Source organism: Lissotriton vulgaris, chromosome 9 (genome assembly GCF_964263255.1).
Source record: "Lissotriton vulgaris chromosome 9, aLisVul1.2, whole genome shotgun sequence".
Lineage (NCBI taxonomy): Eukaryota > Metazoa > Chordata > Amphibia > Caudata > Salamandridae > Lissotriton > Lissotriton vulgaris.
The window spans coordinates 731,302,684-731,374,772 of record NC_141697.1 but is presented as its reverse complement, the minus strand read 5'-3'; positions in this window follow the sequence as shown (position 1 = coordinate 731,374,772).

Here is a 72,089-nt window from a genome sequence, read left to right as displayed (position 1 = left end):
TTGATTCAACCTACATCACCCTGCACTGCCTAGCTTTTTGTTTCGCTTTTGCTGGTTGTCATCCTTGCTTTCTCAATAATGTCACTGCTTTCTATATTTCTTTTTCCCTTTTCGCTCTTCTCTTTTGGCCTTTCTCTCTCTTGCTCAAAGTTTGATCATGAAAACTAAGGGGCAGATTTACAAGAAACTGACGCATCTGTAGAGATGTGTCAGTTTCCCTGCGCCAGCCGCAATACAGTTGTGCCACCATGGATGCCCCAGCGCATCATGATACTAAGATTGACTGATGCACCAGAAATTCTGACACATCTATTGGCCCAAAAGTTACACATTGCTGGAGTCGTGTCACAAGCATGACGCAACTCCAGCAATGCATGTTGAGCCCTAAACTTATTGGGCCTCATTTATGAGAAATGACGCATCGCTGCGTGAAAGCAGCGATGCGTCACTTCTCAGTGTGCACTCCTTGCGACATTCCTGATGCATCATATTTAATGTATGACGCATCATGTCGCAAGGAGTTACAGATACGTCAGTATTTCTGACGTATCTGTAAGCGCAAAAGTGACGCATTGCTGGAGTGTGTCACAAAAGTGACGCAACTCCTGCAATGCGTCCTTTCACATGACATGGGGCAAGCCCCATGTGAAAGGGCCGGCGTCAGTCTTACGCCTGCTGTGAGGCAGGCGCAAAATTTTGATGCAACGGCGTCCTAAAAGTGACGCAGTGAAATCTCATAGATTTCACTGCGTCACTTCTACGACCCTTCCTTGCGTCAATACGCCCCCCTTGCATACACCTGGCGCAGGTATAATGTGGCACAGGGGTTTACAAAGTGACGCATCTACCTAGATGCAGCACTTTGTAAATATGGCGCAACAAGGCGCATTTTGTACTCCACTGGTGCGTCACAAAAAGTATTGCACCGCCGGCGTAAAAGTGACACAAGGGCTCATAAATGAGGCCCATTGTACTGCGTCACTCCTTATGCCTGCTTCAAGCAGGTGAATGGTTTTGACGCAGTGGCATCCTAGAAGTGGCGCAGTGAAATCTTGTAGATTTCACTGCAATACTCCTACTGGGCTTTCCTATGTGGGAACGCCCACCCTTCATACATTATATCTGACTCAGGTATGATGTGACGCTTTATAGCGTGACGCATTTTCCTAGATGCGTCACATTGGAAATTGGCTGCATTGTTTACGCTGCCGCTGCACCATAGAAGTGATGCAACAGCGGCGCAAAAGTGTCACTATAGGCTTGTAAATCTGCCCCAAGGTCCTGATCCCAGAAATTGAGCCGTGGTGGCTACCACACCACTTGAAATAATTGTCACAAATTAAGCACTTGTCTAGGAATAACCCATTTACAAACCGTTAAGTGCTTAACTTCTCAGAGAGGTAAATATAATTTTAAAAGAATGGAACACTTTTTGGTTTGAATCATTTTGAGTCGCTTTTAACACAAACGGACCTTGCTTTGATTTGTTCGCTGAGGAGATCTAGAACAACCTTTTGCCTTCACCATGTATCCTGATGAGAACCCACCCAGTTCCAAAGAAGAATAAACGTATGCTCCTGAGAACCTGAGGATGGGAAACATCCGTTACTGCGAGGACATTTCTTCGCTTACATTTACTACGCAAGCGTTAGTACGCATGCGATGTAACAACGCGTCACCTTTAGTACGCGTGCTGTTACTTCGCATGCGTACTTACAACGCATGCGTAGTGGGCGGATGCTGTTTTTGGATGTCGTTGCGGAAGCCATTTGCTCCCTGGGTCTGCTGCTGCGGAGGAGGAGGACGTAGGAAGCAGGAAGGGGGAGAAGATTGGAACCACGCGTGGAAAGAGGTAAGTGGGGCTGTGTAGGGTCATGTAGGGGCTGTGTAGGGGTAGTGTATTTGGGTGTAGGGTAGTGTAGAGGGTAGTGTTTAGGTAGTGTAAGGTTAGGCTTTAGGGTAGTGTTGTAGGGTTAGTGTAGTGTAGGGTAGTGTATTTCGGTGTAGGGTAGTGTAGAGGTTAGTGTTTAGGTAGTGTAAGGTTAGTGTTTAGAGTAGTGTTTTAGGGTTTAAGGTAGTGCTGTAGGGTTGGTGTAGTGTAGGGTAGTGTATTTGGGTGTAGAGTAATGTAGAGGGTAGTGTTTAGGTAGTGTAAGGTTAGGGTTTAGGGTAGTATTGTGGGGTTTAGGGTAGTGTATTAGGGTTTAGGGTAGTGTTGTAGGGTCAGTGTAGTGTAGGGTAGCGTTTTAGGGTTTAGTGTAGTGTCAGGGGGTCGTGTAGGGTAGTGTTACAGTGTAGGGGAAGGACTTGGGGTAAGGGTAGGGTCGTGCTGGGGGTATTGTTGTAGTGTTTGTGTAGTGTAGGGTAGTGTTTAGGGTAGTGTAAGGGGGTAGTGTATGATAGAGTTACAGTGTAGGGGATGGACTTGGGGTAGGGTCCTGCTGGGGGTAGTGTTTTAGGATTTAGGCTAGTGTTGTAGTGTAGTGTATTAGGGTTCAGGGTAGTGTTGGGGTTGTGCAGGGTAGTGGTTAAGTGTAGGGGACAGACGGGGGGTAGGTGTATGTTCACAAAGTAGTGGTATGCGTAGAAAGGGTTGGCGAAGTAAAAGCAAATTAATATTTTATAATGGATTTGCGTAGTAACTGAATGCGAACTAAAATTATGCGAAGTAAAGGCATTTGCCATGTAAAAACATCGCAGTAAAAGCATGCGAAGTATTGGCATGCTCAGTAAAGTCATACATTCCCTGAGGATGTTCTTCTGTGCATTGACAAACTGGAAGGCAATAAACTTGCATGAATGTAATCTTGTAGGACGACAAATGTTGTTGTTTTTCTTGAGAACCTAATCTCAGTTTTCATGAACCTGGCAGGCTAACATAAAGTTAATATAACAAGGATGGAAGACTACTTGGACCAATTGGGATTGGAACCTGTGACCACAAGGTCAAATACTGTTTTCTGCAATGGATGTATTAGTCCATTCAACCTCCAAACACCAATACTTAAAGAAACTGTCTTGACAAATACCTTTTTTAACTAAAATTATTGGTTTGGATGTTCATTCAATAGAAGTCGCAGAGCTCCTATAATATTCATCATTTACGTTACTGCATAACAACTAGAGTCAGATGTACGGTCTACTGTCAAAAAACACTAGTTGCAATTTGCAACAATAAAATATTTTTATGAACCTACTTATGTACCACTAGTTTTATTCATAAAATAACAAACAGATTGAGTGAAAATCCAACCGACCTCTTTAATATTTATTATGACATTTGCAAATTGTCACTTAATCCAATGGACAATAATCACGGGGATGGTAGCCTGCAGGGTTCAACTGGCCACCATGTCCATGATTGTGGCTGATTTTCAAAAAAGGAATGTATTTTTAATATAGCCCTGTTCCTTAAAGAAAATGGGACCTAGTTTGAAAAAAAGTTAAAAAAAATGTTTGAGAGTTGGCAGTGGTCCTGTACACCACTGCCTACTCCCACACGTTTTATAACATTCAGAAAGGGAAAGGGGCCCCAAGTGGATCCTTTCTATTTTGCAAAGCGGTTACCATCTATATCAGGGGGTCAGTAACTTTTCAATGGTTTAAACTGTATTTAGCTGCTAAACCATAGATATTAATGGATAGGAATCCCTGTTTGGAAGGGATACCTTTCCAAATAGTTATTCCTTATCTCTTTCTAAAACCATTTTAGGAATTGGAAAAAAAAAAGGTTATTGACTCCAACAAGCATTGGCAAAGCCAATAGGTCTGCTTTGGCCACCAGCCTTTTGGCAATTCGTGTTTAACATTTTCCCATTCTAGAGTTTCTATTGTAGATACCAATTATCGTTGGTTGTGAAAGGGACTGTGTTTGTTAGGGTTGTTTACCTCACCTAATGATAATATGCATATTGACGGGTGGTAGTTTCAGATCATGGGCTCACCAATGGGAAGCCGAACTTCGGTTATTTTAAATAAGAGATTGTCTTTTTTTTTGTGACGATTCACTTTACATAATGATGATATGTTTAAAGGTCTGTGGTGTTTTTATTTAACACCCCCTGAAGAAGCGACCGTGTTGGGAAACACGTGTTGGTTGTGTCAGTTATAAAATATCCTTTGGATGAACGATTTACAACCACACTTTGGAACCAACGAAGTGGAGTAAAGATTCATCCATTGAATAGAGTGGACTGATCTCTTTCTAAGGAGGAGTTCTTTTTCCCAGATCATGTAAATTTCATTTCCATATGGACACAACACCGGTTGGGTTACTGGTGATCTAAAACCTAAGCACTGGGCTCATTAATCCTGTCACCCGAACTAAATAATCCAAATAAAACAATATATGTATACAAAACAAAACACTTCTAGAACAAAAGTTTGCAGTTAAGGAGGGAAGAGAAAGTTGAGGCAAGGTAGAAAGAGGAAAGGGGGAGGGAAGGAAGAAGGGAATTAATGGGTGAATCGGGGGAAAAGAAGAGAGCTGATAAAAAGTATTGTAAAGGAATGAAGATCTCAGTTGATCGTTCCTTTGACATCACTCGTGATGCCAAGGTGGATCTTAAAAAGATTACTTTTTAGGGCATTCCCTTGACTGTATATATATTCATTAATAATGAAGAGTAATCCTGGCATCCCAAACTATGGAATAACTATCCATCCACAGGTGATATATCTGGGTCTGGGACTTGGGGGCATATTATCAAGAACAGCGATAAAATTATCGCCACTTTAGCGGCAGGAAACTTCAGCTAAAACAGCAATAATGCTCGAAAAATGGGTAGGGGTTTTGCCCACACAACCCTCTCGTACCTGAGCAAGAGACATCCAAGTATGAAAAAGTAGAAGAAACTAGGCTCAGTTATGACACAGAGGCCCTGCATGGAATGAGCAAACTAGACCAGAAAGGAAACACCTTCTGTGCACTACAGAACCTAGGGGCATATTATCAAGAACGTTGATAAAATTATCGCCGCTTTAGCGGCAGGAAACTGCCGCTAAAACAGCGATAATGGGCTTGATAATATATCCCTGTGAAGTCCCATAGCACCAAAGGTTCTGGTGTTAACCTGGGCTGCTATGGGAATTCACAAGGGTATATTATCAAGCCCATTATCGCCGTTTTAGAGACATTGCTGAAATGAAGGGCGATCCAGTTGGATCCCCGATCTGGCGGCTACTATTCAGCCAGACCGATACTCTGTCTGTCCCAGTGAAATATGCTGAATGTATCCTGACGTAATTTGAAAACACCAAGTCACAGTTCAGCAACACCCGCACATTGTTTGCTTTCTGTTTGGAGCAGCAACGTGCAGGCAGCAAGGGGTCTCTCTTATTTTAAATTGCAGCTTGGCCCAATAGTGGCTGAATTTAAGGGCCATCAGCCTTCCTTTTGGACAAGTATAATCCTGGCTGGGAGTTATCTGGAGCCTAACACCTTTATACCAATGTAATGGATAGCAAACAAAGGCATGCAGCTTGTTATCACTTCACAAGTACTTACAATTTGGAAGCAAGCTTTTGACTTTGCTCAATTCCTGTATATAAGAGATAAGCATGCACAGTAAGAATGTCAGATGTATCGGTCCGTACAAGTATTTACATGAGAAATAATTTAAATAGCACTTACTATTTTTTTTAATGTAATTCTTTTATAGTGTTACTCATCCCAATGTACAGTGTCTGAACACTTTACATCACACACACACTGTTGAGATGGAACAATCCGCTGCATGTTAAGGGATGTGTACTCTTGGCCTTAGTGTCCAACTGTACTGTTATTTAAATCCCTAATGGTGATTTTTATTGTCATAGGTGAGGACGGGTCATTTGTGTGTGCCATGACATAGGTCTGTCTCATGGATTGTAGTTTTGTTGGACCAGGAGAAGCGCCAAAAGTGCTACCCTCATATTGGTGAAAGGTTACTACATTCCCCAGGAGTTAAGCAACATGAGTGCGGAGGTGGCAGGATACCGTGTAGTGATCAGTGGGAGTGAACAGGTCATTTTTTATCTGTATCACTGGAGTGAGGCCCACATGCTTTTTAAAGTTCTGCTGCAATGTGCTTACCTCGCACTTTGACCTACAACAGTTAGATGTAAAGCGATGCATCCGTGCCTGGAAAGGGTACGATACAGGCATAGAGTAGTGCTGTTCAGTGAGTGCATGGTGAGCATGCAAGGCAAGTGCTTCATGTTGAGCATGTATGGCAAGTACTGAGTGCATGTGTACTTGTGAGCAGCAACAGTCCACTATAATGGGGTGAGGAGCAACACACCTCACCTTTTGGCCATTATAAAGAATGTCTGTCAGGAGGGGCATGGCTTGCCAAGATGGCCACGTAGATGTGTCTGCGGGAGCTCCCCGGGACCGGCACGTAAAACGACGATAATCCGACAGTAATCCTGCACAATGTTATGGTGGAAGGCATGGTAAACAACAAGAAAGAATGGGGTTCTCCATGGGGTTTAATGATACTGGCAGGAAAAGGGGGTTAATCAAGGAAAAAAGAAGAGCAAGACCCTGCCAGGGCATATGTCTAGGTCCTACAAGAGGATCCTTAAGATGAAGACTGAGGTGACAAGCTAATGAACATCCAAGCCAATTACTACTCAGCACCCATTCATTTTCTTTTTTTATATAGATTTATTGTTTTGTCAAAAACATAGACATTCATTAAATATGGATACAGTTAATGTTAGGATAATAGAAGAGACAGTTTTTTTCATGTCATTATCAAAGAGACTGTCCTAGAAATATAGGCGTCCCACACACACCCAATCATCACAACAAGATACACACTAAGTTACACACCATAAATAAATACCAATCAATCATACTCAGTCACTACAACATTATCACTTTCATACTGGTACAACAGGGCCTACAGTCAATATGGAAATGAGGCTGTATGGAAGAAGATATATCAGGGAAGGTGAGGTGGCAGAGACAAGATGACAATGGTTTAGCCAGAATAACACAGCTTCTGCCGCTCACAGGAACAACGCCAACGCGCGTTTCGGTGTGAGGCTCTTTTTCGGGCCACACCTTCATCAGGGCGATGATGTACCAAGGGGTAGGGGACACACAACAAATAGATGTCTGCAACAGGGCGGAAATTTCACCAGGCTTTAATCATCTGTTTTTGGATGCCCGGGAAGCAAAGGCACCAGGGTACTATGGGATAAAACGCTTCCTTGATGGTTATCGGTCGAGGGGGAAATGTAATGAGGACCACCCGAGGTGGTTCAAACAGTTGAGTGTTGTCAAGTTATCGTAGGGGAGATGGGATTTCACAGCACGTAGAGGGTTAGTGTGTTCACTAAATTGTTCTCTGTGCGCTCTCTGCCGAAATCTCTATCCCCCTGCCCAGAGCGGAGGGGAATTGCCGAGTCCGCCTCATAGGGACCGGGTCACTGCAAGGTTTGTTGGTCCATCAAAATAGAGAAACAAAGTGTTCTCAAGTTGTAGCAATAACCTCCAAACGTCGGTCTCTCTTGTTTTGATGCTCCGCAATCAGGCGTGCTTGACACACGTTAGGCTGGTACCGGTGGGTCTCACTCAATGGAGAGGAGAGACCCGCAAGGCGGGGATCTTGCTGACAAACCCGGGTGACCGAAAAAATTCCTGGGAGGCATGGTAAAAGCACCATCTCACCTGAGAGCCGGTCAGGGTTATTTTTGACCCTCCGTGTGGGGATTGGAGGGAGATACGTGTCTTGGGCCTAGTAGCTGCAGAAAGCAGGGTGGTGACGAGGGCCTAGCTGATTGCAGACGAGAGGGAGAGGTGAGCGATTGGCGCCCACCCGAAGACGACGGCGAGCAGAGCTAAGACGCCCTGTGACAACAAGATCCTGGCACTGCATCGGAGTGCTGCCGATCGTGCTGTATGGAGGTGGAGCGGAGACTGCAATCCTGAGACACTGGGAGTAGGTGTCTGCCCGGCGCAGTAACTGAGAGGAGCTGAGGCATCCGAGAAGAGGCAGACGGCAACCAAGAAGCCCACCTGGGAGTGAACTTCAAAGGGTGGTGAAAACTGCAGCGCAACTGCACGGAGCTGAGGCCTGCTAATCCCGGACAGCTAATTAATGCTGTGAGTGCCGTATTAATAAGAGGAGGAGACCGGGAGCCTGAGGCCACAGGCCGGAGTCGTCTATCTAGAGACAAAATTGTGGAGGTGGAAGACACGCAAATCGACTCAGAGCAAGTAGTAAACCCCCCCGGTGAGTTGGAGTATCTGGAGTGGGGTCAAAGTATGCGCACTAGTATCTGGAGGAGGCCTTGTGGTCTTGGCACAGAGACACACGCCGTACGGGGAGGCCCCCGCATGGTGCTAAGGCGGGGAACCTCCTCTGCCAGTGGCAGAGTTGAGTGATTCTTGTATGGAACAAAATAGGAAAATAAGATCAAAGGTGGCCTCCATTGACACACTGAAATCAATGCCCACTGTATGATAAACCTGGGAAAGGAACAGAAAATCGACAAAAGCCCCCAAGCTGAGCTACCACTGGGAAACAAGATTACTGATAGATCGGGATAGAGTGTTGAGCCATTAGATCGGACACTGTGCTTGACCAGCATTAGAAAAGGAGAAAACATTATTATTCTCAAGCTGTGCAGGAGGGAGGAAGGTACGAGTTCCCATTGGGTCATCATCCTCCATTTTATGCTGTCAGCATAGTAGGATATCAAACAGGATTACTTTTGAAGCCATCCCAGAGTCTTCGGATGATCATTTAACTACTGTAGAAGTCATTTTCACATCATCAGACATCATCAAGCTCCTGAAGTCATCAGCAGAGTTTAGAAACTTGAGCCTGATTATCCGCATATGACTTGAAAATGAGTATCTGATGACTTCACAAGGTGTGACTATTCCTGATGACTTCAGGGGGATTTGAGAATGAGTATCTGATGACTTCAAAAGGTGTGACTATTCCTGATGACTTCAGGAGGATTTAAGAATGACTACCTGATTATTTCATATGGTCCTGTTGTTCTTGATGATGTAAGGATGATGTAAAAATAAACATCCAAAACTCCAAAGGTATAATTTCTTTTTAACATGATGAAATTGCTCCTTGTGTTTTAAGAATGATTTCCAATTACCCCAAGAATATACACACTATCCTGCTTTAAGTTTTTTTCAGAAAGGTCCAACCTGCTGAGTAATTTCAAAATTATCTAATTACTACTCAGTGAACACTATTTAGGTATTAAATGAGTGTTCTTTAAATCCAAATTAGCATACAGAGTGCTTCGCAAGACTATGAAAAAAAGTCACAGCTAAATATGTTGATTTTTTTTATTTTACATAATTTTTATTTATAATAATCCTTATTAACCAATATGTTGTAATACAATGTTCAAAACATGTTAATTTTGATTCCCTTGATCAATTGGGTCCCCTATGCCAGTGGTGAGGGTACAGGTGAATGAGCCCTGTACCCTTACAGTGTCTAAGTCCATTCTTAGACATTGTAAGTGCAGTGCTGCCATTAAGAGAATATAGTGCTGGGAGCTTGTCATTACAAAATCGACAGTACCATAATGGCTACATGGAAAACTGAGAAGTGTGGTATCAAACTTCTCAGCACATTAAACCCACACTGATGCCAGTGTGGAATGTAATAAAAAATGCACACAGAGGGCATCTTAGAGATGCCCCCTGAAAACAAACCCACCACTAGTGTCCGGGCTGAGTGGCTGCTTTCAGCTGCCACCATCAGACATATTCCTGGGTCGAGAGCCTGCTGCTCTCTGGGGCCTGAAACAATACGCATCCTGGGACGAGGTGCCAAGTCTCCTCCCCCAGGAGGGGCAGGGTTCACAAAGGGGAAACGTCAAAGGCATGCCGCCTTTGTGAGCCTTCCCAGACCATTTGCTGCTTTCAGCAACTGGTCCCCACTAGTTCCATCCCCCACTTTGGGTGGGAGAGCCGGCGGGAAAAACAAGTGAGGAAAAGAGGTGTGCCCACCTCTGCCAACTCCACCCCTCAGGTGGGGGAGGCGAGATGTAGCACCCCAGGGAAGAGACCCATTGGTCCCTGCCCTCTACCTACCTGTAACACCCCTAAATCTAGTATTTAGGGGGCACCCTGAACCTTGATTCCTCAGATCCAGACAAGAAACAAGAAGAAACGATAAAAGATGATAACTTACCTTCGAACCGATAACCTACTTTTCCTCCATAGGATAGCATTGACTGTTTTTCCTGAAAAAGTTTATGTGTGGGGTTTTGAAATCTAAAGATATTCTTTAAAAACTGGGTGAATAACCAAAACTTATTTATTTACCTGTTTGCAGGAAATGTCCCAGTTCTGAATCTAAGTATCCAGCACCGAGTTAGAAAAGTAACGTAAAAAGTAACTTCCCTGTACTTTACTGGAAAAGCCTATTTATTTAATTGTACTGTATTTTCTAAGTGTTTTAACCTACTGCATCCCCTGTAAATCAAACAAAGTACAATTTCTATTGCATTTTCAAACTGTTCTATATTAAGCAACTTATTACTGAAAAGTATTTAATGCTTACCTGTGCCAGGCTTGTTTGGTTCTAAAAATAAAACAACACTATATAGTTTTATACAAAAACAATTTGCCTAGAGTGCAGTCCTTGAGTGTATCAATTAATTTGCTGACTGAGTGTGTACATCAAATGCTTCACACTGTCCTCTGATACTGCCTTACTGCTCGACCACTCTACCACAAATAGAGAGTAAGGTTCTATCTAACTTTAACATCTGCCTACCTGTGGGGTCACCTGGACTCTATACACACTATACCTCATTTTGGTGTAGTATAAATAGACCCAGTTTCCTACACCATGCACCTGCTTGGAAGGACAGGGCCCTCAAATCTCCTGTAAAAGCCACAGCGCACAATGTTCAAAATCTTGAACCCCACTCTCCAGGACTTTTGGGAACTGTTTGAGGGATGTATGATGATACATCGGAAACCGGAACAACGCAAGCAATTACTAAGTTGATGTAACATCGTAAAAGGCATTACATCACATGCTGTTACCACGCAATTGTAGTGTCTGTGCTGTTTTGTACCATGACAATGCAGTTCACAAAATCGCCTCCTGTTCCATCGTTTTTTTGTTCAGAGTATATTAACTCCCTGGGCCGTGATCTTTGCAATCGTGGGGATTTAGGCTTGGGTTTTGTAAGAATAAATCGCCATAATATGATCACCAATTGAGTATTTTAAAACATTAGTCCGGTATTACAATTAAAACGTGTTTATTGTTGTATGAGGGTTAAGTGTTTTTTTGGGAGTAGGAACACGGAAATCTGTACGTTTTTTAAGTATTATTAAAACGTGATTACTGTTTGCAATAGTCTTTACCAAGAGGTGCTTGAGAAAAAATACACTTGAATTAGATCAGTTGTTTCACAGTAGTTCAATAAACTAGATCACGATTATCAATGCATTTTAGCCACATTTTAAATTAACTGAGTACTTCCCTTAAAGAGGCATCACCCATGCCCACTGATGTAGTGCTGACTCTAAACTATCTGGCTGAGATATTTGCACATCGAGAAATCGGATATTGTTTTTAACGTTTTCGATCTGCATACACTCAATCTATTTATTTCTCCATACAATGCCTTTATCAATGCAAACCGTTTAGATATTTGTTTGCACAACAGGTACATGAAGCGCTTTATGTTTTGTAAATTACATTTGCAGAGCATTTCGTTGGATGAAAGGGTGGTTGGCTGAATGGTGGGTGGGTGGGTGAAAGGGTGGTTGGATGAATGGTGGATGGATGGATGGATGGGTGAAAGGGTGGTTGGATGAATGTTGGATGAATGGATGGGTAAAAGGGTGGTTGGATGAATGTTGAATGGATGGATGGGTAAAAGGGTGGTTGGATGAATGGTGGATGGGTGGGTGAAAGGGCGGTTGGATGAATGGTGGATGGGTGGGTCGGTAAAAGGGTGGTTGGATGAATGGTGGGTGAGTGGGTGAAAGGGCGGTTGGATGAATGGTGGATGGGTGGGTCGGTAAAAGGGTGGTTGGATGAATGGGGATGGATGGATGGGTGAAAGGGTGGTTGGATGAATGTTGGATGGATGGATGGATGGGTCGTAAGTATTGTGAACATGGAAAAAGGACAGTGGTTCTGAAAAGGGCAATGTTTCATATAAAGGACGTTGTTAAAATATGTGCAGTAAAGCTATAATGTTAAAATTAAACATTGCTCCTTTATCATTTTTATCATCTATGTAATATTTATTATTTCAAAATACACATTACACATTGAAGTCACTTCCCTCGACGTGACCAGCTGTTTGTCCATGCCTCATATTTAAACATTGCCCTTTTATCATTTTTATCATCTATATAATAGTTAATATTGCCATTTTACTCTTTTGATGGCAAGCCATACCTCAAGACTAAGTAAACACTTCTAAAATGTATATTTAAAGCATACATCAATTCTAATTAACGTACTAATTTGCACATCCATCCTCTCACCCATTTATCCATCCATGTCCTCACCCATTTATGGAGCCCTCTTTCTACGTACATACTCCTTCCAACCATATAATTAATCACTCATTGATCCATCTGTGCACTAAATCACCCACCTATTTACTTTCCCATAGACTGCCCCTTCTACCAACAAGATTGACTCACTGCACCAGTCTAAGCCACATTCTGCTCTTACCCCACACTTTGGCCTTGCACTTTGTTCATTCGTGTACGCACTCATCCCTCAATGCGGATGTATGATGCTACATCGCAAACGTTTTCATCGCAAACATTCACATCGCCATCTTTACATCGCACACACATTCACAATGCACGCTGTCACAACGCAACCCATTACTTCGCTCCACCATTGAAACGCACACAAAACACAATCACTATGCACACAAACACCCGCATGCTTTAAAATCACATTTTTCCCCGAAATAACACACAGTACCCCCATCACGAGCGAGCCGATCTATCTTTCTGACTTTCTTTCAGTGTGTCCAGGGTTGGCTCAAGGTAAGTACGGGGCTGCATGGATGTCGAATGCCAGACTGAGGTAAGAGGTCACAGTCATGATGTGAGCAGTGACTGAGCTCTCACCGACGAAGCAAGAGGACCCTCACGTCTCGTGCCAAGCAATTTCTTGGCATTTCTCTCTCATGACATCTCAGGGAAAGGTTTTTTAGGACGATAGTTTGACATGCCCCGATTCTGCAGAAAAGTCAGGGGCAAAATCCTGTTCAATGTGTGTTTGGAAGAACCTCTAAAACTGTTAGCAATGGTGATCGGATGCAGGGAGCAAAGGGGAAGAAGCTTGAGGGCCAGGCTGCGCATCCTGAAAAATGGCAATTTATTTCATGTGATGCACCTGTTTCTTCTTGGTTTATGAGTCACAGGATAGGATGTGCAACCAGTGAAATCAGGTACGTGCTGCCCCACTTAACCAAATTACAGTATGTGATCCATACATCCATTGTTCATCCATCCATCCACCCTTGCATCTTTCCATCCATACACCCATCTTTCATCCATCCACCCACCTTTTCACACATCCATCCATCCATCCTTTATCCATCCACCCTTTCATCCATACATTCATCTTTCATCCATCCACCCATCCATCCATCCACCCATCATTCATCCAACCACCTTTTCACACACCCATCCATCCATCCTTCATCCATTCACCCTTCATCCATCCACCCTTTCATCATCGCAGTTGTGTGTGACAGGAGCATCGTGCCAGAATGCATCCTGCCCAGCATATATTTATCCAAGAAGATGCCACTTTTTTTGCAATACCTCTACTCAACTGGAGTACTACTGGCTAATCAGTATATGCTACCTCGCTGGGTACATATATAGTGCCTTTCCTACACTACCAAAACCAACAGTTGATGGACAGAATGCAGAACAATGTCATACATTCACCCCAGTACAGAGATGTGGGTCTAAATCCATAGTTTTTTTGCTCACCATGGCGTTTCAGTTTAAACCCAGCCATATGCAAAGCAGTCTTTTTTTTTTGTCCTTATAACCACCATGAATCTAAATGCCAAAACGGATTAACCTTCAACCAGCTGTCTCAGTTTATCAAAACTGGCAGGGATAGGAGCGGACATAGTGGGGGCCAGACATCCCTCAGCTGTTTCGGGCTCCACCGAAAGGCAAAGACCAACTGATTACCTAAACAACGGTAACGTAGATCGGAGTGACAGCCAACCCGGGCCGGGCTAGGACCGGGCAACGGCTGTACAGATGGTGTGGGCAAAGGGACACCATAGTAGTATAATCATCGGACCTGAGGGAAAAAAAAACCCAGGCAATTCATTGCAACCACGATAAAAAATACCAAAAGGCACTTTTACTCTGGTTGCCAGACCTAGCCAGGTCCATACGAGAGATCTGCAAGACGGACGACTGCCAGTCACTAAAGGCAGGAGGTAAAGGGTCTTTCCATTTCCTGCAGATCTCCCTTCTTGCTGGCAGCACTGCGTAAAACACCAAACTTTTGGCTGAACTCTGAACTCCATCTAGGATCCCAAAAATCACAAGAGACAAGTCTATGGTAACCAGGGCACCCAATGATGTTGTAAGATTGTTACTGATCGCTTCCCAAAAAGTATCTAAGCGGGGGCATTCGAAAAACATATGGGCATCCGATGCGGCCACAAGCCCACACTTAGCACATGCAACTGAATTACCTTCGGTGAATTTAGATAACCTGAGGGGAGAGTAATATGCCCTATGCAGGGTATAAAGGTGATATCTGCGTAGCCAAGAAGGCTTCACAATGTTCCATAAAAGCCCAAATGAAGCAGTCCAGAGCTCTTGCAAAATGTGGCCAATAATTGAAGAGCCCCACAGCGAATCGGGTAAGCTAAAGTCTCCATCCGTTTCCTCAAGTATACGTTTATACCACTGTGAGATCTCTTTTTTGGCTGGTCCGCTGTTCACTAGATTGGTAATTAGCAGGCTATAGCCTCCAAGAACAAACTTATTCCCTCTATGGGGTAAAGATTTATAAGCTTGAGTCCAACTGGCCATTTGCAAGTATTTAAACCTTGAAAGGTTTGGGCCGATCTTGATTTGAAGATGTTCCCATAAAAGCAAGTCCCCTTCAAAGAAGAGGTCTCCCCAAACTTCCAGGCCTGCCTCTCTCAAGGGTACCACTAAGCTATCTCCTAGCCAAGTCGGACTTTCAGGTAACCCCATATCAGTGTTCTATCACAGAAATACGCCTGTTTTATAGATTTTGTTACTTCCGCCCACATTTTTGCAAGACCTTGTAGGACCTTCAGTTTGATATTTTTTTTAAACTTCGGATTGCCAAATTTAAAAAGAAAGTCTGACTGACTGACACCTTCCCCATCCAACATAGCTGAAAACATTGTCAGTGGGCATTTTCAGCAACATTCGGGTGTGAGAAAGCTGAAAAGCCCTTGCATATAGTTTTAAGTCAGGGGCAGCCAAGCCCCCCTTGTCCCTTCGCCGCCTAAGTTTTTTCCAGGCTATTCTCGGCAGGTGGTTATTCTAAATAAAAGATGTGATGTCTGACTGAAATTTAGCTAAACAAGATTGGTCAAAATATAGGGGAATGGTATTAAATAAAAAAGAGATTTTGGGTAGAATCGACATTTTAATTAAATTGACCCTCCCAAGCAAAGAAAGTGGGAGGTGGAACTATAATTGCAAAAGCTTACGACACTCTTTTACCACAGCTAAAAGTTTGACTAGAGCAAGTTTATTGATATCTTTCACATTATTCAAGCCCAAATACCGCATCAAAGAGCCTGCCTGTACCTCCGTAACACTCTCCTCGTCATTCCAAACAAGCATCTCGGTCTTTGCAGCATTGATCTCATATCCAGATATTTGACCGAATGCACGGGCAATTTTTAGAATTGCGGGGAGTGCGGTACTGACATCTGACGTGAGAATAAGCACATCATCGGCATATAGGGCTACTTTTCTCTCCCACCCTCTATAACAAAAAGATTTGATGGTAACCTCACCCCTCAGTTGTTGCGCGAAGGTTTCGATGTAAAAATCAAATAGATGGGGGGAGAGCGGGCAACCCTGCTGTGTTCCCCTTGAGATGGTAAAAGGGTCTGACAGATCTCCATTTACTAACAAACGCGCAGTTGGATTACGATATAATAGGCCAACGGCCCGGCGGAACCCCGCTCCCACGCCAAACTTGGCCAAGGCCTCCTACAGGTATACCCAATTGACCCTGATGAAGGCCTTGGTTGCATCCAACGTAAGAGCGGCCAACGGAAGGTTCTCGGCCGATGCCATATCCATGGCTCCTATCAGGTCGTAAGTTAGTTCATATAATTGTCGACCTTTCACAAAACCTTTTTGATCAGGATGGAGGACCAAGGTCTCGATCAAGGCCACCCTAGACGCCAGGACTGTGGTAAAGATCTTGTAGTTCACATTTAAAATTGAAATTGGCCTATAAGATCCACAAGCATCCCTTGGTTTACCCGGTTTCAGAATGAGGGTAATAGAAGCATTATCCCAAGATGCAGGGTGGAGCTGACCTTCGAGTAGGATTTGATTAAATAAAATAGTAAGAAAGGGAACTATTTCTGTTTCCAGAGCTCTATAGATTTCAGCCGGCAACCCATCAGGTCCGGCCGCCTTCCCTTTCTTACTTTTATTAATAGCTGACCTTACCTCTTCCTCAGTAATAATGCTGTCCAAAAATTGAGACTGCTCAGGGGAAAGAGAAGGTAGATCAATATCCCTCAGCCAGCCCTCAATAGACTCGGGTAGGATCTCATTATCCTCCTTATATCACTTGAAAAAACTCTCTGAAGGCCCTCCTAATATCCTCATCTGATGAAAAGGTGTTGTTGTCTACCGTGATTGCCGCTATGTTATTACGGACCTGATCTATTTTGGTCTTCCACGCCAATAATTTCCCCGCACCCTCAATATATTCAAAATGGGCTAACTTACTAGCCTCCCATCTCTGTTGGACTCTGAGATTTAATACCAAGCCCAGACTACCTTTCAGGACCAACAGTTGGTTCCGGAGAAGATTTAGAACAGATTCAGAAGCTGTGTGATTAGTATCTATGTCAAGTTGGGTTTGGATTATATTTGCTTCAATAGAGGTGATTTTCTCCCTATGCTGCTTCCTTCGATAGGAAACTTTCCCCGTAATAAGTCCTCTCAAGAAGGCCTTAAACGAGTCCCAAATAATTCTCAAAGTCGCTGAGCCACTATTAGATATCATATAATTATGGGTCTCAAACGTGAGATCAGCTATGTTCTCTGGAAAAGAAAGAAGAGAACGGTCGAAAGACCATGTACTGGAAGACCGTTCAATGGGCCAAACCATTTCCAATACAACTGCTGAGTGATCCGATAGATGCTGAGGAAGATAACTAATAGTCCTAACAGAGTCTACCAGTCTCAGGCTGATTAAGATAAAATCTATCCTGGACTGGTGGTGGTACTTATAGTTCCGAAAGGAGACACCTTGTTGTTGCCCAGACCTCTCTCTCAAGATGTCAACAAAACCGTATTGCTTCATTGAGCTCTGTAAAAAGGACCTAGTCTTAGAAAGAACTAGGGAGCAGCTATTAGCGGATTTATCCAACCGGGGATCCAATACAACATTGAAATCTCCGGCAAAGATAGTAGGTTCAGGAAAGGAGAGCAAGTGTGAAAAAATAGACTCCAAAGTTGAAGGGTCATCCTGGTTCGGTCCATAATAACCCAGGACTGTAATTTGTGACCCAGCTATGACCACAGGCACGATGGCCCATCTGCCACATGGGTCCACCGCCTGTGATACCAGCCTAGCCTTGGCCCTTTTTTTGAAAATAACCGAGACTCCTCTCATATTCGTTGTCTGTGTCGTAGATACTGCAAAATCTATCCATCTATTTTTCTTAATGAGGGCGAGCATTTGGATCTGAGTTAAATGGGTCTCCTGAAGAACAATGACCTGTGTATCCAAGTCCCGCAAATATTGCATGGTTCTATTGGCTCTGGGCTTGGTACGAAGGCCATTAACATTCCAGGAGATGCATTTTAAACTACCCATACCATGCTAATGAAACTAAGAATGCCAATTGTAACCTTAGGTCGTTAAACAATTTCTGCTTGATTCCATCCCCTTTAACACTTCTTTCACTAATGAGGACATTTTTACATTTTTGCCACCACCCAACCCCAAACCGTCCCCTGTGCCCCCCCCCCCACCTACCACCCTCCCCTTGAAAAACCCTTGTAATATCTAACCGGAACATATTCCAGTAGATAGTACCCCTCCTCAAGCTCCCACCAAGATGCACCCACCACAACCCCGAAAGATAGGGGGAAAAAGAGCAACAACCCACGGAGAAGATGGATACATAACTAATTAGCTGAGAAGGAGGACAAAAAAACAAGAAAAGAGAAAGTAGCAATGGTATACAGAATCAAAATAGGGAATTGCTGAGTTATAGTTGACAAGAAAGAGATTCTTCCTAAACGCCTCTAAGCGCCTCCCAAATTACCATTGCTTTTCCAAAGTGACTCTACAAAGATTAGATCTGATTATGAAAGTAAACCCCTTCCCAGCCAGTGACTTCTGCTTCAATGCCATATTAAGAATCTGCTCCTTCAACACATAAGTGTGAAAGTTAACTAGGATTTTACGCGGCTTAGACCTCTGAGGGTTCCGCCTATGTACTCTCTGGATATCAGTGGCCAGCTCTTCAGTTGACTGCTCTAATCCTAGAGATTCTTTTAGGAGCGTAGTGATAAACTGTTTCATATCTGAGCCCGCTGACCCTTCTAGGACATTTAGGATACGAATATTCCCCCGCCTGGCATTGTTTTCCAACATCTCCATCCTTTCACTGAGTGCCTGGTCTTCCTTGGTAAGTTTCCCTATATCGACCTTCACCTGGTCCAAGTGAGTCGAAAGTACTGCTACCGTTTCTTCCAGAACACCTGTTCTCATAGTGAGCCCGTCGATCTTATTGTCCAATGCTTCACAGCAATTTCTTATCTCAACCTGGTTTTCGGAGGATTCAGTAAAACCTTTCCGTATCTCCATTGTGAGGGCAGAAAACATTCCCAATAGGGAAGCTGCCATTATGGAAGACTCGCCCCCACAATCCACTGTGTCAATACGAGCGGCAAGGCCATCAAGCTGCTCATTGCCCCTCTCCACCTCAAACCATTCTCCTACGATGGCACCAGCGTCTACCCCTCGTGAAGCTGCTAGGAGGTCTTTAGGAACTGCAACTGAAGACTGAGCCTGTGAAGGACCCGGCTCCGAAAAGCTGTGCCCTCCTGTCTCCGAAGGTGGCGGTAATTCCATCCTTGCTTCCTGGTCTACTCCAGGCCCCATAGGAGGCTGTGAATCAACCCCACCTTCATAGACGAAACTAGAAGTAGCAGGAGTATCTGCCTCAACTACAGCCTCAGCCTCGACCTCCGCATCCAACATTGAAATCAGTGGAAGAGATGAAATCGCTGGGATGGAGGTGGAGGGGTACCCAAAGCCGTTGCCATAGTGCGATCCTCCGATAAATGCAATGTTTGAGGGACTACTTTGAAATATGAGCGGAGCAATGGAGTGATTTTTGGCCCAGTAGTTAGTGCAGCCTTGACACCCTTACCCTTGGTCTTGTTCTTTTTACGTTTGGACCCCACCTCAGTACTTAAAAAGGAAGAAGACTTTTTTCTAGCCGGCACCTGAGGAACCTGAACAGAGCACTCACCCTTACCCTCACCCTCTGATGAGGCTATTTTCTTCTTGCGGCCCCTCTTACCGTGATTAGTATTAGGGGTGTTTAACAGCACTTCAACTGAGCTGCCATCCGCATCTGAGCCTGGTAACACAACAACAGGGATTAAGGGAGTAGATTTAATAACCTTACCACCTTCACAAGCCTACAGCCCCTCCACTGTTGCAGCTATAGATGGGAGTAGATGAGGTTGTGTCTGTGCCTTACTGCCCGGTGCTTTGGCCAGAGTGCCACGTGTATTTGCGGCAAAAGTCGACCTTCGAGATGGCGGCACCAGGCTCCGCAGCTTCCTTCCCCTCCTCAGCTCCAGCACGGCTGACCAGAGCCAGAGTCCCGGCTGTAACCGGGACTCCTGCAACCCGGTAGCAATAGCCGATTGTGAGACAGATTGTGAGGCAGATCTTCATGTAGCTTCGACAAACAAGCCTGGCGTCCACCGTCATAGTCAGCCACAAAGCATGGGCAAAGAAAGCGGACTGCTCGTCGAGGTACCTCTGGTGGAAAAACTCCACACTGCATACCGCCAAGAATGAAAACCGATATCCTGAGTTACAGAAAGAGAGTTCTCTACAATGGGGCTGGATTCAGAATCACCGTGAGTTCCCACTGCATAATCCCCCGAAAATTGCCATCAAACTTCAAAGCGGGGCAATCTTAGCGGGAGCTTGTCCCAGAGCACCGTGACAGCTTACTAGCCGCCGCCATGTTTTTCACTATGCAAAGCAGTCTTAACCCTGTGCCTCATGGGAACAGTCCAGCCCGAACTGCCAAGCCACATCCTCCCTGGACTGGAAACAAGCATCCTAGGACCGGCTTTGGGGTTCCACCCCTCTTCAGCCAGGATAGCTTGATTCCAGTGGCATGGAGAGCACAGGACCCACGTCTGGGCATACCCTTCCCACTCGGGGTGACAAAACCCCGAAACCGGTCCTAGGATGCTTGTTTCCGGTCCAGGGAGGGCCTGGCTTGGCAGTTCGGGCTGGACTGTTCCCATGAGGCTCAGGGTCAGAACTGATTTGCATATGGCCAGGTCTAAACTGGGATGGCATGGTGAGCAAAAGAATGATGGCTTTAATCCAGATCTCATGACTGGAGGTGAATGTTTTGATTGGTTCTGCATTCCATCCATCAATTGTGTGTCTTTTGCTTTCTCAGCCTAAGTGCGCTAGGTATGCCCAGACGTGCCGCTGGAATCAAGCTATCCTGGCTGAAGAGGGGTGAAACAATTAGTGAACCTTTTTTGTAACCAAGGTCTTTCCGTCCCAATCTCCACTGATTTTGACTTCCTGGTTAATGGGCATACTTTGCATGAGCCGCAAGGAAAGTGACCCTGCACTGCTGGTAAGCCCCATATGGTGTCTGTCATCTGGGCTTTTGGACTTAGGGGTCTAGTATGTACAAGCTTGTCTCGTATATTATATATATAGGAGAAAGAACCTCCTGGTCACAGGAACTACACGGGGATTGCGCTCAAGAAACTCATGGATGCAAAGACCTCTATCAAGGATTACAGAAAATTGTTGATGGTAGATATGGGGAGAAAGCACACCTGCCTAGCCTCGACCGTGCTCACCAATTTTTTGTGCTGATTAATGCGTTACTGAATTGGAGCTTCAACTCAGGGGCACCTGCTTTATTTATACCTGTAAGTGCTTCCTGTTGAGGTTTAATTTTTGTGACAGGAGCAGCGTGCCAGAATGAATCCTGCCATGCATATTTATCCAAGAAGATTCCACCATTTTGTGCAATACCTCTACTCAACTGGAGTACTAATAGCTAATCAGTAAGTGCTAGCTCTTTGGGTAAATGTAAAGTGCCTTTCCTACACTACAGCTGCGAGCCAGTAGAGTTTTCTCCAGTGACAATGTGTGTCTGTAACTGTGCCACCGCGCCGAAAGGCGCCGGGGTCCCTTGAGTGAGCTGCCATCATAGTGGGGAAAGGGCGGGAAGAGGTTGCATACCGCCAGTGTGCGGGGCGGGGCTTCTATGCGAGTTCAAATGCCTCTTGTTTATAAAGGGTCAGAGACCGATCAGAGCAGCAGATGAGGAGAAAGGACCTCCTGGACACAGGAACTACACGGAGACTGCACTCGCGAAACTCATGGATGCAAAAACCTCCATCAAGGATTATAGCAAAATTGTTCACAGTAGATATGGGGAGAAAGTACAACTGCCTAGCCATCGACCGAGCTCACTGATTTTATGTACTGAATAATGCGTTACTGAATTTGAGCTTCAACTCGGGGCACCTGCTTTATTTATCTGCAAGTGCTTCCTGTTGTGGTTTAATTTTTGTGACAGGAGCATCGTGCCAGATATAATCCTGCCCTGCATATTTATTTATTTATCCAAGAAGATGCCACCGTTTTGTGCAATACCTCTGCTCACCATGCTCATGAATTCCGCTACGCCACGGAGCTCAGAATTTTTGGCAATTTCGCGTTTCGTGCGGAACGCGGAATTACCGACATTTTGCAAATTCTGTGAGCGAAGTGGAATTTGCCACCCACCCTTACCTGTCACCCTGCCCTGGCATATCCTAATACCATCTGATACACAAGCCACAGGAAGGGTCCCTAAGCCAGCTGCCATCTACTGCATAGTGGACAGCGTACTGTGAAATTCCCATCATGGTAAAAGACAAAGGAGCAAAAGTGCACTCAAACAAAATAAGTAACTACATATTGCCACTCCCACAGGAATCCGAATCCCAAAAGGAAAGTATTGGGGGAGGAGAACATGGAGAGCCACAAAGAGAAAAGGAATCACCTTCGCTGGCGGATGTACTGCAGGAGATTCAGTCTACCCGAGCGGATATGGTCCATAGAAAAGGCTCGGTAGCCATTGATGTCAACCACCTCCGGTTTGACCTAAGGAAAGTGGCGGATAGAGTCACTAATGCAGAAGAAAATGCAGGTACACTACAAACAGAAATGCATAACCTCAGAGACACGGTTATTGCAGTTCAGGAGGGAGTACTGCACCTGGACGAAAGAGCGGAGGAATCCGAAGGGCGGTCCAGAAGTAACAATTTGCGCTTTGTGGGCTTCCCCGAATGGGCAATAGGCCCCTCGACTGAGCTTTTTCTAGAGGACTGGATTCTACAAGAAATAACCACCAAGCGCCTATCTGTTAGGGTTTGTGCACAGCAAAGAGCAGGTCCCCTCTCATTGCACTAGTGGTCTGTAATAGCTCTCTTTAAATATACTACTGAAAGCCTTTCTTGTTATCTCAGCCCCTCCCTAAGACTTCTGTGTATGTTGCTGAATGTATTCACAAGTTTGGACATTGCTGTCTTGTTTGCACATTGGACCTTACTTTTACCAAGGCTTATTTAGAAAACATTGGACCTTGCTTTTACTAAGGCTTATTTAGAACACTAGGCCATGTGTTACTTCAACTCATTAGCATAATAACTGAAGCTCTGCACACTTGCTTGTGAGAACCACACCCAGTTCTTCGAACCACACCCAGCTCTTCGAACCACACCCAGCCCTGTCTATAAAAGGCAGACCCTGAGCCTCACCCAGTGCTTTTGCTCATCTACCTTCCACTTACTTGAGAACATATCCTTCTGCGCTGGCACTCCTGCTCTCTCCAGACCTTCATTGTCTTCAACGGGCGCGGCTTCTGGCTCTTCCATCTTCTGGTTTCCTGCTTCTTCTTGCCTCAGCCCCTCTTCCGTCCACTGCAATCGACCTGCCAAAGAGAAAGAGGTCAAGGTTAGACTGATCAGTATCCCTTTTCAGCAACAAGTAAGTGCAAAACCTTTTATTACCTGAAAGAACTTTATCAGAGATTTCTGCCTTCATGTAAAGACAATTTGCCACAAGATACCTCCCATGAACTTTGTGGTTCAAACCCTTTGTTACAAGAATACTTTGTGGAACTTTGTGAAATAAACATTGTTTTACATGGAACTTTTTTAAGAATCGAACAGAGGAAACCATTGACAGCAAGGCAAAAAGTAAAGCAAGGACTTGCACAAATTACCTGCTGTATTTTGATGTAAAAGTACAGTATTTGTTTTATAAAAAGTCTGGAAATGTATGAAAAGTGAGTTTGCTATTAAGAATTTAGGCTTTAGTTATATTGAGGTGAATGTTAGATGTTGGTAATTCTGATAATGATATTCGTTTGATTTTACAGAAGTTTTACAGTAATAGAAAGCACATCCCAGAACAGTAACACATTCCAAACCTGGAAGCTTGAGACCAGGATCCAAGAGGTACTTTTAGAAGAGAATTTCTAATAAGATTAAGGTTTAGTCAGGAACACATTTAGGGATAGGTTGCACTTATCTGTTCTTTGTTTATGTTTCATTAGGCACCAGTTTCTACAGAAGTCAGAGAGGGCCGCAGATTTCAGCAGCTCTTCTACAGTGGAAACGCAAGAACAGTGTTGTCTCTCTTTTTTTATTTTATCCACTTCCCCCTTCCCTTGAGCTTCTGGTTCTTAGTCCACTGTTTTAAAACTAGTGTGCTGGAAAAAGCAGTTTCGGAGTGGGGTCGGACTGTCTTCAACCTCGATCAGAACTGATCAGAAACTCAGGTGAGCTGGGCTTTGACAGAAGCACAAGCCTTTAAAATATTTAGTTATGTTGGACGATGAATGCCAGGGAAGAAATAGAGGGCATAGATGCCACGGATATGGCGCAGGCCCTAAACGAGGACTTGGCCCATAATGAATCAGTGTCTGGCATCTTGCAACATATGCAAGAGGAAATAGAGAAATTAAAGTTGGAAAACACCTTTTTAAAACAGGATTTAACCAGGTATAAACCTAGGGAATCTCAGTGGAACACAGCTTTTACGCCTTTGTTTAAAACCTCTTCAGAGACAGGGGCGAGAGCAAAACATGCAACTTCCCAACTCCCCCAGTTGAGGTTACTGTTAATGTTCCTAATGCTGTCCCTTTAGCAGCATCATGGAGATAGTAACAAATTCCATGTTTTTATGAATCAATGTCAATTACACTTCGTTTGCAAACCACAACAGTTCCCTACTGATGCTACGAAAGTGGCATTCGTATTGTCTTATTTGGCCGGTACAGCAGCCAATTGGTCAATTCCTTTAGTGGATAGAGATGATCCCATCCTCCATATTTGGAATCAATTTAAACGTACTATGACCAGCCTTTTTGCAAAACACACTTTTATGCAGGCAAGCGATAATGAGCTTTTAAATCTTAAACAAGGTAACAAGGATTTATTGACCTATCTCACTAGTTTTAATCGTTTACTCACCGAGACACGTTGGCCAGAAGAAAAGCGAGTCTCCCTTTTTTATAAAGGTTTGAGAGACAAATTAAAAGACGCTCTGGCTCATATTGTTGATTTGCCAGAAGACTATTCTGACTTTGTAGATTTAGTCGTGAAATTGGAACACAGACTAGGAGAAAGAAAGGGAGATAAATCCAAACTGGAATCGCGGTTAACTTTTATTAGACATGAGAAGAAAGACACAGATAATAAACTCCCTGAACCTGAGCCTATGCAAATAGGAACACTCAGAGGTCCACTCACATCAGAGGAAAAAGAAAGAAGGAGAAAACTTCACTTATGTTTATATTGTGGCAAGGCAGGACATTTTGCCAGAGAATGTTCAGTAAAACCTAAAACTTCACGAAAGGGTACTGTTTCCTCTATCTCCTCAACTGAGTCGGGAAACGATTAAGCTCGACAAGGGGGGAGGTTACTTGTTCGAGAAAACATCTTATTCAAACCTCTAATTCTGCATCCTTCATGGTACCGCACATACCTAGACATTCATAATTCAGATCTTTTTAATTGTTACTACCCAAGTTAGACATTTTTCTCCCTGTCCTACTGGACTCAGGAGCAACAGGAAATGTTGTGGATAATAAGTTAGCTAACACATTAGGTCTTCCTATTTGCCTAAAGCCTTGTCCAGAAGCAGTATGTGCAGTGGATGGGTCAGAATTGACCTCTGGATTAATCACAAAACAAACAAGTCCCCTTGTCATGGTCTGTCAAAACGGGCACACAGAGATGATTAGCTTTCATCTGATAGATACCCCTAATTTTGGCTTGATTCTCGGGGTACCCTGGTTAACAACTCATAACCCAAAAATTGATTGGGTGAACAGAACAGTTACTTCGGATTCCTCATTCTGTAGAACCAATTGCCATCAAGAAGCAGGTACAGAACAGAGCTCAGTAATATACTGTGCTAGTGTTACACAAGACGAACCAAGTCTCCCTCCTGAATATTCTGACTTTAAAGACGTTTTTGATCCAGTGAAGGCTAGTGCGTTACCCCTACATCGGTCATATGACTGCCGTATAAATCTCCTCCCAATGGGCCCCTTTACCTAATAACATAGTATATGCTTTGACTGACAAAGAGACCAAATATTTAAGAACCTACCAAGACAACCTACCTTTTTTTTTTTCGTCCTCATCTCTACTATGGTTGCGAACTGCTGAACTGTTGTAACAAGGGAACAAGGGAGTATAATGATACAGACCTACTGCCTCAGTCAAAAACTGGTGTGGGTTGTGGGGTGTGGGGAATGAAACCAACCCAACAGCCACAACTTATACCACACCAAGCCTGGCGCCTCGTTATTCAGTTGGCAGATGCTAACCATTAGCCGGTTACACCAATGCTTTTAACCTCCGTCGTGCCATGGGGGAGGCTATGTGGCTTAGCAGGGAGATTGTGCCATGGCTAGGTAATCATCGGACCTGGGGTAAAAAAAAAAAAAAAAAAAAACCCAGAACAACTAATTAGACCAGTCGAGAGGATGCAAGAAAGCTCTCTTTTCTGGTTTCCCAGCCCTGGCGAGGTCTAGTTTCGATATTTGAAGTATTGATACACACCAGTCATGTATAGATGGAGAGGCAGCCTCCTTCCATCGCTTACAGATTTCTCTGCGCGCCACCAGAATGGAATAAAACAAGAGGTTCTTGGCTGGGCTTCGGTTCTGATCCAATATACAGAAGATTACAAGGCGAAGGTCAATCAGGACTGTAAAGCCCAGGGAAGATGTAAGTTTACTACTTATGGAGTTCCAAAAAGACGACAAATGAGGACACTCAAAAAACATATGCGCATCAGAGGCAGATATTTTTTATTTTTATTTTTTTAATTTTTGAAAACCTTTATTGTAATGATGCACACAGCTATTCAGCCTAACATCCCGGAGGCAAGGCAGCAAGGTCTCAGAATGGTTATAGTGCAAAGCGATTCATATCAGGACAGTGCAGGTTATTTTTTATTTTATATACAAACAGAAACGTAAACAGAGGCGCCCGAGGGCGCAGAAAAGGCAATGGAAGGGAGAAATGGCTATGAGTCAGTAGGAGGCGTCAGAGGCTAGAGAAGATTTAGAAAGGAGATTAAGTAGGATGTAGGAAAAAAGGGGGGGGGAGGAAGAGCAGGAGAATCAGAGCATGAATAGCATAGCTGATGTCAACTTCTACGGTGACAGGCGTTCATCGCGAGGCATCGGCTCAGGTGGCAGACACAGATCACCTCTGTAAGCGTTCCAAGCCCCCCACACCTTATTCCATGTCTGAGGCCGCCCCCTGGCAGTATATACAGTCTTTTCACGCAACATACACCAATCCATGTTGGCCTTCCATAGTACCACCAGGGGGGCCACGTTGGATCCCCATTTCTGCGCGATGTCCCGCTTAGCGACCATGTTGCCCAGTGTAGCCCATCGGGTCTGCGCCGTGCTATAATCATTCGGCTCCCAGACATTGAGGAGGCACCTATGCGCCTCTGCAGCAAACTCCACCCCAGTCACCTCCCTCATCACTCGATGTACCCTCTCCCAATAAGGGGCAATAACGGGGCACTCCCATAATATATGCATATAAGTAGCAAGGGCTCCGCAGCCGCGACGACAAAGGCCATCTGGCGAAAAGCCCATACGCACAAGCCGGGGGCCGGTGACGTACACCCGGTGGAGGATTTTGAACTGGACCAGCCGCAGACGCGAGGAGATGGCGACCTCCTTAGGGGAGGACACAGCACTCTGCCAGTCCTCGTCGTCCAGTTCCAGACCATCGGCCACCCACTGCTCCCGCAAGCGCTGGAGGAGGTCAACCCGAACGTTAATCAACTTCTTGTAGGACAGAGAGATGGCGCTATCTGGCATATGCCCGTCCAGCACTCTGTCCTCCAAGGGAGAACTCTCAGGGATGTCACCTTCCTCCGGTCTGGCGGCGGCTATCAGAGGCAGATATTAAACCACATCTGGCGCAAGCCACCGGCCCGCCTGTCGAAAACTCAGACAACCTCTGTGGAGAGTAGTATGCCCTGTGCAGGGTAAATAGGTGGTTCCTGCGGAGCCAAGCTGGTTTCACTATGTCCCATAAAACATTACAAGATACTAACCAAAGGTCGTTCACATTCAGGCTAGGCATCAAGGAACCCCACAGCTGATCGGGAAGGTGGAAATCCCCATCAATCTCTTCCAGGTTTAGATTATACCATAGAGAAACTTCTTTTGTTACAGATGATTTATCCAGCAAAAGAGATTCCAGTTGACTTCCTCCCCCCAACAGCAAGTTGTTACGATGAGGGGTTTGGATAGAAAAAGCTTCTGCCCAACTTGATATTTGGAGATATTTAAATCTTGAAAAATTGGGACCTACTTTACTCACTAGATATTCCCATGGAAGCAAAGACCCTTCCACAAATAGGTCCCCCCATGTAGATATTCCAGCCTCCATTAGTGGAATTGCTAGTATATCCCTCACCCAACCTGGAGCGGCGGGGAGATCCCATATGGGTGATCTGCTAGAATAATATCCCAATTTTATAGAAGATCTGTTATTAAACCAAGTTCTTGCTAGGCTCTGCAGTACCCTAAGTTTGACCTTCTTGAAGTATTTGGGGTCGCCAAACTTAAACAGAAAGCCCAACTGCCCAACTCCTTCGCCCGCCAGCAAGGCCGAAAACATCGTCCCTACACCCTGATCTGTTGGCATTTTTAGCAGCATGCGTGTGTGTGATAATTGAAATGCCCACGCGTATATCTGCAGGTCTGGACCCACCAGACCACCCTTCTCCGTACGCCGCCTGATTTTCTTCCAAGCAATCCTTACATTTTTGTTTTCCAAATAAATGAAGTAATGTCCGCCTGTAACTTAGCCAACATAGATGTATCAAAATAAAGTGGAATCGTGTTAAATAAAAAAGACAACTTAGGTAAAATGGACATTTTCACCAGATTTTCACGACCCAGGACCGACAGGGGACGGTACCCCCAGGAAGCCATCAACTTCCAACACTCTTTAGCAACTATAGAGAAATTAGTAGAAGCAATCAAATTAATATCTTTAACAACTTTTAACCCCAGATATCTCAAGTTTGTGCTAAGTTGCTCATTGAATCCTGTTCCATCAGTATTTCACACCATTATCTCGGTCTTTGAGGCATTTACCTCATACCCTGAGACTTTTCCGAATTCCAGGGCTAGCTTGATGGCTGCGGGAAATGCGGTGCTGATCTCTTAAGTCATAATCATGACATTGTCCGCATACAGGGCCACCCTCTTCTCCCAATCTCTATACTTAAATGGCTTGATGGTATTATTATCCCGTAATTTTTGAGCAAAAGGCTCAATATAGAGATCAAAAAGCAATGGGGATAGAGGGCAGCCCTGTCGTGTTCCTCTTGTGACATTAAAAGGATCGGACAGAGCTCCATTAACCAGGACAGATGCCGACGGACTATTGTACAGAAGTTTCACAGCTCTGCGAAAGCCCTCACCCACGTGGAACTTAGCCAAGGCCCCCGACAGGTACAACCAATTGCCCGTGTCGAAGGCCTTGGTGGCATCCAATGTGAGGATAGCGAGAGGCATGGAATTGGTGGTCGCCATGTCTATGGCTCCTATTAAGTCAAAAGTTAGTTCGAAGAGCTGGCGTCCCTTAACAAAGCCCTTCTGGTTGGGATGTAAAATATCAGGAGCAACCTGACCCAATCTCCTAGCCAAGATTGACGCAAAGATCTTATAGTCGGCGTTAAGGATCGATATGGGATGGTACGAGCCACAATCAGTGGCAGCCTTGCCCGGTTTTAGAATAACTGTAATAGATGCGTTGTTCCAGGATTTTGGGGAAAAAAAACCCTCCTGTAACATTTGATTAAAGAGCACAGTAAGGAAGGGAGAAATTTCTCCTACAAGATTTTTATAGATTTCGGCTGGCAGGCCGTCAGGGCCTGCAGCCTTGCCCCCCTTGCTAACGTGTATTGCTGTCACCACCTCTTCTTCTGTAATTGTCTTATCTAGAAAGGCACTTTGTTCTAGGGATAGTGATGGTAGGGAGATGCCATTCAGCCACTCACCGATACTTTCAGGGGAGATGCTTTTATCCTCCTGATATATATTCTGAAAGAATTCTTTGAAGACTAATCTAATTTCTACGTCATATGAAACGGTCCCTACACTAGTTGTAATTTTATCAATGTTGTTACGCGCCTGATCAGTTCTAGATTTCCAGGCCATCAATTTGCCGGCCCCTTCTCCAAATTAAAAATGGGCTAGCTTGCTAGCTTCCCATTTCTGAAGGATACGCTGATTCAAAACAGAGGCCAGTTGCCCTTTGAGTTCCAACAATTTCTCCTGTTTGGCTAAAGTAAGATTCGAAACGTTACTACAGGCATCTAGTTCAGCTTGCGTTGTTAAAAGGTTAGCTTCAATAGAAGCAACTTTTTGCGTGTACTGCCTCCTGCGAAATACGATCTTGTTCTTGATGGCTCCACGCAGGAAGCACTTAAAAGCATCCCACACGATGCTAGACCCTGCGGAGCCGATATTAGCTTGCATGAATTCTCGTGCCTCTGATTTGAGATACGAGACATCACCCGGCGATGAAAGGAAGGAACGGTCAAAAGACCATGATCTATTCGGAAGTTGCACAATACCGGCAAGATCTAAAGCTACTGAAATGTGGTCTGACAGGTGTGAGGGTAAGTAACTTACGTTATTTACAGATTCCACCAAGTTGCGACTTATTAAGAAAATATCAGTCCTGGATTGATGGTGGTATTTAAAATTACGGAACAAAAATCCAGTTTGCTGACCTGCCCCTGCCCGCCAGATGTCTATATAGCCATATTGATGCATGCAGTTAAGTAAGAAAGCTCTAGATTTGGAGAATGTTTGTTGACGACTAGATGGAGTTTTATCTAAAAAGTAATCGAGCACGATGTTAAAATCCCCTGCTATTATAATAGGTTCTGGGAAGTGCAAAAGCTGAGAAAATAAGGATTCCATAGCTGTGGGATCATCCCTATTGGGCCGATAATAACCCGCTAAGGTCAAACAAGAGCCCCCTATTTCTACTGTGGTGATTGTGGAAAAGTGCACGCTAAAGATGCATATGCATCCCTGTGTAGAGGCACACCCTTAGGTTTAAAAAACTCCAAGATTTGTTACAGATTCTTTTTTATTCTTTTTCAGTTTTCTATCATGAGTTCATGATATTATCAGCATATCATACAGTTTCATTTCATGAATCAAAAACGGGTTCAATTCCGGAAAGGTGAAGCTCCGATGCATTTCGGGCTGAACTAGCCCTTTTTCAAGGAGTACTGAAAATAAAGGAAGATACGACAAACTATCAGTGAAATTAACAAGGACTAATGGAATGAAGTAGTGGAGATCGTGCTCGTGATAGACAAGACATAGATAGAAAAAATCGCATGTCACCAACCCTTAACGTGAAGGGAACGAGTAAACGGTGTATTAGATCGTGGAAACGACTGTGTGGGGATTATTATCTTGTGCTCGAAGTCGGGGTGTGATTAAGACCTTAACTTACCAGTCGCAGGCCTCCTCAGAGGGCATAGCGATCTGGAGACAACGGGGAAAAAGAAATGGGGAACTCATTAGTGCTGACTTAGTAACCGGCCGTGTAGTTAACAAACGTCAAAAACATCGATAGTTAGTACGGTAACAAATCTTACTTGGGAGCGCGAACGCTGTGGTTACATGGTGCTGCCGGTTTGTCCGTTGAGGTGAATTAGCACGGCGGTGTATGTTGGGATATATACCATGTGATCTCGATTAGTGCTACGTAACAGTTGTGTGAACTAATAATAGAAAACGGACTTGCGTTTAGGTGTGAGCAAGGAGGGTGTGTTAGTAACAGCGTGTATCTGTTAAGGGAGACAAAATTAAAGATGGATGAGGGACTAAGGTAAGAAGTGAGATCATGGGGTCGAGAAAAAGGTAAACAAAGAGGTAAAATACGGAGGAACACATTTACAGGGCAATGCATACATCATATTTACAGGTAACAGCTAAGTTCTATGCGATCATTAAGTCCAAGCGGTTTCAAGGTTTGAAGGCGGTATATCCATTCTGTTTCTCGTTGTAGAAGGAATTTGCAATTGTCTCTGCCTTCAATTTTTGTGACTGTTTCCAGGATAATGAATTTTAATTGGGCAATGGTATGTTTGAATTCCAAAAAATGGGTGGCTAAGTTGGATTTTTCATTTTTGGTGCGAATACTTGACTTGTGCTCATTAATGCGCACTTTGATTTTTCTTTCCGTCTTGCCTACGTAGAGTTTCCCGCAGGGACATTTAATGGCGTAGATAAGGTTGGTGGTATCGCAAGTGGCATTCACTTTGAGTTTGATGACGTGACCTTTCATGGGGTGTGTGATGTTGTTCCCTCTGATGATGCAGTTGCATTTACTGCAGTTCATGCATGGGTAGGTTCCTTTAAAGTCTTTATCAATGGTTGTTTTGATTGCCCACCTATCCCCCGAGTCTATAATCTGCCTGATTAGTCTGGTGGTGATCGTCTTTTTAAAAAGAATAGTCACACCTCTTACATTAAGTGATTGGGAAGTGGATACTGATAGATCTATCCATCTATTCTTTTTAACCAAATCGAGTAACTCAGCCTCAACTAAGTGTGTCTCCTGGAGTATAATGACCTGCGCATCGGAATCCCGCAAGTATTGTACGATCCTATTTGCCCTTGTTCTGGTGCGCAGGCCATTAACATTCCAGGAGAGGATCCTGAGATTACTCATATGTGATACACCATCCACTATACCTATACCTATACAAAAGGGATGTATGACGTTACAACGCATACTTTTACCACGCATACCATTACAACGCGGTATTTACAACGCATACCGTTACAACTCATAGCGCTTAGAGGTGCTGGATAGTGGTAAGTATAATTTTATATTCCAACTCCAGTCCCCGTGGACACTAGGGAAGGTGTTGGATATAAAATTATACTTATTCCCTATCCTAGAGCGCCCCCCAGCGCAATGCGTTGTAATGGTATGCGTGGTAATGCCTGCATTGTAGTGGTAGTGCGTGGTAAAAACTTTGTTGTAAACGTTGTATACCGTCAACAACCAAACCAAAGATGAGGAACAATTTTTGCTTTTTTTCCCTACCCCCTTCACCCCAATGCCCCCTCCCCCCTCCCATGAGGAACCCTTGTGCTATTTAACCGTTATAGATCCGGTTGGTGGTACTCCCTACCCTTTTCCGAGCCCTCACAAAGCGTCACTAGTTAAGTGATTTTGAGTTAAATTGTGATTACATTTAACTTTAAAAAAATTTTTTTTATTATCTTTGATTAAACCAAAGCCCATTATAGATGTGAAGGAACGCCTGCCTTCCTAATATTCAATACTACTGTTTCCTTTTCATTTCCTTTTCTTTCCCATCTTCTCTTGTTCCTGGCATCCCCTTCTTTTTTCCCTTACATATATATATATTTTTTTTCACTTAAATGCTTTCACCCCCTATCCTTATCACCATGTGCTGAACTTAATAATAAATAGAGAGATATATAGACAAAACAAAATGAAGACTATAGAAACGGCAGGAAGCTTATGCAACCCTAAGCCAAGGGACCTGCCTTAATGACACACCCTCTCAACCGAAGCCGGAACCTTCCTTGGTACCCCCAAAGGACATCAGTAATTCGTCTGCCGCCTGAACTGAACGAATATTAAACATTTTGTTATTAAACATTATTTTCAGAGCGGCAGGAAACCCCATTTGCACCGTTACGCCTACCTTCCTGAAAGCCTCCATTCTCCTACCTAGCTACCACTGTTTTTCGAGGGTAACCCTTTATAGATCAGATCTTATCTGGAAAGTGAAACTTACTCCCGATAAGGTTTTTTGCTTAAGGGCAAGGTTAAGGATATGTTCTTTCAATAAATATGTGTGAAAGTTCACAAGGATCTTTCTTGGCTTTGTCCTTTGTGGGTTTCGCCTAAATGGATCTCTATGTATGTCGGTTGCTAACTCCTCTTCAGATTGATCCAATTTAAGAGACTGCTTTAGGAGTGTGATGATGTAACGTTTGATGTCAGTTCCTTCGCTACCTTCTGGCACATTTAAAATGCGAATGTTGCTGCGCCTTGCGTTGTTTTCCAGATTTCCATCCTTTCTGCCAATGCTATGTCAACTTTTTTTAGTTTCTCAATTTACTCTTTCGCATTGTCCAAATGGACGGACATACCAGCCACTGTCTCTTCCAAGACTCCCGTTCTTGAAAAGAGACCATCGATCTTACTATCTAAAGACTCGCAATAACTTCTGATCTGCCTCTGATTTAATGCAGATTCTTCAAAGCCCCTTTTAATATCAGCCGACAGGGTGGAAAACATAATCTGTAAGGAGGAGACTGAGATATTTGATGACATGCCTGCAGTTGAGGCTAAGGGGTCAGAAAGGGTGCCACTATTACAATCTATAGTAGAGTGTGTATTTGGAATAGATTGCTGTGGAGTGGTTGAGTTCAGGAGCACCTTCTGAACTTGACTCCGAAAACCGACCAGCTCAAACTCTAATTCTGCGCCTTCTCTGTTGCTTATATCGTTGTTATGTGCATCAACATCAACATCAACGCTATTGTAATCACCTGATACAATTATACTATTTAGGGAGTCGAGGTTAGTTGACTCACTCCCCTGCTCAAACCTGGGCTCTGATGATGTCGCTGCCTGCAAAACACTGACATTAACAGTTGATATTGTTGGTAATGTTGAGGCCCAGTTGCCTTGTATAGAGCAGGTTTTTAGTGCGTCTCTCACCTCAGGTTGAAACTCCTTACCCTCCTCCCCCATATTTGTGATTATTGGCAACGCCAAAGCAACAGTAGAAGTGCAAACAGGTGAAGAGACTGGCAGCAAAACTGACGGATGAGTAGGCGAAGCAAGAGGGAGCCCGGAGCACAAGAGAGCAGATTGCGCCAGCATGTCAGAGGTTGTTGGTGAGACAGAGAGACTGCACGCTGGGGGAGAATGGTTGTGAACCAAGTCTAGCACCTGAGGGATAACTTTGAAATAAGAGCGCAAGGAAGGCGTTATCTTAGAGCTAGAGTCGAGCACAGATTTAGTGACTTAGTAGACTTAACTGACTTGTTGGTTCTCTTTGTTCGCTTAGCTTTCACCTCTATGTGCAAGAACGAAGAGGGTTTAGAAGGAGGCTTAGACTTAGATAACTCCCGACCCCCCTCAGGGCCGACCTGGGGTGCTGCCCCACTATCCAGCCTTGTGGAAGCCTGTGTGTCAGCTTCAGAAATCAGCCCCCTTCTTCCCTCTCTTTTTGTGCGTAACCGGACCCTTTTGTTTTTTCCTTTACACCCTACCCCTGAACCTGCAGTTGACTGAAGCACCCTAGCATCAGAACCGGAGGGGGAAGGCAGCACCTTAGTGTGGGACTTAGCCGGAATTAAACTGAGCACTTTTTTTGTAGAAGCTCGTGTAGCAACCCTTGTGAGGTTTGTAAGACTCCCTCCCCTCTCTCCACCAAACCTGTTTTCACCTCTGCAGGATAATGCTCCTCCTTTTTCTCCACTGGCCCCCACCCTACTGCCTTCCCCTTCACCTCCTCTGCTGTAGATGCTGTACACGCTGTGTCCGCCGCATTTCCTGCTTCCTCGGGCTCACCGCTCCTTACAACCACGCTGACTCGAGGATCTCTCCGGAGACACCGCAGATGCCTCCCTCGGCGGAGCTCCAGGGCGGCCTGAAACCACGGCCTCAGAACAATCTGCCGTACCGTGTGCGTTAGAGCACCTGGAGCCTCAGGTCTTGTCCGTAGCTTGCCCAGGTAAAAGCACATAGAGACAGTAGAAAGACCGCAATACCGCGGTGGCAGCTCCGGAGCAAGGTTTTTTCCCAGCAGAAACGGAACGGAAAGTAAAAGCTTTTCACAAAGCTTTTCAGAAAGCAATTGCAGTTGTGAGGCTCCTTGGGCTTTTTTGAGATCGTTTCGGCACAGTCTCTAGCTCCCAACGTTGTCAGCACATGATGCCCTGTGAGAACTTAGAGCGGAGTACCGCGACAGCTAGCCTGCTGCTGCCATGTTCCTCCCCCTAGACGACCTACTACAGTCTGGGCTTATCCGACATTCCACATCTCCGGTGTCATCTCCACTTTTTTTTATCCCGAAGTCGGATAAATCTCTGCGCGCGTGTACCGACTATAGAGGACTAAATAAGGCTACAATAAAAAATAAATATCCTCTTCCTCTAATACCTGTGTTGTTGGATCAATTAAGACATTCTACTGTATACACTAAACTAGATCTGCGGGGAGCTTACCACCTGGTCCGAATAAAAGAGGGGAATGAGTAGAATACAGCTTTCAAGACAAAGTTTGGTCTATTTGAGTACACAATAATGCCCTTTGGGTTGTATAATGCCCCTGCGGCCTTTCAATTCTTTATAAATGAGGTCCTACACAAATTCCTGGACGTTTGTTTCATAGTATACATAGACAACATCCTCATTTACTCTAAGAACCCGGAAGAACATATCCAACATGTTCGTGCAGTATTATCAAAGTTAAAAGAAAATCATCTCTTTGCTAAATTAAAAAAATGTACTTTTAATGTCAGCAAAGTGGACTTTTTAGGATACTGCCTGTCACCTCAAGGAATAATTATGGATGAAAAGAAAATTAGTGCTATTACTGATTGGCCAGAACCATCATCTGTGAAGGATGTTCAGAAATTTCTGGGTTTTGTCAATTTTTATAGGAGGTTTATTTCTCATTTTGCAGACATTGAGGCCCCAATAACCACCTTGTTGCGAGAAAGGGCAATGATTTCTTTGGTCTGATGAGGCGGCTCACGCCTTTCAACTCCTGAAACAAATGTTCACTTCAGCCCCAATTCTGAAACATCCTGATCCTGACTTGCCATTTTTTGTCGAAGCAGATGCTTCACAAGTAGCTTTAGGAGGAGTTCTCTCTCAACGAGATGCAGTAGATGGCCAATTACATCCTATAGCCTTCTATTCCAAAAAGTTATTACCAGCTGAACAAAATTACACTGTGGCTGAAAGAGAACTATTAGCTATCAAAGTAGCCTTTTCTGAATGGAGGCACCATTTAATGGGAGCCAAGTACCCTGTTACCATCTTTTCTGACCATAAGAACCTACAGTTCTTTGGATCACTAAAAGCATTAACTCCACGTCAGATGTGCTGGTTACATTATTTTAGTACATTTGACTTCGGTATAACCTATAGACCAGGTGCACAACAAATTCAATCTGATGTGTTATCTAGATACGGACATACCTCAGACATGAAACAAGACAAAATAGGAGAACCCATTATTCCTCCCCAAAATCTTTTGGCACCAGTACAACAGAAGGATTTCATCACAGATCTATATAATGCACGCATGCAAACGGCACCTCAAGATTGGTTAAAGGATTCCCATAACTCAATACAACGAGGTTTATTGTATCACGACAACATGCTGTTAGTGCCCACGACAGAATTACAAACACAGGTGATAATTTGGCATCACGCCTCACCGTTGGCAGGTCATCCTGGCTGGGTAAAAACCCTGGAAATTGCAAATAAACAGTTTAAAAAAAAAAAAAAAAAAAATAACCCTGGAAAATGTGCGAAAACACTTTTGGGGGGACAATATGAGTAAGGACATTAAGCAATTTTTCATTACCTGTCCAGTTTGTGCAAGACATAAATCTTCTCATAAGGCCCCTGATGGTTTGTTAATACCAATGCCATCACCCGAAAAACCTTGGCACACTGTGAGTGTAGACTTTATTGTAGGTTTACCACCAGTAAAATCCTTCACAACAGTATTAGTGATAGTGGATTTTTTGTCTAAAATGGCACATTTTGTACCATTACGGAAATTGCCAACTGCGGCAGAATTTGCCGATATTTTTATAAGAGAAATTATGCGTTTACATGATTTGCCAAGTAAAGTGGTGTCAGACCGAGGTAGCCAGTTCAACTCTAGATTTTGGAAAAAATAGATGTGGCATTATCCACTGCTTTCCATCCAGAAACAGATGGACAAACTGAACGACTGAACCAAACCTTACTTCAAACGCTACGTTGTTTATTGGCTGATTATTCTAGTGAATGGTTGGAAGCTCTCCCTGTAGCGGAGTTTGTTTATAATAATACTGAGCATGCAGCTCTACTTTGCTCAACATTCTATTTCATGCAGGAGTATCATCAGAGAGCTATACCCATTTTATTAAAAGATTCCCTGTTGCCTATAGTAACAGATAGACTAACAAGATTAGGTGACATACAAGACAAGGCCAGGAAACATTTGTTAAAATACAAAGAAAGCATGAAAAGACAAGCAGACAAACACAGATCTGAGGCCCCAATGTATAAAATCGGTGACAAAGTATGGCTCTCCACAAAGAACCTAAATGTAGAGGGATCCCGAAAGCTGCACCCACGTTTCTTTGGACCCTTTAGTATAACTGCCATAGTAAACCCGGTAACAGTAAAATTGGACTTACCAAAAGAATACCCAGTACATGCTACATTCCATGTGTCCTTGCTTAAGCCGTACAACCCAAATACCCGACCCGAACCACCACCTCCACCCATACCAATTAAGGGAAATCTAGAATATGAAGTGAAAAACATAAAAGATGCAAAAAGAATTCATGGACGTCCGTTTTATTTGGTAGAATGGAAAGGATATGATGAAACTGAGAATTCAAGGGAACCAGCGTCCTATGTACAGGCCCCATGGTTGATTAGACAGTTTTATCTAAAAAAATCCAGGGAAACCTCGTCTGATCAGTATCCCTTTTCAGCAACAAGTAAGTGCAAAACCTTTTATTACCTGAAAGTACTTTTTCGGCGATTTCTGGATTCATGTAAAGACAATTTGGAACAAGATATCACCCACGAACTTTGTGGTTCAAACCCTTTGTTACAAAAATACTTTGTGGAACTTTGTGAAATAAACATTGTTTTACATGGAACTTTTTTAAGAATCGAACAGAGGAAACCATTGACAGCAAGGCAAACAGTAAATCAAGGACTTGCACAAATTACCTGCTGTATTTTGATGTAAAAGTACAGTATTTGTTTTATAAAAAGTCTGGAAATGTGTGAAAAGTGAGGTTGCTATTAAGAATTTAGGCTTTAGTTATATTAAGGTGAATGTTAGACGTTGGTAATTCCGATAATGATATTCGTTTGATTTTACAGAAGTTTTACAGTAATAGAAAGCACATCCCAGAACAGTAACACATTCCAAACCTGGAAGCTTGAGACCAGGATCCAAGAGGTACTTTTAGAAGAGAATTTCTAATAAGATTAAGGTTTAGTCAGGAACACATTTAGGGATAGGTTGCACTTATCTGTTCTTTGTTTATGTTTCATTAGGCACCAGTTTCTACAGAAGTCAGAGAGGGCCGCAGATTTTAGCAGCTCTTCTACAGTGGAAACGCAAGAACGGTGTTGTCTCTCTTTTTTTATTTTATCCACTTCCCCCTTCCCTTGAGCTTCTGGTTCTTAGTCCACTGTTTTAAAACTAGTGTGCTGGAACAAGCAGTTTCAGAGTGGGGTCGGACTGTCTTCAACCTCGATCAGAACTGAACAGAAACTCAGGTGAGCTGGGCTTTGACACTATCAAACTTTTTCAACATTGAAAGAGCACATAGGTCATTAGCAGCCCCCAAGATCGGGAGCATCACTGAGAGCTATCATTGTCCGCTTCTTTAATTACAGAGACATGGATGTGATCCTACAGTCTATACGTACTAGAGGTCCACTGTTGTTCGAAAGCTAGCCTATAGCAATATATTCTGACTACACTCAGCGTGGGGAGGAACAAAAGAAAAACTTTCTTAAAAAGACACCTCCAGGAACTCAATTTGAAACACAGCTTGCTGTTTACAGAAAAGCAGAGAAAACGGTCCGCACCTTGTTTTTTCATTCTGCAGCTGAAGCCAGCAACTGGCTTGAATCTAGCAGAATACCAGGGGCCTGTCTGGTTTCATCCACAGGATCCTCCAAGACCTCCATGATGGGCGACAGCAATCTTGAGTGACGGAAGGGCCCAAGGCAGAAATCGCAAGATCGTAGAACCAGTCCTGGCAGAGTAAGAGTCTGTTCAGATGGGAAACTACAGGCATCGGATACTGAAACCATGCAGGAATAAGAGACAGCGACTCAAAATTCAGGACATGACCCAGAGAGTCACGCTGAATTGAGCATAAGGGCCTACCTGATTGCACCAAAGGGAAAATGAACAGGGTTTGAGCAGAACTGTAAATGTGAGAGAGACAATAAGAAATACAGAGAGACTTGGACATTGCATACATATAAATCAAAAAACAACATGCGACTGGTATAACTTAGTTGTCCGGGAGTGGCTAGCCCCACCCCCACATGGGTCAATTCCCACAGAGAGAGATGTAGGGTTTACCTCACACCCTCCTTAGTGAATAGACCACTAGCATAGCAACCAATAGACCAGGGTATTTGGATTTTAAAGTGCAGAAACTGCCTTTGATTTACTTAGGCACGAATAGTTCAGAATTATATTTAGGGAGAAGGGTAGTGTAGGGGGTTCTTGTGGGCTGACATCATGTACCATATGGGGGGTGAGACTTTCAGGAATGCCCATTGTGAGGGGGATAGTTGGGAGTAAGAATGTTGAATTTCACTGGGCAAATGTGCAACTATTATAAGAAGAGGTGGAGGCCATTGCAGGAAGTGTAAGACATGGAGTAATCAGAAAGAAATATCAGGATACATGGGAGTACCAGAACTGAACATTATCACAAGGAATGTACGGGGTATGGCAAATTTCCAGAACCGAAGTAGAGTGTTAGAATACTTAAAAAGCAACAGAGTGGCAATTGCATATTTACAAGAAACGCATATTTGGGGGGAGGCGATACCATGCATTCGAAGACGCTGGAGAAGCCAGATGTATGCAACCTCCTATTCAGGGTTCACTAGAGGAACATTGATATGGGTGGCCCCAGGAGAGCCATTCCAATGTCTTAAGCATGTGACGGACCTGGAAGGTTGGCATGTAATACTATATGGGAAGTAGGAAGGGCAGGAGATATGCTTTCTTAATGTCTATGCCCCCAACTAGGACTGTCCAGACTTTTTACGAAACTGATGAACATAGCTGCTACTTTCCAGGGAGCTGAGGTAACATTGCTAGGAGATTTTAATTGCCCCCTAAATGCACAACTTGACAGAACCCTCCCAGAGAGAACATCAAATCCAGAACACTTAGGGTGCTCCAGGATGTACATATGGGCCTAGAGTTCAGAGATGAATGGCGGTAAAGAAACCCCTTAAAAAGAATGTTCTCATGTTACACCCCTGCTACAAATACTTACAGTCGACTAGACTACTGTTGAGTCTCCACAAGCTTAACACCCGGGGTAGACGGGCTTACATATCTGCCTAGGTATTTGTCAGATCACTCTCTGCTCCTGATGAATCTTAAAGCAGGTAGAGGGCGACCAGCAATATCGCTATGGCACCTACGTGCAGAAGCATTACAAGACCCCCCCTATGTTTCTACTCACCGAGATGCCCTCACACATTACTTCTCTGAAAATTGGGGAACTGCGTCTACTAGAGTAATAGAGTGGGAGGCCATGAAAGTTGTGTACCGAGGTGTAGTCATTAAAACAACGTATGGAGTTTGCCAACAACTAGAACAGGATATTAATCTTCTGGAGCGGAAATTGGGGGAACTAGAAGGGATCCTACATGAAGATCCGCCGGCGATGGGGGAGTGGGGAAAGATGCGTGAAGAACTTATAGCGTCCTGGTGCAGATTGGAAAAGCATACCTATATAGCATATAGACAACACCTTCACAGAGAAGGCGATAAGTCTAGGGCCCTCCTAGTCAAACTGATAATGTCCAAATCCACATCATCCCCAAAAATACAATTACAATTACAAGATGGTAATGGAGAGCTGGTAGGTACCCAGCGAGCAATTGCCAACAATTTAGCATGGTATTTGGCTACTGCCTGCCGATGCGAATTGGATATTCCCCCAGAAAGCACACAGGGCTACCTTAATTATATTGAGCTACCACAGATAGACCCAGAGGAGGCAGGAGCCCTTGTTGCCTCCATCACGAGGGAGTAACTATTAAATGCTATTAAACATCTTAAAATAGACAATTGTCCAGGCGGTGACGGTCTTCCAGCCGGGTTTTACCAGCAGTTTGCATCGCTTCTGGTAGACAAATTGTTGGAGGTTTATACGGAAGCCTATGAGATGTGATCCGTGCCTTGATCAAATCAAGAGGCATTGGTATCCATGATCTTAAAACCAGATAAGGACCCTTTACAACTCAGTTCCTACAAATCAATTTCCTTCTGGAATCTAGATGTTAAGATTCTGAATTGGATTCTCGCAACCAGGTTGCTCCCTTCCATGCCCCATCTAATCCACCCTGATCAGGCAGGTGTCTACCAAATAGAAAAACTGCTCATAACTCATGAAGACTGGCTCATGTATGGCATGCTCCAATAGTACATGACAAGGACTGTGCCTTAGCCTTGTTAGATATTGAGCAGGCCTTCGATAGAGGCTATTATGTGTGGGCTAACCTTCAGAAGATGGGGGTGAGGCAGGAGTTCCTTTGTTGGGTTAAAGCGACTTAGAGGAGTGGTATCCGACCAGTTTAACTTGGCGAGGGGAACGAGGCAGGGATGCCCCCATCACCACTGCTATTTGCAGTGGTGATGGAGCCACTGGCGGCAACACTTAGGAAAAATATGGAGGACCACGGGGTCCCTCTGGGAGATACAGTGCATATAGTCTCCATGTATGCTGACGATATGTTGGTATACTTAAGAAGCCCGGATCAGGCAGCCCCAGTCCTTTTAAATGAACTAAGGAAATTGGTGGAATTCTCAGGCATTAACCAGGGTAAATCATCACTAATCCTCATAGGGAAAATGTCGCAGGGCGACATTACGATATACCGTGAAGTGGGGATACAGTGGAAACTAGAAGGTATGAGATTCCTGGGTATTTGATTATGGCATACCCCATCATCATTTGTGGAACATAACATAGGAAAAGTAATGTCTGGAATACGAGCCTCTGTATGTTTCTGGAAATCCCTGCCCCTCTCCTTAATAGGTAAGGTGGCAATTATATAAAAATGATCGTTCTGCCTCGCTGCCTCTACACTTGATAACATTAGATAGCTTACTGGTGGATCTGTTATGGGGGAACACATGGAAACAAGTTAAATTGGAAACCCTCCAAAGAAAGAAGGTGGATGGAAGATTGGAGCTGCCTCATACACCTATACTATATAGCTACCCAACTACAACATGCGGTCCACTGGCTGAAAGAGGGTAGTAACTGGGAGAAGTCCCTATTAGCGGGCACCTATGAGGGTGGTACTTTACCTGAGCTGCTTATGTTGGGGTCCACAATTCCAAAAGGCTCCACTTACTTGATTAAATGTGTAGTAAATATTTGGGAAGATACCGTTAAAAGGGTGATCCAAAGATCTCCTTACTCCCCAGACATGCCATTATGGGCCATAAGACTTTTAAAAATAATAACAGAGTCAATGTCTATACAGAGATGGATGGACTGTAGCTGCCTTACCGTGGGAGACTTATATATTAATAGTAATTTTATAACTCGTGAGGAAGCACTGAATACATTTGAGCTGGGATCAGGTTAAATCATACAATATAATAAGATAGCGGCAGTGGCCAGAGAGCTCAGCACCTCCTTCCCGGAGGAACCTCCTTGCTCGCCATCCTTACAACCATATTATCAATGACAGGAGGGTGAAGTCTGATCTCCCATATTTATAGGGCCCTCAGAGATGATAGCTCGATCAGTTCTCTCCCGGTTCAGGCAAGATGGGAGGAGGAGTCGGGGGGACCCATACTAGAGGGAGCCTGGGTGAAAGTTCACGGAGGAGTTTGTCAGGTGAGCTCCAATACCTGGTTTAAATTTATTCAGTATAATATAGTTCACCAAGTATATCTGACACCATATAGGCTGAGTAATATTTACCTAGACAGATTGGACACCTGCCGTAGGTGTGGAGTGACAGCAGCACGTTTTGTACATATGATATGGCATTGTGGGAGGTTGAGCATTTTCTGGAGGGGAGTGTTGGAAACCATACAGGAAGCAACTGGATGGATTATCCCCAGGATGATCCGATCTTTTCTCTTGCATTTATTACCTACCCTGAAAAAGAAAAAGTTAAGTAGAAAATGTGTGCTTCTGGGACTGGTGCTCCCAAAGAAGAGACTAGAAATCTCATGGCTTAGCCCAACTTCTCCCCGGTATGTAAGTGGATGCAAGACTTAAAAGAATGGGCAAGACCGTTACATGCAAAACAGACATGCACTACAAACAGCTCTCCCCCAAGCCGAAAATTTACCAGAGGCCTCCCCACTGGAAGATAGGCTCCTCACAGACTTTATGCCCAAACGAGCCACCTCCTTTACATACCGCAAACTAATAAATAATATATCAGATCCCACAGTAACACTGAAAGAAAGATGGACAACAGAAATTGATGCCATGGACGAGGCAGAGTGGCAGATGGCACTCGCCTCTCCTCGGGATGTGGGGATATCGGCCAGGCTCCGACTTGTACAATTTAAAATCCTACACAGAGCCTATCTCACTAGATCTACGCTCCATAAGATCGGGAGGGCTCAAACCCCATATTGCTTAAGAGGCTGTGGAAATGAGGGTACCTTTTTCACACAATTTGGGAATGTCCTCGACTAACGGATTACTGGTGCCAGGTCTTACGTACAATGTCTCAAACACTACAAGTTTCCTTGTTGCCGGAACCACGAAGGTGCCTCCTCAATATCTGGGAACCTAATGACTTATCCCGATATGGGCAAATCTGGGCGACTTTAGGGTTTATGGTGGCCAAGAGGAATGTGGCTCAGAAGTGTGGAGCAGTCGAAATACCATCATTGGGAACATGGTGCAGGGATATGGACATGACAATGATTACTGAAAGAGCGGTGTATATGAATAGGAAATGCCCTCGCAAATGGACCAAAATCTGGAACAATTGGAATTCATATAGAGGGGATATCTGTGACCCTGTTCCCGAGTCAGACGATGACAGCTCAGACGACGATTCTGAAGGGGGTTGAAGAAGCAGGGGGGGAAGGTGGTACGGAATAAACATTATAGAAGTAGAATCAGGAGCTGGGCGAGAAATGAATCACTTATAGCGACGTTATATGATGAATGTAACCTTGAAACATACACGTGCTTATTGTCTTTTTGTTTTGTGTATTAAAACCAATAAAATTGTTTTGAAAAAAAGAATGGGCAACAGCAGAACTGGTCCGAATGATGCACATTAGGAAAGATGATAGAATTAAAGAGGATAAACAAGCATGGTCCACAATGATTGCGGACATAAATAATCGGGAGTAGATGAGAATGAAGGTAGGGCTTTGCTACACACCCCAGATCAGTAAATGTGATGGATAGATGGTAAAGATAACTGGCAATGTGACACTCTTGGTGAATGGTATATAGATTGATAGACAAATGTGTAATTACTAGACACTAAGTCATGATGGATGGGTGGAAAGGGAGGGAGAACAGTTGATTAGAAAAGAACACTTCTACTGGTGGAACAGCCTAATTTTTGTCAAATTGTATGATGTTGAATGATTATTTTATACAATCTACCTGCCACTGTTACTATATGTGAAATGCCAATGAAAAGTGTTTAAAAAAAATGTCTGTCAGGGTGAGTAAACGTCAGCCTGACAAAAACTCTTTATTTTCAGGTAAGGCAGCCAGGATCTGGACATGTGCTAAATTCACAGACTCCTGGCTGCCTGAGCGGAACTTTGCCGGGCCGAAGAATTCACAGCAGCTGTGGGCATGACATCCCCAGCCTAGCAAAGCACTTTGAGGCCCTCTCCTCATGATGAGGAGGAGCGTAAATGATTGCCTCAGACCTCGGTGCTTCAGTTCTAAGCCCTAAAGTGCCCAGGGCCGAGTGTGAATCACTCACACCTATCACAGAGTGGAGTAGGGTCCACAGTCTCACTGACCCCACCCCAGTCTGTGACAAGAAATGGTCTGCTAAGGGAAGGTATCAGTCCCAACCCTCCTAAGACCTCCGAGGCATGGACCTGCTGCCTTCCCTCATTGGCTGACCTTAGGTAAGCCAATGAGGGAAGGCAAAAGTCTCAACACTCCTGGGATCTCAGAGGCAGAGCTACGCGGGTAAGTATGATTTTATTTTTAATGTTTGGTGCATGCGTGCATGGATGTTTTGGATTGAATGTTGTGAATGGATGTGTATGGGTGTGCATGCATGAATGTGAGTGTGTATGTGTGCGTGTGTGGCCCCCAGCTCTCCTCCCTGGTAAAATGAGAGGCCCCACTTCTTGTGAGGTATACAGTACATAAAGGATGTAGTGCTATGGTGAATGTGTGTGTCGGCTGCATATCTGCCTGCAAGTGGCAATTCAGAAAGACTACAGTACTGAGGAGTGTGCGCAGAGTTAATGTGTGTACTGAGTGCATGTGTGTCTGTGGTGTCACAATACATGGTGGTAGCGGTGCTGAACAGTGTGTGTGCTGTGTACATACATCGAGTGCAAGTGTGCCGGTAATGGTACATTTGGAAAAGTACCCTCGGTTCCGTTTTGGGAGGCTAGGCCTGTATAGTGAAGACATGGGGACGTAGAGGTATCTCCCCAGACAGAATTGTGTATTGCTTCATTCCCGTTAGCTCTGTGGGATACACTGGAGAGGTACACTTTAAAGGGTGCTCCTTAATTCAGTGAGAGATCCCAAAGATGGAAGAAGATACATCTTAGGAAGGATATGGGCTGCTAAGGGAATCATAAAGAGAGGGCTGGGAACCTGGGATTAACGTTTTGATGCCCATATCACTGTGGCTGACATCCAGGTGTGACACTCCCATATCAGCTTCAGAGTCTCTACTGCTCTGACAGGTGCTTTTCAAGAAGAAGAGGGAGAGCAGAAGTAGGTAGTTCAAAAGAAGCAGAGCCTCATCATAAAATCAAATTTGGTGTCTGGAAATGGACGATAAGAAGGGGAGGTTGAGACTTCTCAAATGTTCATCTGCCAAGTAGCCAAATGGGATGTGTGAGAACTGGAAGCTCTGCAACACTTCCGCCCGGTGACCTGGACAGGGAGCCAAGAGCTGCTAGACTTCATGCTGGGTGGGTGGACATCACCCAGGGAAACCAAGACCCCCTGCTCTGGAGCTTGGAGCACAAGTGCCTTCCTGCTTGCCAAGACCATTGTGGTCTGGGAAGAAGAGAAGAGCATTGGAGGGAGTGAGGTCCAGATGGGAGCCCTGTAGGGTGGGCTCCCAGTGCAAGGTGTGAGAAGATTACTGCTGCACTGATATGGTCATTGCAATGTGCAAGCTTAAGTCGGCAGCCCCTGTATGCCAGGGGAGGGCCACCATGAAGATATCTGAGTAAAGATTGCTGTGTGATAAGGGTAGAAGCCTGTGAGGCATCATTGCAGTGACCCTGTACGCCACGAGGGAAAGCAGTGGAAAAGAACCGCCTTGCAGAGAAGGGCCAAAGCCTGTGTGACATCATAACAGTGGCCACGTATGCCAGGAGGGGCCGATGTGGTAAAGACTGCCATGTTGTAAGGGCTGAAGCCTTGTATCACAGTGCACAGCAACCTCACATGCCAGGAGGGCCTTCTGGGAACAATTGTGATGAGTGGATCGGGCAGCAGCCAGTGAACTGTGAGCAGCGGTGACCATTGGTCATCAGGGTCAACAAGGACTGCATCTGACCTGACCCAGTGAATTGACTGAGGATGCCGTGGAAGTATCGCCTCCTCAAAAGGATAGAGATCAGAGGCATTTGAATCATCACCACCATCCCCTTTTGGAGCGTGGACACTTACCCTGCAGGAGGAGCCTGGAAACACCTCTAATTGCTGCCGGAGCACAACCATGTAGCCTGAGAGGAAAGCCTGCACCTGCTGAGTGCTAACGCAATGCTTATGTGCATCTGAATCACCTGAGCAGGAATTGATCTGTTGAAAGTGCCTAATTAGGGAGCACCCTCCAAGACTTTGCATGCTTCCTCTCAGCAGAAGCGGGTAAGACTTGTTACATGTCTAACAGGCCCCGGGGACTCACTGCTAAAAGTGCTACAGTGCTTTTGACTGTATTCGAAAAGTCGGAGTGGACTCATGAGTTAAGACCAACTAGTGAGGATTTCCTCGATGCTGTTACCAGTTAATGGGGAGTAACTTCAATCACATTGCGGGCAACTAGTGGGACAGAGATGTCCCAATGAACCACTAGAGCCCAGACCTCAAGGGAGAAATGTGCTGTTGCCTGTTAATGCGTAACATTCATTTGAATAAGAAAAGTTAGAAATAAAATACTTCTTTCTAATATAAAAGTAATTATATGGCTGGACATTGATTTTTGTACACTTTGAGTTATGAGCCGTGTTTATTAATCTGTATCCACACCTCCCCTCCAAGGGAGCCTTAAACTGCCATTTATGACTACCATTGAGAGTCATATATAGAAGGGGTACTTGCCTCAGTTGCTCAAGATCATTGGCAGGTCAGGCCCCCGGGACAACATGAGTAAAATGCCTCAACCTCCATGGTTGGGCCCAGTAGCCCCTGTGTGCCCCATGGCTTTCTGAAAGGGGTTCTGACACACACATTCTACAGTGACAATATTTCATGCAAGTGTGTAACTCAATTCACAGCATGGTACAAAAGACAATGAGCGTTTCAAGGTGTAGGAGTCACACATCATCTTTACTGGTCGGGGCTATGTATTCATAATGTACGGCTGTGAGAAACACACAGTCAGGATTTAAAACAGAACAATGCGATTGGGGTTATCTGTTCTAACAAGAACGTATTACCACCCAAAGAAACCCTTTTAGCAGCCTTATAATAACAGAATTGGAAAAACAATAACTTTCTAAACCCATTCCTTGCAGTTTGCGTGCAGATTCATGATGCCGGTTCACAGCTCACTGTGCCATAGTAGAAGGATTGCAATCCTTGGACAGCAATAAGCAATAGGATCTCTGTGTCAAAAACAGTGCTCCACTTACCTATCTATATAATAAAAAGCTGCCATCCGCATGATACACAGTGTGTTTTTCAGGAGTCACAAGAATCTTCAATGCAACTTATGAGTCAATACTGTGACTAGACAAAACACAGATCTCTTCAGCAAGTGCATTAACCATCTGAGTTATCTTACCATTGTTATTTCCCTGAGATTTACTGGTCCTATAGAGTTCTCTGCAGCAGGTGCCTTAACGCCATAAGATATTTTAAAATGCAGACTTTGCAACCAATTAAGACAGAATTTATTTAATGGCATGATTCTCCTTGTTGCCAATTTCTTTGTGGCAGAGGCTTTAAAAAATAAATGTGCAAGTTAACTGTCAGATTACTTTTCATGACTCTGCCCCTTGTGCATCTAACCCATTTTTGTTGCCTCACCTTGACCCCCAATTTGTGGGTTCCTGGAGTAAAGTTTTTCCTACTCTGCTCTGATTAGAGGGGAACATTTTTTTAATATTTAAGAGACAAAATAAAACTGAAAGCTCTTCTTAAATGAGGGTGGAATTATTATCCTGTAACACATTAAGGGCCAGATGTAGGAGGGCAAATACCGGTCGGTATCGGCCGATTTCTGCCGTTACCGACCGGTATTTGGGTTTTGACATGTCGGTGGCCTTAATTTTACTGGTTCTGCAAATTTACCGATTTGGTAAAATACCGAATCAGTAAATTTACCGAATCGGTAAATCCAGATGTAGGTGGCACTTCAAACAGTGCCACAGGCCATTACCGATTCATTATTTACCACCAAATACTATTTGGTGGTGTATAACGAATACCTGTGTACATGCATATCTGTGCATGTACACCTGTGCCATGTGACACACATACATGCCCTTAGGGCATGTATGTGTGCCACATGGCACACAAGCCAAAATCAGGGGTGCAACAGGGTGTCAAATTGACACCCTGTTCCCCTTGACAATTCTGTATTTTTACCGAATCGGTATTTACCGATTCGGTAATGGACATTGATTCCTACGGGCCTCAAGGCCCATAGGAATCAATGGCCTTTACCAAATCGGTAAATACAGATTCGGTAATTACCGAATCCTACCGATTCGGTAAAAAATACCGAATTTTTAGCTACATCTCATTTACCGAATCTAGAATATCGAATCAGTAAAATTTAGTATTTTAGAGTCGTTAAATGAGGATTACCTACATCGGGCCCAAAGTCCGATGTGCAAAAAAAATGACTGTGCAATTTTTGCGAATTTTCTTGAATCGTAAAAATGACTGTGTAATGTGCCCTTTATCAAAACTCTGGCCCTTAATCACCAATATGAAATAAACAGCGAAGTAGTAACATTTCAAATAAGCACGATACATTGAATCACAAACCTGCTCAGATGTCTTAGCAAAGAAATATCTTACTGCCTTTGTATTTGGAGCCAGTGAAACAGAGGTCTCTACATCTCTCCTGTAGTGCCCTGTGGAAGGGCACTAGGACTCTGCAGTGGACAGTGGGGACATGAAGGGAACCGGACACCACATCCAGTCAGGGGTGTGGGAATGGGCATTGCAGAGGGATGAGCAAGAGGGACAGATGTGTGTGTGGGCAGAATAAGGAACCAATAAAGAATCACAGATCCTTACCTGTCTCTCGTGTGCTTTGTGGGGGCCTAGGACACGACAACTGGTGACGAAGGTGGGATCCTCATCTGGCGACCACCACCCACAGAAGAGGCTGACCCGTGTATCAGATTCCTTTCCCCTAGAAAAGCTGAGCGACGGAGCTAGGAGCTCACCCTGGTCCGCTGGCCAACAGAAGAATCATCGTAGCGATGTCGAGGGAGAAGAAACGGAGCCAGGAGCCCTGTCAGGGCTCACAGGAGGTTTCCTCCTCACAGTCCTGTTGTGGCCACTATATCTGCCCCCTTCCAAAAGTATATTGCTCTTAGAGCTCGCCCTGTCTGGAGTTGGCGAGTGTGCTGGAGGCACTGGAAATCTAAGATGGCCACCAGCCCACCCGCTGTCTAGCGGTCTAGTTGTTTTGCCTCTTGATTTGGAGTCCCAGGTGAGGCGCACTCCAACGTTCTGTGGCGCACTTCACAGAGACCTTTCACCCGTTAGGACTTACTTTAGGTTCATCGGGATTAGTCAGTTAATTGGCGTCTCTTAGCGTCGGTTCTTCCACGTCGGGCGCCTAAAGCTAAGAAGACCACAGGTTAGTGTCTCTGAAGTCTTAACTCTGAGGCTAGAAGTCACAGCGCATGACAAAGTGAGTAGCATTCAAGGTTTTTTCTTCATTGTGCATGTGTAAATGGGTTACAGGTAGTGCGCCTTTCCAGAGAAAAGTGTTCTTGGTCATTTCCTTGGCGCATGACAATTAAAGAGCGGTTGGCAGTGTGGAACTACCGGAGAGTAGTGTTTAAGGCATTGACTAATGCGCATGTTATAACATCTTAGACTAGTGCGCAGGTTTCTGGAGTAGAACTCTTGGACTGACAGGTGCGCTGTGTGCCGATATTTGTTAGATGTCAGTACCGGAGTTGTTGAGTAAAGAATGAATTTAGCTTATTGCCAATGAAGGTTGAATTGGCAAAAGCGTGTGAGAATATCACATATGAGATGTTCATTTAGTTTGAAGTAAAAAGACTAGGTGTTTAACTACTTTCCTGATTAAGGTTACACCTCTATTCGTGTCCTGGAATTCAAGGAATTACATTTGTCTTTGTTTCATTTAAGTTCTCTCAAGAACCAAAACACACAGTTATCTTCTTCCATCATCATTATTCAAACAATGGAAGAATTTAGGGAAAGATGAGAATAAAAAGAAGTAAGTAAAATTAGATGCAGGCAAGGTGTAGAAGACAGTTACTGTTATGAATACTTACCTTGTTGTTTCCTTGTAAAGTAGATGCCAGAATTCAGTCATACCTGTGAATGAGAAAAGAAGAAAAACACACATTGTTGTTATTAAATAGCATCACTTCAGAAGAGCGGCTAGCACTAAAGAGTATCCTGGTAAAGCAAAGGATAAGTGAATAATTGTGTGATTAAAAAAAAAAGTTAAATGTGAAAAAGGTTGATATTTAGAAATGTAATTGTTGCAGCCTTGAAAGAAGAAAGAAGAAGGAGAAAAGGCAGAGTACTTAGAAGATTACGGGCAGTCTCTTCTCTCTCCCACTCCCCTTTACCCCCTGAGTACTTACCTGCATAGGTCATAAAAGATAAGCCTAGCATAGAGGTAGCTTGGGAAGAGTTGGGAAAAGGCATCATTCTGCTCCTGTGCGGTTTACGAAATATTTCAGCCCTGACAAGCCCACACTGGTCCGAGTCAAGTAGCCAAAGAAGCAGCTACGCGGGAGCCCACCCCGACCGCCGAAGAAAGCAGTAAGAGTGTTAAGGCTACCCATAAAGTAGGGCATCCGCCGGTGAGGCGAGGAGCAGACAGGCATCAGGATACGAGTGTGCTCACATCAAAAGAAAGAATAGAGACTCACGAAGTTCAAATGAACTATCCCGAGAGCTGGGCAGCCATTTTGAGGACAGGCAGATCGGGCCAATCCCGAGCAAGGAACAAGCAGCGGCCATCTTAGGAGGTGAGGCAAAACCTCGAGGGACAGAAATATCGTGAGACTATGGCGGCCATATTGAAGTCAGGCAACTAAGCCAATAGGAGCAGAGGACAGCGCTGCGGCCATTTTTAAGTCAGAAAGCCATTGAAATTTTTAGGAAAACAAAGAAATAGAGTGAAAAGACATAAAACAAATAGAAAAGCAATGGAAATACAGCAAGATGCAGAGGAAGCAAAGGGATAAATAAAGAATTAAAGAAAAAAAAAGAATAGGGGTCAGGAGAGTGCCAAAGAAGGAAAATGAGCGACAATGAGAAGCAGAGCATGCAAGCGGTATTCCGCAGGCCTTTACCATTTAGCCTATCGGAATGGCAAGCAGGCACCAGATGGGAGAGATGGATCAGACAATTTGAGTGCTACATGCTCGCCACGGATGTCACAGATAGAAAACAACTGTACCTGTTTCTGAATCTTGCAGTGGATGAAACAGAAGATCTGCTTTTAACATTCCCCAAATGATCAAACAGGGGACTACAAGGGAGTCATACAGTGTCTCACACAGAAATTTGACCCCAACGAAACATTGATTTTGAGAGGTACACATTCAACACTGCATGCCAGCAAGGAGAAGAGAGCCTGGATGACTTTGCGACAAGACTGAGAAAACTGGTAACACACTGCACGTTTGACCAATTTGACAATGAGCAAGAAATAAGATTGCTCATTATCGAAGGTTGTCAATCGGTGGAGTTCCGAGCATGTATTCTGAAGGAACCAATGATGCTGAAAAAGATATTGACGATGGCTCGCACGGAAGCACAGGCCACATCGCATGCCAAGCAGATGGAGATGGGAAAAGAAAATAGAGTGGCACTAGCACTTCGCGTCACTGGGAATTAATAAAAAAAAAAGAATACCAGGCGTCGGTCCTACCAAAGAAGAGCAAACAAACATGTTTTGGATGTTGCTTCGAATTCCCACACGTCGGTGCCTGCCCAGCAATGGGCCAGAAGTGCAGAAAGTGCAATAGGGACAATCATTTTGCAAGCACATGCATGACCAGACAATTCAGCAGGAAGAGAGGCAGAAAAATGAGAAAACGGATGACCAGCAACAGGTACACACGTCACATGGAAACGGCCTATCGGAGCTCCTCTGATGAATCAGAAGAGACGGCAGCACCCGTGAGGGAGGCAAGACTATATCTAATGTCAGACGTGCCCAAAGAAGCTAAAAGGCCAGGGCACATTCATTACTTAGAGAAGCAGCAATTAAACAAAACCGCCACCATGCACATCAACGTAGGGAGCTACAAAGCTAAGTTGCTGTTTGACAGTGGAGTGACATGCAACATCATGTGCATGGCAGAATACAAGAAAATTAAAGTGAAACCACAGCTATCACAGTCGACTGTGGATGTGTTCGCGTGGGCCTCCAAATGACCAGTTGAAAACATTGGAAAATTTACGGAGACTTTAACATACAAGGGCAAGTCATACCAAGAAGAAATACATGTGCTAAAGGGTGACATCCCAGTACCATACCTGGTAAGCAATGTTACGGCGCAAGTGATGGGGCTACTAGCAATGGCATACCACATGTCAGAAACGGAGAACATTCTACAAGAATACCAAGCTAAACTGAAAGGTCTCAGCAAATTGAAAGGAAAACAGATAACTCTTCATATAAATGAAGCAATTAAGCCGTTGGCCCAACATCATAGAAGAGTACTAATCCACTTACAACCACAAGTTGAAGAGGAAATAACCAGCTTTCTGGCACAAGACATAATTGAACCTGCTGAAGGGCCAACAGCTTGGGTGTCTCCGATTGTGGCAGTTCCAAAGAAAAACACCTCAAAGATCTTCATCTGTGTAGATATGAGGATCCCAAAACCTCAATCGCAAGACAACGTCACCCGGGGCCACACCTAAACGACATGATCAGCTGTCTTACTGGGGCCTGCCGATTCTTGAAACTGGACTTACGGAAAAGGTACCATCATCACCAGTCCAGGTACATCACAATATTCTACACACACCTGGACCTGTTTAGATACACTCTGCTGTTTCGATTTTTCTTTTTATATTTCTCCATTTAATTAATTTTTTTCCTGCGCTATGGATTGACACTGTGGGTAGATCATCATTGTATATAAATGAGACCATGAGCCGATCTTCATTAGAGTGCTCCTTGTTGCCCTTAACTAGATGCAGAGGATTATGTTTGGATAGTCTGCTTTTCCCCACGTTAGCACTCTGAGAAATGAATGCACTGTTAGTAGCTGCAATTGAAGTCTGTTCTTAGTTTTCAGTGACTCTGGGGCCGATCATGTGGTACGCCTACATGTGATCACTTGGGACACTGATTTTGGTATTTTTTAAGGCGCCCGAACGAGTGAAAGGTGTGCGCCCTAATCGAGTGCGCCATATGAAGACTGTTTTCCGCGTTTCAATCTCTGAAAGAGAAGGTATGTAGGGCGAGGCTCTACATGTGCTTAGAAAGTTTTAGCAGACTGAAGAACTGGTGCTTACTCTGTATTAGATGATTGACACCCCGTAAGGTGAATTGTGTGTGCCTGTGTGGTTTGTTTGCAGAGTTGCTGGATTCCGTAAAAATAGAAGAGGAGCCGGTGGTCCGCTGCGATAGGGCGTAAGCCGACAGGCCGGGTCTGTGTCTGTTTGTCAGGTAAGAGATTCTACTTGGCCCAAGCATTAGTTTGTAGATGTAGGACAACTGCTGCGCTTTCCTAACTGCATAATGGGGGGACCGCTCCGTCCATGCTTGTCAGATGTCATTGTATTTTTTCCAGTTAGAGAAGAATTGAGTGAGTCCCTGAGGTGCTATTTGACGCACGGCGAAGTTTGGGAGAGTAGTACGTTTTTGAGCACCACCTATTCTCGATGTATCTTAACCGTTGTAGGAGTCACTTGGGTTGAGATTAAAATGTAGATTTACAAGTTGTGCGATTTGATAGGTGTTCATATCATCGTTTGCTTCTTTTATACTGAGTATTTTGGTTTAAGGTGGCTCACGTTTATGATACCTTAGTACTTTTTTGATTCGTGTCCTTATGCAATTTTTTTTCGCTTTGATTTCGTTTTACTTCTTTGGATGATTGACACCTTGGGTTAATGGTTCTTCCTTGAGTTCTCACTCACGGTGATGGTGGCGGCCACTTTGCGCTGAGGTGACGTAGAGATGGACGAAATCCGCGTGTATTGGTGTAATACCTTGTGGGTACCCTTTTTTGTGTATTTTTATAGGTTCTTTATTTACCCTTGTCCTGAGGAGGCCAAGATTACTGGAGGCCGAAACGTGTCCGCGTCAACATGCTATTACAGACAAGAGGAGTCTTTGTGATATTTTGTACCTGATTTAATTGTTTAGTTGTACACAATCTTTGAACTTAGGTTCAGAACTTATTGTGTGAATACACGACTTCCTCTTAAGTGTACCACCTGATCTTATAGGAGGACACTCCTTTCATTTTATATGATCCTTTTGGTGGAAAAAAGAAAAGAAAAAAAAGGAAAACAGAATGTATTATTTTTTGTATTAGATTATTGTTTGCTGTTATTATCCATTATTTGTATTTGATTGCGAAATAGTGATGTGTATATATGTATATATATATGTGTATTTTGTATGACTAATAACATTATATGTAAAAAAGGAAACACTACTTTGAAGTATAGATTGCCATAAATAAAATTAGTGATCGTGATGACAACTAGGCATGTGATCATTGTGTAAAAAGTTAAAAATTAATGTTGAGAATTGTGTTCTTGGAATATGGGAATTTATAGTCCCTTTACCTGTAGTAAAGTTTGAGATTGATTCCTTCCAACCACTTTATGTTTTTTGCAGCTTTGTGTTTAGATACAAGCGATTGAGCTTTGGAATCTCATTAGCAGCAGAGATATTCCAGGAGAGAATAAGGCCGGTACAGAACATCCTAAACTACAGTGATGACATGTTGGTAATTGGAAAAACAGATAAAGAACATGACTCAGCGTTGCGTCAAGTGTGCACACAACTGGATCAAGCGGGCCTAACATTGAATGGGGACAAATGCGAGTTGGGGTGAGGGGAATTGGTGTTTTCGGACACATCTTCTCCAAACAAGGGATGAGGCCAGACCCCAGCAAAGTAGAAACACTGAAGAACGCAAACCCTCGGATGTCGCAGAAGTAAGATCATTTCTAGGACTTGCCAGCTACTGTGCTCGATATATACAGGACTACGCCATAGTGAGCACACCGCTAAGAGAACTGACCAAACAAGGACAGAAGTTCATCTGGTCTCAGGAATGCAACAAGGCATTCAAGGAAATAAGACAAGCAGTGATGACTGTGGAACATCTCACCTACTTTGACCCTCTGCTCTGCACTGAACTGACTGTCGATGCCTGCCCATTAGGACTAGGAGCAATACTAGCGCAGCATCTGCCAGGGAGAGACTCACCAAGAAAAATTGTTGAGTATGCAAGCAAAATCTTAACTGACATTGAGAAGGCATACTCGCAACCAGAAAAGGAAAACCTAGCAGTGGTATGGGTGTGTGAACACTATCACATATTCATCTACGGGAAGTCATTCACCATCATAACTGACCACCAGGAGCTGGTAATGATCTATTGCAGCCTGTCAGCCAAAATGCCACCCAGGATTGAACGCTGGGGCATAAGGCAGATGGACTATGACTTCACAATTGTGCACAAGCCAGGAAAAGAACACAACCCGGCAGACTACATGTCGAGACACTCTCTACTGCACGGACAAGAGACGACATCAATGGCAGAAGAGTACCTCAACTTTGTACTGAAGCAAAACACCAGGCACCAATAACACTAGCGGAGCTAGCAAGGGAGACTAAGGAAGATGCCATGCTGCAAATGGCCATGGAGACAATGAGAAGGCAGAGAAGGAGACACGTCAACAAGAACTGCATCTGGGGAGAAGGAGTATGTAAGGAAGAAGTGCTAGCTCTAAAGAAGATACATGAAGAACTGTCAGAGACAGACACAGGAATAATGATGCGAGGGACAAGGATAGTGATACCAAGTTCACTCAGGCAGCAACTGGTCAATCTTGCTCATAAGTCGCACCAAGGCATAGTAGCAACGAAGAAACTGCTAAGAGAGAAGGTATGGTTCCCTGGCCTAGACCTCATGGTGGAAGACACCTCTGTCAAGTGACAGGACCACCAGCCAAGCATGAACTACTACAAATGTCAGAACTTCCAAGAGCGGTGTGGACAACATTAGCAGCTGATTTCTTTGGGCCGCTGGACACAGGCAACTATCTGCTTGTGGTCATTGATGAATATTTGCGATTCCCTATAGTACATCATGTCCCATCGACATCAGCAACAGCAACCCTACCGATAGTAGATGACATATTTGCAGCATGGAGCTCACCCGAAACGTTAAAAACAGACAATGGTCCTCCATTCTCAGGAGAAGAATTCCGCAGATTCCTGGCCTATCTAGGGATAAAGCACAGGAAGATAACTCTGCTGTAGCCTCAAGCGAATAGAATGGTGTAGGTTCATGGGGAACATCAAAAAGGCAGTTCTAAGGGCAAAGCTGGCACAGATATCACTTGCTAAGTTCTCTGTCAGGTACTACGTGACTACAGATACACGCCCCATAACTCCACAGGAAGATGCTCAGCAGAGCTAGTACTGGGAAGAACAAGTAGTACGAGACTACCGCAAATAGAAGCAACTATGGCACCAGATCACAGCAGCATTGCAGCAAAAGTAAGAGTGGCAAAAGAAAAAATGAAAAGATATGCAGATGCCAGGCAACACGCCTTCTCGTCACACCTAAAGGAAGGAGACACTGTGGTAGTGCATCAACGACAACAAAGAAAATCTGACAGCATGTTCTCTAAAGACCCGCTAACAGTAACAAAAGTGAAGCGCCCAATGATCACGGCAGAGTCAGAACACCAGAGGATAACACGGAACAACTCACACTTCAAAGGACTGAAGGAGAAGAATGAGGAAGACCAAGAGAATGAAACAGAGGAATGAGAAGTCGGAGCACAACAGAAAGGAAACAGACAATGGTGAGGGACCAGCAGAAGAGCAACAGACGGAGGCCGGCCCAAGAAGAGCATGCAGACGGCCAAAAATACTAATAGAAGAAATGTAACGATGGGAAGCACACCGACATGTGCCCTGGCAGACTTGCATCTATCTCTGTCTACACATCTCTGTGTTTCAAATTTCTTGTCATTTCTTTGTGACAAAAGGGGGTGATGTAGTGACCCACGGAAAGGCACTAGGACCCTGCAGTGGACAGAGGGGACACAAAAGGAACCGAACACCACATCCAGTCGGGGTGTGGGGATGGGCATTGCAGAGGGATGAGCAAGAGGGACGGACGTGTGCGTGGGCAGCTCATAGAATTTGGAACCAATAAAGAATCACAGATCCTTAACTGTCTCTTGTGTGCTTTGTGGGGGGCGAGGACACGACATCTCCTGAGAAGCATCACAGTCATGGTGACCCTAATGTATGGTACTCTGCTACTTGAGCCAGTTAATGGACTTGCCATATGTTAACATCTGCCATGGACCAGGTGGCCAACCAACTCACATAAGCAATGAATGTGCCTACTCCTACTGGAACAACATATGTGAAAGCGACTGCGAAAGCAAAATCATGGATTAACTTACGACTTTCTGTTGTTTGGGAATGTGTGTGACTCGTCTAGCAGTGTTGTATTGTGGTAAAGGTAGCCACGTGACAGCAAATACACTAGGTACAACAACTGTAGTCACTGGACAAACGCAAGTGACCCAAACACTGTCTGTGAAAATATATGTAGGAAATGCCTTTGTCGTCCATGCTCCTGCTGAGACCACAGTTAATTAGCATGAAGGATGAAGTTAAGGAGGAGTCAAGAAGACATTGCTCCACCAGTGGCAATCCCATGTTCTTTCTGTAGCTCAAAAGCCCAAGCAGAAGTTGTCCGCCCACATGCAGCACAAAATGGAAGAGCACTTAAAAAAATTCCACTAGGTGCATAAACGTAGATACTTTGCGTGAGGTGTACCGGGCTAACCAATGAGAGTATTTAATTAAAAAAAACATGCCTCATATCACAAACTAAGCTTTATACAAGTCCAAATATCAGGGGGCCAGAGGACACACAACTGGGAGCCACCGGTAGTTCCGATATTGGTTAGTCACCCATCCAATTCTGGAATCAATTACCCCTGGAGCTCCGCCAATCTAACAACTACCTAAGTTTCAGGAAACAACTAAAAACACTTCTGTTCTAGACATACTGGTCAGCATCCTCTACTCATCCGCAGCGCGGAGATACCCCATCTGGGGTGATTCAGGCGCTTTACAAATGACATAAATAAATAAATCCACATAAGACACATTAATAAACTGTCTTTTCGTAATACATTATCAGGGCTTAATATTTGTTAGACCTGACAGCCTTAGGGTGGACTTCCCCCAAATTGTTTTTCTACCCCCTCCATTTGTCCTACCTAGTTTTTGCTGGCTTTCAGGCACTGTGCACTTTACCACTGCCAACCTATGCTAACATGCTTGTGCTGTCACCCCTAAACATGGCAAAATGGGGTTATTCCCTAATTGACAAATTTAATGTACTTATAAGTCCCTGGTAAAGTGGTAGGCCCTGTAGCCAAGGCCTAAAAATGTAATGCTACTAGTGGGCCTGCAGCACAGGTTGTGCCACCCACTGGAGTAGTCATTTAACTATGTCTCAGGCCTGCCACTGCAAGGCGCATGTGTTTAGTTTACCCTGCCATGTCAACCTGGCAAAATAAACCTTTTTTGCCAGGCCCAAACCTTCCCTTTTTATACATACAAGTCAGCCCTCAGGTATGCCTGGACAACCTATAGGGCAGGGTGCAATGCATTTAAAAGGTAAGACATGTACTACCATGGTTCACATTTCCTGGTAGTGAAAACCCTCCAATGTTGTTTATCACTACTGCAAGGCCCAGTTCTCCCAAAAAGATAACATGGGGTTTACCTGATCACATTTTTTAATTGTAAATTCCAATTGGGAAGAGATAAGACCCCCAAGTCTGGTGTCTCTGGAATCCTAATTTAAAATTCTAACTCATGGTGAAGTTGAATTTTAAATTACAATTCAGGAAATGCCACCTTTAGAAAGTTAAAAGAACATATGATAGACGGAATGCTAAACAACGCAAGCATTTACCTCTACGCACAAAGATCTGGGTTTAATCCATCATTTTTTGCTCAATACGCCACTCCAGTTTGAATCCAGCCATATACAAATCAGTCTTGACCCTGCTTCTCATGGGAACAGTCCAGCCCGAACGGCCAAGCAAGGTCCTCCCTGGACCAGAAACAAGCATTCTGGGGCCGTTTTTTGGGCATCACCCTTCCTCAGCCAGGCTAGCTTGAAACCAGTGGTGCAGTGAGCAAGGTCCGTTGTGTGGATCAAGACTGGTGCATTGCACTCAGAATCGATGCATCCTCTGCCGCAGGAGCAGAAGCAGCACATCGCATTCAGAACCAGCGCATCGCACTCTGAACCGACGCATTGCCGCCTTTGCGTGGAGAAATTTGATGCATCTCCTCCACTGCGTGTCTCAAAACTCTTTTTCATGCCTGATGTTGTCCAGTAATGTGTTCCAGAGAGCAAATGATTTTTGTGAGGAATAGTGAGTTTGAATTTCTCATCTTCGAGTTGATGTACTCCTCAGTATTCTTTCCCCACAAGAAATGTTTAATAATAACAAAGGTAGAATGACTGGTCAATATATAGAGCTTTGAAAGTTAGGCAAGCAAGTTTGAACGTAACTCTTGCCTGATGGGGGTCTTACAGGATAGGATATGTGGTAAAATTTACTAGGAATTCATTATAAACTGAGCTGCTGAGTGGATATAAAGTTTCAGCATGTCATGTTTCTGATGAGCTCCAATCCTTTTTCTCACTGCTCTTCTATCTTTAATGTCCTTCTCATTTCCATTGCAACTGGGCGGCTAGATAATAGTGCTCAAGATTAGGCACCGCAAGTCCACCCTGCCCCGCTGGCACATAAAGCTTCCTAATGGAGACCCTATGTTGGGACGTCCCCCGACCATTGATTCCAACTTGTTGAAGAAGGAGGGGTGGTGTAGGGAGGCAGAGTGGCTAAATTGTAAAGAAGTTGTGGGAGGATCACCATCTTCGTAAGGGCCACTCTACCAGAGATAGACAGCGGAAGAGTTTTCCAGAAATCCATCTGTGAGGAAATAGCAGAGGTGGCCCTGGTAATGTTTTCGCCCCCAACCCCACCCAGTGAAAACCCAGGATCTAAAGTGGTCGATGAGAATGGGAAGAGGATGGGAAGAGGATGAACTTCGCCACATTGACTCTCAAACCTGAAACAGTGGCAAATGTTGGAAGTACTGAATCTAGCGATGAAGGGATGGAGTGGAGATCTCTGGTATATAGCAAGATGTCATCGGCATACAAAGAAATTGTATCTGTACCTGTTGGTCTTGGCCCTTTTTGCAGGGTCATGCCTGAACTTTTTGCCTTCCTTCTATATTTTTTCTGACCTGTTGTTGGCTGGTTTATGACTCTGGGCACTTTACCGCTGCTGATCAGTGCTAAAGTGCATATGCTCTCCCTATTATAAATTGATGTATGGATTAGTGATTCCATGATTGGCTGGTTTGGTTTACTTGTCAGACCCTAGTACAGTGCACTGAGTGTGCCCAGGACTTGTAAACCAAATGCTTCTAGTGGGCTTGCAGCACTGGTTATGCCACCCACAGAAGCAGCCTGTAAAAGTGTATCTAAGACCTGCCATTGCAGAGCCTGTGTGCAGTCTGGTACTGCCATGTTCACTGGGTACGTGCAGCCAATTGGCAGTCCCTAAACCTTCCCTTTTCTTCATATCAGACACCTCTATGGTAGGCCCAAGGGCAGGGTGCATTGTAAGTATAAGATAGGTCATGCCCTGGTGTGTGTGTGGCATGTCCTAATAGTGAATTACAGCCATTTTTGTTTTTCTCTATTGCAAGGCTACCTGTTCTTCATAGGCCAGAATGGGCAGTTAGATTATTACATTTTATAATCCTAAACTGACTCAGGAAACATGGTAGAAATTCGAGTTTAGTATGCCTGAACTCAGAATGATAAAATACATCTTTTAGCGAAGTTGGTTTTAACATTCCATGTTTGAATATACCACTTTTAGGAAGTAGGTATTTTCTTGTCTAACTATCCAAGCCTACCTCTGCTAGGAGTATTCCTTGTCTGGAATTTGAGTGACAGGGCTGGGGGATTCCAAGAGACAGGATGAGTCCCCCCAGTGGTGAAAAGAGATATCTGCATCTAGATGGGAGGGTGGAGTTGCACCTGGGACCTGAATAGAACTCTGCCTGCCCCCACAGTGCTAGCTCCACCCCCTGTGGTGCGTCTGATGTCTCTGCCCTGCATGTGAAAGGAGAGAAGAAATCATGTCAACAGAGTGTTCCAGGTCTGTGCCTTTCCTCCACAATGCTGGCTCCACCTCCTGTAGGTCGTCTGATGTCTCTGCCCTGCACTGTGAAAGGAAAGAAGGAGTCATGTCAACAGAGTGCTCCAGAACTGGTTTGGACTGGGCATAGGCCCCTCTACCCTCAGAGGACTAAGGATTTTGGGGTAAAATATTGGGACCCTGATCCCAAGAAATTAGATCACTTTTGGACAAACAAGAAGAAACCTTTGCTGAGGAGAGGAAACTGAAGAAATTGTGGAGAGACTATCCCTAAGCTGAAGTGCTGCTTGGGGGATTGTCCTGCAGTGGTTGCCTGACTGCCAAGGAGAGGAGAAAGGGACTTTGTGTACTTTCATCAACTTGTAAGGATCTCCAAGGGCTTGGAGTAGAGCTTGCCTCCTGCTGAAGTCTCAGGGACAACAGACTTCAATCCCCAGCTCCCCAGAATTCCTTGGGAAGTGCCTGCTGCAGTTTTGGGCCTTCTGAGGGACTGCGTGTCACAAGGAGCTGGAAGCGCGACTCAAGAGGAAGAAGCGTGTCGCCGTCGCAGCCGCTGCCGTCACATTTATGAACAAGGATGTCGCCGCTTTTGCTGGCACGTTGCACCGCATCGAGAGAAGTGTCTTGCACCGAAGAAGAAGCGTGTCGCCGACGCAGCCGCTGCCGTCACATTTCTGAACAAGGATGTCGCCGCAGTAGCTGATGGATTGCACTGCATCGAGAGTAGTGTCTCATACCGAAGAAGAAGCGTGTCGCCGTCGCAGCTGTCGCATTTCTGAACAAGGATGTCGCCGCTGTAGCTGACACATTGCACCAAATCGAATAAAGCGCCTCGCATCCACGGCGAAGTGTGCCTCCGTCGGAGCCGCTGTCGTCTCATCTCTGAACAAGGGTGTCGCCGCTGCAGTTGTCGCATCGAGCGGAAGCGTCTCGCATCGAGGGAGAAGAGTGTTGCCGCCAACGTCGCCGTCATAGCATCTCTGAACAAGCGTGTCCCCACTGCAGCTGACGCATCGAGCCGAGATTTCAAGCAACATCGGAGAAGCATGCCACATCTGGAAGATCTTCACGTCATTATTTCTTTGCACCGGAAGTTTGCCCCATTTCCATCGCTGCAACACTTTTGTTGTGGAAGCGTAACGCATCGTAAGGTACATTGACTTAAAGTGTCGCATTTTAAGAACTGAACAGAACTAAGCTACAACTACCATTTTAAGTACAGTATTGTGGATTTTTGTTGTTTGGGGTCTTGTGTTAAGTCTATATAAAGAATACTTTTTTAAAAATATAAAACCTGTGTGGTGTCCATCTGTAGTGTTGTCGCTTGATTACTGTATGTGGTCACAAATGCTTTACAAACTGCCTCTGAGATAAGCCTGTCTGATGTGGAAAGCTACCAAGGGGGTGATCAGGGGTTATTTTAGGAGTGTAGCCCCTTACCCTGACTAGAGGCAAGGGTCCCTATTTGTCACAAGTACCTACCTGTGCCGACTAGAGACCCCCAAATCTAACAGTACCATTGTCAAGAGGGATGCTCATGTCCACATGTGCATGGATGTATGCCGCCAGGGGCTCCAACACTAGAGAGAAGAGGAGTGGGGAGAGCGGGCAGCCATGACGAGTCCCCCTGGCCCACATGAATGGAGTCTGAAATATAGGGCCCTGTTTTTACCCGGATCGCTGGGGGCCTATATAGGAGCTTGTTCATATTGATAAAGGAAGAGCCTATGCCAACCTCAGTAGCACTGCAAAGAGATAGTCCCACTCGAGAGAGTCGATGACCCTCTCAAGATCGAGCACCAGGCAGCCTGAACAGGGCCAGTACAGAGGAGCATACTCTGCCACTCTGAAGTAGCGATGGAGGTTTAGCGAGGTGTTCCAGGCTGGACCAAATCCATTCTGACCCACATGTACTAAGGAGGGCACATATGGTGTAGGTCGGTTAGCGAGGGCCTTAGCCAGAATCTTATAATCCGTGTTAAGGATTGCTAGAGGCCTGTAAGACCCAGGGCCATGGGATCCTTGCCAGGCTTTAATAGGGAAACTATGTTAGCAGCGCATAAAGAGGGAGGAAAGGCCGAAGTGTCCAATGCAGAGGTGTAGAACGCATAGAGGCGCGGTACCAAGACCTCTGCAAATGTCTTACAAAACTCTGTAGGAAGCCCGTCAGGGCCTGATGTCTTCCCTGATGCCAGTGACATAAGAGCTTCCCGGATCTTGTCAACTGATAAAGGGGAATCCAACTCCAGGTGTTGGTCAATGGATAGGGTGGGCAGCTCAACAGAGTCTAGGAAGGTGCCTATTTGGTAGGGGTCCCCATGGGCGCTTGACGTATAAAGTGTGGTGAAATGCTTAGCCATGATTGTGTGAATGTTCAGTTGTGTGTACCTCAACTGCCCTAGCTCATCCCTAATAGAGTGCATGGGTCGATGTGGGTGCTCCTGTCTAATAAGGAGTATGAGCAGTTTCCCCCCCTTGTCAGATGACGTGTGAGTTTGAGCTGAGTGTGCTAGGTGATTGTGGCAGCACAGTTTCTCTAGGAGTTCTAGCCAGTCCGCTTGCATGGCATCCAAATGTGTCTTGGCCTCAGAACGGGTGACCAATAGGGACTCCCAATGGAGGAGCTTCGGCTCAATGGAGATGAGGCAGGCGTCTAACTGCTTGCGGATAGTCCATGTAAGGCCCAGACATTGCCATCTAGTCATGACATTAAAGGCCTCCCATTCTGTCAGGGGGGAGCTCGTAGAGCCGACATTGTGTTTGAAATACTTGAGCAGTGCCGTTTCCAGGTAGCTGAGGAAAGCCTGATGCTCTAGCGCTGCAGTCTGCAGCCGCCAGGTCGGGGTGAGGGGAGCTCCCACCTTCCAGCTTAACAACATGGTTTGCTGTTTGTGGGCTGAATGAGTATGACCCAGATAACCAATGTCTCGGATTAGGGGGAGGAACACAGCAGATGCCAATATGCGATCCAGCTGCACATGTAGATTATGGACTGGTGAGTAGAAGGAATATATCCACGAGTCAGGGTTGCGTGCCCGCCACACATCTGTAAAGGTTAGTGCCCCAGCCAGTCGCGCAATGCTTGTGCGTTAAATGAAAAGAAAAAACAAAGCCTACGGAATAGTTATATACCTAACTGATTATGAGAATAGATACCTTTAATTATCCATTCTTGGGTTAGTCATTTTCACCACAACTTAATTAGGAACAATTTTAAACAATAGAGTTTCTCCAACTGGGCAGCCAAACCAAATAAATCAAATAAAGTTCCCACGTTGTGTTTAAAAGATGTTGTAGCCCTACTTTTGTTTTGCTAATCAGGACTATGTCATCCATATAGAGGAGACAGGGACGTAAGGTGATTCCTTGTTTCGGGGAATGTGAGTTGCAGCTTGTTAGCAACGGGACTAGATCAGCAATATACAGATTAAAAAGAGTGGGTGCTAAAACACAACCCTGTTTCAGCCCTTTTTCCGTGGGTATACGCCTCGACAGGTGCGTGCCGTTGCCCAGCATCACCTGTAGCCACGTATTTGTGTGCAAATTTGTTATTAGTTTGAGTAAGGGCTGAGACAGCCCCCAGCTGTGCAATTTAGGCCAGAGTCTGGTGTGATTTACATGGTCAAAGGCAGCTTTATAATCAAAAAAGCATAGATGTAAAGACTACCGTGTGGCCTCAGCCTTGTCCATAAGCATAGCCATGCTTAAATGTTAGTCATTGTCCCGACCGATTTTGCGAAGTCAGTCTGTTGTAGGGGAATTGCAGATTTTTCTTCCACCCATGCCTGAAGTTCCTCTAGTAACAGGCCAGCAAAAAATGTAGCTTTGTTATCTAATAGTGCCACCAATCGGTAGTTTTTCGGTTCCGACTTCTCACCGGATTTATGGATTGGTGATATGATTGACCCTCTCCAAGAACTAGGCAGGGTATTCAAGAGGAGGAAAATAATTGAAAAAGACACATGTCAACTTTAGAAACCACGATCTTCTATTTACAAACAATGATCTAAAAAGCTCTCTGTGGAAGAAGAGACCGAGCAAAATTAGGAGGTAAAAATTGTCTGCGTCCCAGTAATGCCAAACAAGGGCTTAGAGACACTTATTGGGCTCATCTGCCGTCAATTTCAGTCAACCAGCATGTATTGTAATCTGTGAGGGAAATGCACACTGGCCTGTTAAATGAAACAATTTTTGGGGAAAAACGAGGGAAGATGGCAGGTGAGGTGAATATTGAGATACCTGAATTAGGTAGAAAAATATCACTAAATAGAAGACCATCATTCTTTTGAGATAACACTGATACCTCTACTGCTCATACTCCCAATCTTTTAGAGCAACTCTAGAACTGTCAAAAAACTACACCAGGTTCAAATTATGAAGGATATGGTAACAGAATATCTTAAATCAGATGTCATTCCTCTTGGGTTTCAAGTCAATAACGTATATGGGGTCTTTATCAAAGACAAAAAGTATAAACAGGAGTTCAGTTATATTTGGCACCATCTGCTTTTGTCACTGAATGGTGTTGGGGATAGACACAGCAATTGAACACAGTAAAAAGCTTTTAGAAAAAATTTCAGATTTAGAAAAACAAATCAAGGAATCATATGTCATCATCATCATCATTCAACATTATTTCTCACTTCATTAAAATGCATAAACGTTAACATATAAAAAGATGGCATAGGAAAAATACATTAAAATTAGACATGCAATAAATTCGAAATTAAAAAGCAGTACTAGGCCCACAATGATAGCCTCTACATAAAAAAGGTTAAATCTAAAAATACATACACAAATATATAAAAAGACAGAATATGACAATGAGAGAATTGGTCTATAAGTGAAGTGCTAAGGGCCTCACGAGTTCTCAAGGCAGCCAGTTAAAAGGAGGCTAGTGCAAAGCAGACCAATGGGGTATCTAAAGAGTCAAATAAAAAGAGAGCCAAAGCTACAGTTCGCATTGAAAATGTTCTTAAAAGTGGGATAATAAAAGCCTTCCTCTCTTTTAGATATAATGGGCAAAAGAGATGTAATTACAGACACTAAGAAAGTCTTAGCAGAAATTAAGAAATATTTACTTGAGGTTAATCGTATTGAGCAACAGACAAAAGCAAATAAGGTCTGAAAGGACATACAGAATTACAAAGCTGAACTTACTTAACCCTTAACTTACTGACGAGTAGTACACAGACAGATCTCACGCACATCGCAACTCTAGCTATCCCTGGAGTCCTATCAACAAAGAACAAAGGGTTATAGGGCTAGATGTAGGAGCCCTAATACCGGTCGGTAACAGCCGTTTTTGGCCGTTTCCGACCAGTATTTGGCTTTTGAGATGTAGGGGGCCTATTCGTTAATTTTACCGATTCGGTAAAAATACCGATTCGGTAAAATACCGAATCGGTATATTTACCGAATCGGTAAAACCATATGTAGCTGGCACTCCTAAGAGTGTCACAGGCCCTTAAGAGTCGGTATTTTACCACACAATCCTATTGTGTGGTAAAATACCGAATTCAGGTGTGCATGCACATCTGTGCATGCACACCTGTTCCATGTGACACACAGACATGCCCTAAGGGCATGTATGTGTGCCACATGTCACACAAGCCTGTACTTGGGGTGCTAGAGGGTGTCAAAGTGACACCCCCTGCACCCTTGCAGGATTCAGTATTTACCGATTCGGTAAATACCGATTCGGTATTTCCCATTGATTCCTATGGGCTTCAAGGCCCATAGGAATCAATGGGCAATACCGATTCGGTATTTACCGAATCGGCAAATACCGAATCTTACAGATTCGGTAATTGTGTTTAAAAAATTACCTACATCTGCCTCCTTCTAATTTACCGATTCATAAATACCGAATCGGTAAAATTCGGTATTTATGAATCGGTAAATTAGATTTACCTACATCTAGCCCATAATCTTTTAAGCTATCTCAGAAGATCCAAGGGACAATTCCAACCCTTGTGAAGGCAGCAGTGGAGGCTTTAGCACCCAAGGGCAACAGAGTATTTTCGAAAAGTATCAACCATGTCAACCCTGCAGGGTCAGGGAAGGGCTATATCGCAAAGATGGATCAGCCTTACCCCGGGGGATCGATAAACTCAGCGGAAATATTACCAATGGTGAACCCCTAAAGAACAGATAATATGGAGACTTCAATTCATCATCACACATGATCCAGTGGAGAAATCTCCTTACTAAGCAAAGATTTCTCATTTGTCCCAACGAAGAGGACCAATTTCATAGAGTTCCATACAGAACTTATGAGGTTCGTCCCCAAAAAATTCTGCAGGCCGTTTTTGGTAATAATGATACAAATAACAGATTTGAAGGGACAGATCTGCATCCTTCTTCTATGTTCTCCGCCACCAGTAGATGACCTGGGGAGATTTTCAATTTTGAGAAACTAGTACTAAAAGATCTTCTTGAATTTCAACAGAGGATAACTTTACCCCTATAAAATTACTTTATAGGAGCGTAGAGGTACACTGCCCTGTAACCAATGTCTTAGGGTGAGACATAATTGGAAATTCAAGGCTTATTTCTTTATAAAATGTCAGAGGTACGCAACCATAAATTACTGCTTTGAGGTTATCAAAAACGTTTGAATTAACGCTCCTCTAAAAAGGCATGCTATTTCCCGCATGATACTTTGATAACACAACAAAAAAGTGAAAAACTTATTTGTCTTATAACTTTTTCACCTAGTTCCAACTTTATTTTAAAAGTATTAAAAAACACTGGAATGTATTAACAGCTATGGAACTTGCTTTTGAGACTCCTATGTTCGAATTTAAAAAAAGCAAGAATGTGAAGGACTACATAGTCCATCCTGCAATGCCAAGGAAAAAGCTATTCCTTAAACTCACTGACCATGGGGGGTTTTCTCCCCTTGTGGGTCATTACATATGCAATGCAGACTTTGTCAATTTTTCCATCGAGATCAAGGAAATTAAACACAAAAAATCAACAATACCTCTCCAAACATTCTCTACTTGCAATACCAGCAATGTACTTTATGTCATATTCTGCCATGTAAGTTATTATACATTGGCCACACAACTAAAAAAGGCCAACATCCAAATCACTGCTCCCTTAATTGCACACTTTCACAAGCACAGAAGATGACCTAAAGTGGCAAACCATCCTCGCCATCAGGATTCCAGCGAGAGGTGGTAATTTGGAACAGCTACTGAACAAGAAAGAACTCAGATTGATTGTTTGGTTTAAATGACTGACACTTTGAGAACCCCTTTCAGAGGGCCACAGGGCATGTAGGGGTTATTGGGCCCGATGCGGTGGTTGAGGCCATTTACTCCTGATGTATCAGGGCAAGACCCACTGTGGATCCTGACGAACTGGGCCACTTACCTCTTCTGAAATTAACTCTGAATTTACCTAAACTGGTAGCTGTGGCCACACAGTCAAGGCTCCCTTGGAGGAAAGATGTAGAAACAGGTCAGTGAACACGACTCATGACTCAAAGTGTAAACAGTACGAACATTAAATCAATATCCAAATACTTGCTTTTATAAGAAAAAGTAGTACTTTATTTCTATATTATGCAAAGGATTACAACATTCAGATGCAACATCATTATCCCCTTGAGGTCGGGGGTCTAGTGGTTATCAGGCAAATCCCTGTCTGATTCCTACTTTGTGTAACATGTTTGGGGTTATTCCCCATTTCCTGGTGGCTGCATCCAGGGAATGCTCACTATTAGGCGTACTCAAGAGTTCTCCTTATGCTCTTCAATTTGATCCTAAGCACTGTTAGCAGATAGTTCCCTGGGCCTAATTGGCCCGGTTTATGTCTTACCTGCTCCCGCAGCTCAGAAGAAGTCAGCAGTGCAGGGAGTGCCCTCAGCGTGACCACCTTTGAGTCCTGCTCTGCTTGGAGAAGTTAGGCTGGCCTCTGCCCTCACGGCAGCACCTGGCAGCACACACTTTCCCTCCTGAGTGGTGTTGCTGGAGTTTTCTCAGTTGTCAGAGCAGCTCCCAGCTTGTGAAGATGTGGTAATCAGGCTTTAGCCTACGGGGGAGTCATCCTTTCTTCAGTTCCTGATTAGAACCAGTGAGTGTGTGACATTGTCCACGACATCCTCAGCAGTCTTCGGTGGTGAGTTGGGGAAGTTCAGTTGCAATGTGGGTCTTATCCACTGAACATAGACTGAATCTCACCTTAAGGCGGCAGTCTGATTACTTTGGCTCCGCTGGTACCGGCCGCCCTCCTGGTATAAGGGTTTGCTGCGGTATGGGATAATATGGGTGCAGGCTCCAGCAGTACAAGCGTCCCTGCCCAGATTATTGCAAATCTCTGCTCTTCCCAAAGTAGCAATTTTACTACTGGCACCCTTGGGCATAAGTGGTCACTACAGCATGGAGGTATGGGCTTAACAAGACCCGGACTGTGCTCACACATGGCTCAGTACACAGAGGCCCTCTCCTGGCATATGGAGGCCATCAAGCTGACACTGCATACGGGAACCAACCAGATCGGTGTACAACCAAATCCTTACACCTCGTGCAGGGAGACCTCACATCAGGACTCCTCACTGGGCCTCATTCCCTCTTTCTTTTGTTAAATATGAAATCAGGGACCACGGTTTAGAGTATTATCAATCTGCTCCCAATTGTTCGTGGTAGCTGATCTGCACGGCGTCCTCCCTCTTCATGGATTTTCTGTGAGTCACAAACTCCAAGTCACATACTCCAAAACAGTGGTCCCTGATTTCATATTTAACAAAAGAAAAAGAGGATATCAACTCATCAGCAGACCATTACTCAATAAATGGGAGAAGAACGATTAAAGAGCAGCAAGTGGTAGCTCCCAGAGGCGTCCACCAAAACTTCCTGTGACAGCATAAGGAAAGATCGGATTGAAAATAGTTTCCATTAA